Source organism: Eleutherodactylus coqui, chromosome 11 (assembly GCF_035609145.1).
Source record: "Eleutherodactylus coqui strain aEleCoq1 chromosome 11, aEleCoq1.hap1, whole genome shotgun sequence".
Lineage (NCBI taxonomy): Eukaryota > Metazoa > Chordata > Amphibia > Anura > Eleutherodactylidae > Eleutherodactylus > Eleutherodactylus coqui.
Window position 1 is genome coordinate 84,051,545 of NC_089847.1, and position 59,828 is coordinate 84,111,372.

At 44.4% G+C, this 59,828-nt stretch overlaps 1 protein-coding gene across 2 annotated transcripts; it reads left to right on the forward strand.

The window, feature by feature from the left end:
- Positions 1-3,540: 3,540 nt before the first annotated feature.
- LOC136582086 (phospholipase A and acyltransferase 3-like) lies at positions 3,541-33,926 on the forward strand. 2 transcript variants are annotated; one of them, XM_066582864.1, is made up of 5 exons: positions 3,541-3,582; positions 19,217-19,284; positions 23,186-23,285; positions 28,058-28,317; positions 31,563-33,926. In XM_066582864.1, exons 2-5 carry the CDS (start codon positions 19,273-19,275, stop codon positions 31,662-31,664), a joined length of 474 nt encoding a protein of 157 aa, XP_066438961.1. In that variant the 5' UTR covers positions 3,541-3,582; positions 19,217-19,272; the 3' UTR covers positions 31,665-33,926. The 2 variants fall into 2 exon arrangements, with proteins under 2 accessions (XP_066438961.1, XP_066438960.1); XM_066582863.1 differs by lacking the exon at positions 3,541-3,582 and having other exon boundaries at positions 18,955-19,284.
- Positions 33,927-59,828: the final 25,902 nt, after the last annotated feature.

The following is a 59,828-nucleotide window of genomic DNA, read 5'->3' on the forward strand; positions in this document are numbered from 1 at the left end:
AAGTGAACCCTTAAATTTAATAACCTGCAAATTTCCCTTTAGCAGCAATCACCACCACCAAACGTTGCCTGTAAACTCAAATACAGTTGCACCACACTGAGGAGAAATTTTGGATCTTTCCTCCCTGCAAATGTTTTTCAGTGCATTAATATTTCTGGGATGCTTTATGTGAAACTCTCTTCAGGTCATGCTACAGCATCTCCATAGGGCTAAAGGGGTTTTCTGAGATACTTGATTTACATCAAATAAAGCTTCCCCTGCTATAAAATAACAAATTGACTTAAACTCACCTCTCCTCGGTACTGCTGTCTCTTCAGTCCATTCTGGGGAAGCCTGTAAACATGATGCCAGAGGGAGACGCAGAGCAGCAGTGTGGGACACAGCCAGAGCAGGGAGAGATGAGTATAGGCATATTTGATATTTTATGGCAGGGATAGCTACATTTTGTGTAAATAAAACACCTCAGAAAACACCTTTAAAGGGGTTGTTCAGCTGTAAACTATTGATGGCCTATCCTTAGGTAAGGTCATCAATAATGGAATTTGTCCTGCAATACCAAGCCTGGCCAGTACAGTAAGTACAGAGCTGTCTGCTTCCTGCAGAAATCATTTCAGTACCTAAATGCACCAGCCTCGCAATCATCTGATCAGTGGGGATTCTAAACAACGGACTCCCGCAGATCTAATATTATTGACTTTTCCTGAGGATAGGCAATCAATAGTTTTCAACTGGACAACCCCTTTAAGGTCAAAATGAAACATTCTGCTCACACAAATAATGTATTGCTGGACATTGTCAAGCTGAAGCTAAGATGTAGCTGAATGACAGTATCTATATATAAAGGCGAAAGCCCTCACTGACTGACTGACTCACTCATTCACTCACTCGCCACTAATTCTCTAACTTCCCGGTGTCGTACAAATGTGACATTTGGCACAACCATTCTTTAGGTCATGAATAGGAAAAGTAAAGGGGTCACAGCTTGATTATTTAATTCTAAATACAAAAGTAAGTGGCCCCCTATGTAATGTACTGAATCTAATTGTCAGGAATCGAACTGGGAACCTCCTGTATTTCAAGCACTGCCCCTTCTTATTGAGCTATCCAGCTTGTGGACACTTTCCCTCCATAACTCTCAGCCTTGTTCTCTGATCCCCGTTATCTAGCTCCTGCCTCCTGGTACTGACCCCGCCTCTTGCCTTTGATTACACTTCCTATAAAAGTCTGGCCCTGCCACTCCCTCAGTGCATGATTATTCTGCTTCACAGCTCTGCTTAGTCAACTTCCACATTACCTGCTCCTCTGCTATTCCTGCAAAGACTACCTGTTAACAACTCCTGGCTTCCACCTGACTATGCTTTCTGATTCATGCTTTGTACTGCAAACATGACCACCTGATAACGACTCTGGCTTCCTCCTGACTACTCTCCAGCCCCTCTTGGCTACTACACCCGTGGCTCCTAACCTGTGCCAAAAAGACGCTACACTAATTCTCTAGCTTCCCGGTGTCGTACAGACTAGAAATTTGGCATGACTATTCTTTAGTTCCTAAATAGGAAAAGTAAAGGGGTCACAACTTGATTATTCAATTCTAAGTGTGAAAAACTGTTTGAAAATCCCCAAAATAAAACAAAATATGCAAAGATACGATCAAAACTGCCAAGGAGGAAACAGAAAGACGGATCGCCAAAGAGAGCAAAAACAACCCGAAGCTATTTTTCAACTACATTAACAGCAAAAGGATTTGCAGGGAGAGCACTGGCCCGTTAAAAACAATGCAGGAGAAATCATTGATGATGACGAAGGGAAAGCAAATCTACTAAACAGTTTCTTCTCAAGTGTATTCACAAAAGAAAAGGAAATGCCACACGAGATACAGGGGAATAAAACGAACCCCTCACAAAACATCTCATACCTAACACAGGAGGAGGTGCGGAAGCGTCTAAAGAAAACTAAAATTGATAAATCGCCGGGCCCAGATGGATTACACCCAAGGATACTAAGGGAACTAAGTGACGAGATAGCTAGGCCGCTATACCTAATATTTCTAGACACTATCAAGACCGGTATAGTACCATTGGATTGGCGCATTGCCAACGTGGTTGCAATTTACAAAAAAGGGAGCAAAAGTGAACCTGGAAACTACAGGCCAGTAAGTCTCACTTCAGTAACGGGAAAAATTTTCGAGGGGATTCTGAGAGACGCCATCGATGAGTACCTCAAGGAAAACAAGGGAATAACTCCTCACCAGCATGGATTCATGAAGGGTCGCTCGTGTCAGACAAATCTGATCAGTTTCTACGATGAAGTAAGCTCTAAGCTGGACCAGGGAGAATCTATTGATCTTGTATATCTGGACTTCTCTAAAGCCTTTGACACCGTGCCACATAATAGGCTAATATACAAAATGAGGCAGCTCGGACTGGGCGAAAACGTGTGTAAGTGGGTAAAAAATTGGCTCAATGATAGAAAGCAGAGGGTGGTAATAAATGGTGCGTACTCTGATTGGACCATAGTCGCTAGTGGGGTGCCACAGGGTTCAGTTTTGGGCCCCACTCTGTTCAACATATTTATCAATGACCTGGTAGAGGGGCTGCACAGCAAAATATCAATATTTGCAGATGACACAAAATTATACAATATAATTAATACAACGGAGGACAATGTGCGGCTGCAAACGGACCTGGACAAGCTGGGGGCTTGGGCAGAAAAATGGCAAATGAAGTTCAATGTTGAAAAATGTAAGACTATGCACATGGGCAGGAGAAACGGATGTCACCAATATTCACTTATTGGGGTACCACTAGGGAAAAGTGATATGGAAAAGGATCTGGGGGTATTAGTGGATAATATACTAAACTGGAGTAACCAATGCCAGTCAGCTGCTGCAAAGGCAAATAAAGTCTTGGGGTGCATTAAAAGAGGTATAGGGGCGAAGGACGAGAACATCATCCTTCCATTATATAAGGCACTTGTCAGGCCTCACATGGAATACTGCGTACAATTCTGGACACCGATGCTCAGGAGGGATGTTGCGGTACTGGAGGGGGTTCAAAGAAGGGCAACTAAACTAATACATGGAATGACGGGACTGGAATACCCAGAGAGGCTATCCAAATTGGGTCTATTTACTCTAGAAAAAAGAAGGTTAAGAGGGGACCAAATAACTATGTATAAGTACTAAAGGGGTATTCCGATTGTGAAGTGAATTTTCAAAAATTCCAGATGCGAAAGGTGTTTGCTTCATGTTTATGTACAGGTGGTTATGGGTATAAATCAAGCAGCCATTACTTGCTTATCCTGTACTCTATTTCTGATGTTCCTCCTATTGCTATTTTTCAAGAAAGCCACCTCATCCCTTCTGACATGCTGCTTGAAAGTACATTTATCACAACTTCCTACTTGTACTTTCTCGCTGTGTGCATCCCTGCTAATGATCAGCAATGTGATCCCGAGAGCTGAAGAGAATAAGAGGTGTGCCTGTTCGTTCCTCCTGAGCACGCCAGACCTGTAGTGCAGGAACGCCTACAGGTTATATCCAGAGCAACCTGTGAATAAACACTTCTGAAGTCCCAGGAGAAGGTAATGGTTTATAGAACGACAGACACAATCCAAAGCAGAACCACATTGCAAACTTCAATAATATTTGATTAGTATTCATTTATCAGCAACTTTACATAACAGAAATACCCCTTTAAGTTTATCCTTGAAGTACGTGGTTCAGTATTCTGGGGTGTAGATCGCCATCTTGTAAAAACAAGTTAAATTAAGTATTACAAAGATGCAGTATAGGTAGGCTTTCTAATCCTCTATACACATAAGTTCATGGAGCGTAGCATACCACAAACCAACAGAGATGGGTTTAGTCATTCCTTGATTGCCTGCATTTAAGGCACAAAAACAGTGAGGAAAAGCCGATAAAGTGATGGGTTCTTGGGGACGTCCACCAGGCATGTGCTGGGAGACCTTTAAAACCATGTCCCAGAAAATGTGTAGCATGTCTCTCCATCAGGATATCCATATCTCCAGTGGGGGGCCGGAGCATGGGGTCCTCAGGAGCCATTAGTCGAGGCCCCGCATGACTGAATGGGTAGGGAACAGAGTAGCATGACGGGGTAATAACTGGTGGTGGTTAGAGGAGAGGGGGGGTTAGAATACAGGGGAGTGGCAATTTAGGAAGGAGTAGCAGAGAGCAGTTCTGCCCACCCTCCCTTACGTTATGTTTGACATTATGTGCTGTTTGGGGAAGGATGATGAGTTCTAGGATGAGAAAGGTTGGGGGTGAGAATTTTATGTCATAGCAGAGGTGGAAGATGGATGGTCCTTGGAGTCAGTTTTATATTAGTTGGGGTGGTGGTGGGAGGGGTCTGGTAGTCTCACCTTTAGTACTCCCTCCTTTATGCCATTTTGGTGGTGTCTGGTCCTGAGGGACATGGTTTATAGGGGGAATCCCGTCAGGCTGATATTCTTTGGTAATATTAGCCACCTAAGTTGGCTAGTGGTGCCCCCTAGCCAGTTAGTAGGGTTGGGGGCATGGTTCGGTTTTAAAAAGTAATCTTAAGCACCAGATTTTGTGGCTCCAAGGACCTCTCCTCGTATTTTTCATGCCAAAAATAATCATGTTTGGGATATATTTGCTAGTATGTTAAATAATTGTTTTTTGGTTTTTATGAAGTTTGGGTAGGGAAGATAGTGTGGTTATAGCGGCTAGTGACTCTTACCTACCCGGGTCAAGCAATAGACAGCAAGTGAGAAGAATTCAGGAGGATACAATGCATCATAGTGTACTTCATAATGTAAATCCTGAGCCTATGAGCTGACTGAAGACTGACTGTCAAGACATGATGGTGTGTTTAAAGTTTCTCTACCACTTGTAGGTATAGAGACAACTCATGTCCTGCAATGGTTACTTGCAAACAGAGAGTAGACTGTAGAGGCATTGTGCGACCGGCTTCTTCTAACTACCCAGTCTGTGTTGAAAGACATTGTATTTGACCAAAACTGCAAAATGTGGTGATTGTTGTGAAGGGGTTACAGTAGGTGAACCTTCGAATAGATGTGTTTATGCTGATTTTTCCATATATTTCTTCATGCCAAGATGACATACCTAGACACATACTGAAATCTTTTATCTCCACAGTAAGGACTAGAGATGAGCGAACGTACTCGTCCGAGCTTGATGCTCGGGCGAATATTAGCGTGTTCGGGATGCTCGTTACTCGTAACGAGTACCACGCGATGTTCGAGTTACTTTCACTTTCATCTCTGAGACGTTAGCGCGCTTTTCTGGCCAATTGAAAGACAGGGAAGGCATTACAACTTCCCCCTGTGATGTTCCAGCCCTATACCACCCCCCTGCTGTGAGTGGCTGGGGAGATCAGATGTCACCCGAGTATAAAAGTCGGCCCCTCCCGCGGCTCGCCACAGATGCCTTGTGAGATAGCTGAGGGACAGTGCTGTTGGTGCCGGAGCTGCTATAGGGAGAGCGTTAGGAGTTAGTGTAGGCTTCAAGAACCCCAACGGTCCTTCTTAGGGCCACATCTAACCGTGTGCAGTACTGTGGAGGCTGCTGTTAGCAGTGTTGCACTTTTTTTTTCTTTTCCAAATCGGCCGTGCAGAGCATTGCGCCCTGCAGTAATACTCCAGGGACAGAATTGTGTAGGCAGGGCCAGAAGACATATTTTATTGATTGAATATACGCAGTGGGCCTTTCCTTTAAAAAAAAAAGGGCAAAAATTCTATTTGGCCTGCAGGCTTGCGCCAATTTATTTCCTGCCTGGGAAATCAGCGCTCTGCTGTAGTTAATAACTCTGCAACACTGCAGTTCTGTGACACACTGCAGGGCCACAACACATTTATTATTGATTGAATATACGCAGTGGGCCTTTCCTTTAAAAAAAAAGGGCAACTACTATTCTATTTGGCCTGCCTCTGACAGTCCTCAGCGTTCTGGGTACGCGTGTGCTGGGTGGAGAACGTAAAAAAAATCATACGCAGCCAGCTAAGTTTAACAGCAGGCTTGCGCCAATTTATTTCCTGCCTGGGAAATCACGGCTCTGCTGTAGTTAATAACTGTGCAACACTGCAGTTCTGTGACACACTGCAGGGCCACAACACATTTATTATTGATTGAATATACGCAGTGGGCCTTTCCTTTAAAAAAAAAGGGCAAAAATTCTATTTGGCCTGCAGGCTTGCGCCAATTTATTTCCTGCCTGGGAAATCGCCGCTCTGCTGTAGTTAATAACTGTGCAACACTGCAGTTCTGTGACACACTGCAGGGCCACAACACATTTATTATTGATTGAATATACGCAGTGGGCCTTTCCTTTAAAAAAAAAGGGCAACTACTATTCTATTTGGCCTGCCTCTGACAGTCCTCAGCGTTCTGGATACGTGTGTGCTGGGTGGAGAACGTAAAAAAAATCATACGCAGCCAGCTAAGTTTAACAGCAGGCTTGCGCCAATTTATTTCCTGCCTGGGAAATCAGCGCTCTGCTGTAGTTAATAACTGTGCAACACTGCAGTTCTATGACACACTGCAGGGCCACAACACATTTATTATTGATTGAATATACGCAGTGGGCCTTTCCTTTAAAAAAAAAAGGGCAACTACTATTCTATTTGGCCTGCCTCTGACAGTCCTCAGCATTCTGGGTATGTGTGTGCTGGGTGGAGAACGTAAAAAAAATCATACGCAGCCAGCTAAGTTTAACAGCAGGCTTGCGCCAATTTATTTCCTGCCTGGGAAATCACGGCTCTGCTGTAGTTAATAACTGTGCAACACTGCAGTTCTGTGACACACTGCAGGGCCACAACACATTTATTATTGATTGAATATACGCAGTGGGCCTTTCCTTTAAAAAAAAGGGAAAAAATTCTATTTGGCCTGCCTCTGACAGTCCTCAGCGTTCTGGGTACGTGTGTGCTGGGTGGAGAACTTAAACAAAAATCATACGCAGCCAGCTAAGTTTAACAGCAGGCTTGCGCCAATTTATTTCCTGCCTGGGAAATTACCGCTCTGCTGTAGTTAATAACTGTGCAACACTGCAGTTCTGTGACACACTACAGGGCCACAACACACTTATTATTGATTGAATATACGCAGTGGGCCTTTCCTTAAAAAAAAAGGGAAAAAATTCTATTTGGCCTGCCTCTGACAGTCCTCAGCGTTCTGGGTACGTGTGTGCTGGGTGGAGAACTTAAACAAAAATCATACGCAGCCAGCTAAGTTTAACAGCAGGCTTGCGCCAATTTATTTCCTGGCTGGGAAATCAAATCACTGGTAATACAGCATGCTGAGGGGTAGGGGTAAGCCTAGAGGACGTGGACGCGGCCGAGGACGCGGAGGGCCAAGTGAGGGTGTGGGCACAGGCCGAACTGCTGATCCAGGTGTATCGCAGCCGACTGCTGCGCGATTAGGAGAGAGGCACGTTTCTGGCGTCCCCACATTCATCGCACAATTAATGGGTCCACGCGGGAGACCTTTATTAGAAAATGAGCAGTGTGAGCAGGTCCTGTCGTGGATGGCAGAAAGTGCTTCGAGCAACCTATCGTCCACCCACAGTTCTGCGCCGTCCACTGCTGCAAATCCGAATCCTCTGTCTGCTGCTCCTCCTTCCTCCCAGCCTTCTCACTCCACTACAATGACACATGCTCAGGAGCGGGAAGACTCCCAGGAACTGTTCTCGGGCCCCTGCTCAGATTGGGCAGCAGTGGTTCCTCTCCCACCAGAGGAGTTTATCGTCACTGATGCCCAACCATTGGAAAGTTCCCTGGGTCCGGGGGATGAGGCTGGGGACTTCCGGCAACTGTCTCAAGACCTTTCAGTGGGTGAGGAGGACGATGACGATGAGACACAGTTGTCTATCGGTGAGGTAGTAGTAAGGGCAGTAAGTCCGAGGGAGGAGCGCACAGAGGATTCTGAGGAAGAGCAGCAGGACGATGAGGTGACTGACCCCACCTGGTTTGCAACGCCTACTCAGGACAGGTCTTCAGAGGGGGAGGCAAGGGCAGCAGCAGGGCAGGTTGCAAGAGGCAGTGCGGTGACCAGGGGTAGAGGCAGGGCCAGACCGAATAATCCACCAACTGTTTCCCAAAGCGCACCCTCGCGCCATGCCACCCTGCAGAGGCCAAGGTGCTCTAAGGTCTGGCAGTTTTTCACAGAGACGCCTGACGACCGACGAACAGTGGTGTGCAACCTTTGTCGCGCCAAGATCAGCCGGGGAGCCACCACCACCAGCATGCGCAGACATATGATGGCCAAGCACCCCACAAGGTGGGACGAAGGCCGTTCACCGCCTCCGGTTTGCACCGCTGCCTCTCCCCCTGTGCCCCAACCTGCCACTGAGATCCAACCCCGCTCTGAGGACACAGGCACTACCGTCTCCTGGCCTGCACCCACACCCTCACCTCCGTTGTCCTCGTCCCAATCCACCAATGTCTCGCACCGCACCGTCCAGCCGTCGCTAGCGCAAGTGTTTGAGCGCAAGTGCAAGTACGCCGCCACGCACCCGCACCCGCACGCTCAAGCGTTAACCGTCCACATAGCCAAATTTATCAGCCTTGAGATGCTGCCGTATAGGATTGTGGAAACGGAGTCCTTCAAAAGTATGATGGCGGTGGCAGCCCCGCGCTACTCAGTTCCCAGTCGCCACTACTTTTCCCGATGTGCCGTCCCAGCCCTGCACGACCACGTCTCCCGCAACATTGTACGCGCCCTCACCAACGCGGTTACTGCCAAGGTCCACTTAACAACGGACACGTGGACAAGCACAGGCGGGCAGGGCCACTACATCTCCCTGACGACACATTGGGTGAATTTAGTGGAGGCTGGGACAGAGTCAGAGCCTGGGACCGCTCACGTCCTACCCACCCCCAGAATTGCGGGCCCCAGCTCAGTGGTGGTATCTGCGGCGGTGTATGCTTCCTCCACTAAAGCACCCTCCTCCTCCTCCTCCTCCAACGCAACCTCTGTCTCGCAATCAAGATGTGTCAGCAGCAGCAGCAGCAGCACGTCGCCAGCAGTCGGTGTCGCGCGGCGTGGCAGCACAGCGGTGGGCAAGCGTCAGCAGGCCGTGCTGAAACTCCTCAGCTTAGGAGATAAGAGGCACACGGCCCACGAACTGCTGCAGGGTCTGACAGAGCAGACCGACCGCTGGCTTGCGCCGCTGAGCCTCCAACCGGGCATGGTCGTGTGTGACAACGGCCGTAACCTGGTGGCGGCTCTGCAGCTCGGCAGCCTCACGCACGTGCCATGCCTGGCCCACGTCTTTAATTTGGTGGTTCAGCGCTTTCTGAAAAGCTACCCACGCTTGTCAGACCTGCTCGTAAAAATGCGCCGGCTCTGCGCACATTTCCGCAAGTCCTACACGGACGCTGCCACCCTGCGGACCCTGCAACATCGGTTTAATCTGCCAGTGCACCGACTGCTGTGCGACGTGCCCACACGGTGGAACTCTACGCTCCACATGTTGGCCAGGCTCTATGAGCAGCGTAGAGCTATAGTGGAATACCAACTCCAACATGGGCGGCGCAGTGGGAGTCAGCCTCCTCAATTCTTTTCAGAAGAGTGGGCCTGGTTGGCAGACATCTGCCAGGTCCTTCGAAACTTTGAGGAGTCTACCCAGGTGGTGAGCGGCGATGCTGCAATCATTAGCGTCACCATTCCTCTGCTATGCATCTTGAGAAGTTCCCTGCAAAGCATAAAGGCAGATGCTTTGTGCTCGGAAACGGAGGCGGGGGAAGACAGTATGTCGCTGGATAGTCAGAGCACCCTCCTGCCTATATCTCAGCACGTTCAGGAGGAGGAGGAGGAGCATGAGGAGGATGAGGAGGAGGGGGAAGAGACAGCTTGGCCCACTGCTGACGGTACCCATGCTGCTTGCCTGTCATCCTTTCAGCGTGTATGGCCTGAGGAGGAGGAGGAGGATCCTGAAAGTGATCTTCCTAGTGAAGACAGCCATGTGTTGCATACAGGTACCCTGGCACACATGGCTGACTTCATGTTAGGATGCCTTTCTCGTGACCCTCGCGTTACACGCATTCTGGCCACTACGGATTACTGGGTGTACACACTGCTCGACCCACGGTATAAGGAGAACCTTTCCACTCTCATTCCCAAAGAGGAAAGGGGTTCGAGAGTGTTGCTATACCACAGGACCCTGGCGGACAAGCTGATGGTAAAATTCCCATCCGACAGCGCTAGTGGCAGAAGGCGCAGTTCCGAGGGCCAGGTAGCAGGGGAGGTGCGGAGATCGAGCAGCATGTACAGCACAGGCAGTGCAACAGTCTTTAAGGCCCTGGACAGCTTTATGGCTCCCCAGCAAGACTGTGTCACCGCTCCCCAGTCAAGGCTGAGTCGGCGGGAGCACTGTAAAAGGATGGTGAGGGAGTACGTAGCCGATCGCACGACCGTCCTCCGTGACGCCTCTGCCACCTACAACTACTGGGTGTCGAAGCTGGACACGTGGCCTGAACTCGCGCTGTATGCCCTGGAGGTGCTTGCTTGTCCTGCGGCTAGCGTCTTGTCAGAGAGGCTGTTTAGTGCGGCTGGGGGAATCATCACAGATAAGCGTACCCGCCTGTCAACCGACAGTGCCGACAGGCTTACACTCATCAAGATGAACAAAGCCTGCCTTTCCCCAGACTTCTCTTCTCCACCAGCGGACAGCAGCGATACCTAAGCAATACGTAGGCTGCACCCGCGGATGGAAGCATCGTTCTCTCTCACCATCCAAAACGGGGACATTTCTGCTTCATCAATCTGTGTATAATATTCCTCCTCCTCCTCCTGAAACCTCACGTAATCACGCCGAACGGGCAATTTTTCTTAGGGCCACAAGGCTCACTCATATAATTTTTCTAAACAATTTTTATACGTTTCAATGCTCTTAAAAGCGTTGAAACTTTAACTTGAACCAATTTTTCGTTAAACTGGGCTGCCTCCAGGCCTAGTTACCACTTAAGCCACATTAACCAAAGCGATTAATGGGTTTCACCTGCCATCTTGGTTGGGCATGGCCAATTTTTTCTGAGGTACATTAGTACTGTTGGTACACCAATTTTTTTGGGCCCTCACCTACAGTGTAATCATAGTAATTTCTATGTTCTTCGCCTGCACTCATGGTACAGAAAGGTGTGTGGGGTTGGCCTACACTTTAGCTACATAAATGTAACTGGGGCCGTGTCTATACTGCAGCTACTGAAATGTGAAAGAGACTGTTATCTCCCTAAACTGCTGCAATGGGAATGTTACTGGGGCCTGTCTTGAGTGCTACTATTACTGAAATGGAACTAAGACTGCGCTCCCCCTATACTGCTGCTAGTGATATGTTAGTGGGGCCTGTCCCTAATGCTACCGCTGAAATGTTAATAATTCTGGGCTCTGCCTATACCGCTGCTAATGGTATGTCACTGGGGTGTGGAAACAGAGGCTTCACAAAGACATGATGGCGGCGAGGCCATTTCCCACCAACGCTGTTACTGTTAAGGTGCATATAACCACGGACACGTGTAGAGGACACATAGTGCCTCCAAAACATCCCCCTCCTCCTCCAACAATGAAAACATTCTTGGCAAATACCTTTGCATTGGTCCGTCTGGTGGCAGTCCAAGAATTTCACCTTTAACGACACAACAAGAGAGCACCACCACCATCCCCCCGCCACGGCCCACTTAATCCTGGCCACATTCCGAAAACCAACTACATAAAACCGCGCTACCAGGTCCGCAGTCACCACCACATTACCACCAACGAGGTTACTGTTAAGGTACATATTACCAGTCTGACTGGGGCATGCAGTGTGGGCCGAAGCCCACCTGCATTAAGCACGACATTACTACCTCAGCTGTGTTGGGCAATGCAATGGGATATTTTTATGTACCGCCGGTGGCTTCCTGGCACCCACCCATGCTGTGGGTCCACAGGGAGTTGTTACTACATCTGTCCACTTGTAAAGAACCCCAGTCTGACTGGGGCATGCAGTGTGGGCCAAAGCCCACCTGCATTAACCGCGACATTACCTCAGCTGTGATGGGCAATGCAATGGGATATTTTTATGTACTACCGGTGGGTTCCAGGGAGCCACCCATGTTGTAGGTGCGCACGGAGTTTAACCTACATCTGTCTACTTGTAAAGAACCCCAGTCTGACTGGGGCATGCAGTGTGGGCCGAAGCCCACCTGTATTAAGCACGACATTACTACCTCAGCTGTGTTGGGCAATGCAATGGGATATTTTTATGTACCGCCGGTGGCTTCCTGGCACCCACCCATGCTGTGGGTCCACAGGGAGTTGTTACTACATCTGTCCACTTGTAAAGAACCCCAGTCTGACTGGGGCATGCAGTGTGGGCCGAAGCCCACCTGCATTAAGCACGACATTACTACCTCAGCTGTGTTGGGCAATGCAATGGGATATTTTTATGTACCGCCGGTGGCTTCCTGGCACCCACCCATGCTGTGGGTCCACAGGGAGTTGTTACTACATCTGTCCACTTGTAAAGAACCCCAGTCTGACTGGGGCATGCAGAGTGGGCCGAAGCCCACCTGTATTAAGCACGACATTACTACCTCAGCTGTGTTGGGCAATGCAATGGGATATTTTTATGTACTGCCGGTGGCTTCCTGGCACCCACCCATGCTGTGGGTCCACAGGGAGTTGTTACTACATCTGTCCACTTGTAAAGGACCCCAGTCTGACTGGGGCATGCAGTGTGGGCCGAAGCCCACCTGCATTTAATCGGACGTTACCTCAGCTGTGATGGGCACTGCAATGGGATACATTTATGTACAGCGGGTGGGTTCCAGGGAGCCACCCATGCTGTGGGTGCACACGGAATTCCCATTGCGGAGTTGTACCTGCCTGTGACTATTTATAAAAAAACGCCGTCTGACTGGGGCATGCAGACACCTTGACAGAATGAATAGTGTGTGGCACATAGGTTCCCCATTGCTATGCCCACGTGTGCAGCTCCAGATGGAGGTGGCACAGGATTGGATTTCTCATTGCTTCTGTACAGCATTGTGGACTATCGGCCCGCCCCTTTTATGGGGGGGGGGGGGGTCGCTGCCTAGCCATGCCAACCCTCTGCAGTGTGTGCCTGCTTTTCCTGTGGCAGACGCACTTATAAATAGACATGAGGGTGGCGTGGCATGAGGGCAGCTGAAGGCTGGGAAGGGACAATTTGGTGTACGCTGTGGACACTGTCGTGCGGGGGGGGTGGGGGTTGGGCAGCATGTAACCCAGGAGAAGTGGCAGCGGAGTGTCATGCAGGCAGTGATTGTGCTTTGTTGGAGGTAGTGTGGTGCTTAGCTAAGGTATGCCATGCTAATGAGGGCTTTTCAGAAGTAAAAGTTGTTGGGAGGGGGGGGGCCACTCTTGCCGGTATTGTGGCTTAATAGTGGGACCTGTGAACTTGAGATGCAGCCCAACACGTAGCCCCTCGCCTGCCCTATCCGTTGCTGTGTCGTTCCCATCACTTTCTTCAATTGCCCAGATTTTCACACATGGAAACCTTAGCGAGCATCGGCGAAATACAAAAATGCTCGGGTCGCCCATTGACTTCAATGGGGTTCGTTACTCGAAACGAACCCTCGAGCATCGCGATAATTTCGTCCCGAGTAACGAGCACCTGAGCATTTTGGTGCTTGCTCATCTCTAGTAAGGACCCTTTTACACTAAGCAATTATTGATCAGATTCTTGCTTGATCACAGCAATCTGAACGTTAACTCTGCAACACAATTCTTTTCACAGATAAGCAGATGGGTGTCTTATAGTAATTTTAGTGCGCTGAATTCAAATATAATATCCGTTTTTTTCTGCCACGTAACGTTTTCCAGTTATGGGGAATAATGTAATCCAATTGCCGTTGTACTTTATTTTTTGGAAATATGCCTATACCATTAATTTAATAGGCTTGCCATAAACCAGACTTAATAAAAAGAACAAAAGTGATTGTGCAACTATTTTGCAATTGTTGTTACACGCTGCATGCTGACTGAACACTATAAGGGTATGTTTATGGAACATATAGGGCAGTGGAGGCGAACCTATGGCACGCGTGCCAGAGGCGGCACACAAAGCCCTGCCTGCTGGCACGCTCTGCGGTCGGCCGCTCACCATGATAGTGATCACTGGCTGGGGTGCCGCAGCTCCCCAGCTATAATAATGTAGCGTTGATCCAGGCGCACACTGTGACGTCCGTGCTCACCCAGGATCCTCCTCCCCTGAGTCCTCTCCTCCTAAGTTCTGGAGTGGACAAGGGAGAAAATCTTCTGGGTGCACACACTGCTGTCGGTGTGCACCCGGGAACAGCGCCAAGAAGAGGAGGAGTGGCACTGACTACAAAGGGGAGGTAAGTATATGGGTTGGGGGGACTATTACTACTGGGGCTATTAAAGGGGTTAATACTACTGCTGTGGCTATTGAAAGGGTTCATATTATTATTGGGGCTGCTGAGGGGTTTACTATTATTACTGGGGCTACTGCAGGGTTATTATTACTTGGGCTACTGAAGTGGTTAATATTACTACTGTGGGGGTTAATATTACTGGGGCTGCTGAGGGGGTTACTATTATTACTGTGGCTTTTGGGGGGAATAGTATTACTACTGAGTGTATATATTTTTACATGGGCTACTGAAAGTGTTAATATTATTACTGGGGTTACTGAAAGGGTTACTATTATTACTGGGGCTGCTGAGGGGGTTACTATTACTACTGAGGTGGTTAATATTATTATTGGGGCTGCTGAGGGGTTAATACTACTACCGGGGCTACTGTGGGAAATAATATTACTACTGTGGGGGTTAATATTATTACTGGGGCTACTGAAAAAGTTAACATTATTACTGAGGCTGCTGAGGGGGTTACTATTATTACTGGGACTACTGTGGGGTTATTATTATTACTTGGGCTACTAAGGGAGTTAATATTACTACTGCCACTACTGTGGGGTTAATATTGCTACTGAGGGTGTTATTACTACTGGGGCTACAGTGGGGCAGATAGGAGGCAGAGAGGGGGCAGGAGCTCAGTTCCTGCTCCTGGCTCTTCCATCCTCCCTCCCCCCCTGCAGATGAGGACGACGTATATCGGCTCGGCGTGAAAACCGAGCCGATATACGTTCGTGGGAATGCACCCTAAAAATGTTTATGGAATCACATCTGATAAAAAAAATAATGGATCGCTAAAGTGCTTTTGCACATTTTAAAATATGATCTGTTTCCATGTAATAAACAACATGCAGTGATTCTTTTTCTATTATAAAATATTAACCAGGTATCCTACAAATATTTATAGAACCATATGTGTATATTGTAGTGAGGTAAATGATAGCATTGACTGCTTTCTTATAGGGAGAGACTGACAGAAAGATTTAGTCTGGCTACTAGGCATATTAAGGGTTAAAATTCACAGTTTGGTTTTAATCAGTTAATTAAGGCTAAGGCTTTTTAAAGGTTTGTGAACAGAGTGCATGAAGAGGTGAACAAGGCTCTTGTTAGAGTTGAAACTGGGCCTTCTTTAGTTGTGAATATGCACAGATTTTAAACAATAAAGCAGTAGGTTTCTCACACCAGTGCCTCCCCTTCTATGGAATTTACTTGTGAAAGAAAGCCAAAGTGACCGCAAGGCAGTACAAGCACTTGGAGATGCAACTGCTGCATGGAACCAGGGGCTAGAAGCCGTCTAAGGTGGGATGAAAATCTTTTTTTCTAAACATTGTTTGACTTCGGACTCTCCTCAGCTTCATCAGCCAAAGCATTATAGTATCGCTCCCTATCTTTCTTGGCCTTCGCCCAGAACATGCCAAACTGTTACTACTAAGGCCACTGTTGGGGTCACTGTTGCTACTGGGGTCACTGTGGGGGTCACTTTTACTACTGGGGCCACTGTGGGGGTCACTGTTGCTACTGGGGCCACTGTGAGGGTCACTTTTGCTACTGGGGCCACTGTGGGGGTCACTTTTGCTACTGGGGCCACTGTGGGGGTCACTGTTGTTACAGAGGCCACAGTGGGGGTCACTCTTGTTACAGAGGCCACAGTGGGGGTCACTGTTGTTACAGAGGCCACAGTGGGGGTCATTGTTGTTACAGAGGCCACAGTGGGGGTCACTGTTGTTACAGAGGCCACAGTGGGGGACACTGTTGTTACAGAGGCCACAGTGGGGGACACTGTTGTTACAGAGGCCACAGTGGGGGACACTGTTGTTACAGAGGCCACAGTGGGGGACACTGTTGTTACAGAGGCCACTTTGCACATGGTAGCATACCTCAAGCTGACTCAGGGTATGTTTATACATGGTGGAAACGCTGCAGAAAGTCCACGGCGAAAATTTCTGTGGCAATTTTCTGCATCAAAAATACAGTCAAAATCTGCACTATTGCTATGGATTTTGACAAAAAATCAGTTACGTATCCACAGCTGATTTCATACTATGCGGTGCTCCCCCTCACCTACTCCGAATCTTTCCTGCTGTCAGAGCTCCCCGCATAGCGCCGCATAGTATAAAATCAGCTGCAGGTACGCAACTGATTTCCAGTCAAAATCCGCACCAATGGTACTCCAGGGCTCCAGCTATAAAATAAAACACAGGGCGTTTCTCCCAGTCTTTTTTGAAACGACCATGTCGTTTGTATAATGACGGTGGTGAATATGATACGTCGTGATAAGTTGGTTTTGGGTTGCAGTTTGGGCACTGAGTCTCTAAAATTTTCGTCATTACTGATAAAGGGTATGTTTCCACGTGGCGGAAACACTACGGATCATCCACCAATAAGTTGTAATTAATGAACTGTGTTTTACAGCTCATTGATTAGACTGGAACTATTTTTCAAGATTTAATAACAATATGGCTGAGCGACGCAGATGTCTGAACAACCCAGAGAATTTCCACAATGTCTGCGGACAGTTCACAACAAAGACACACCGGAGGAAAAAACATCCTCTGTAAAGTGTGTCTATCACAAGTATTTTGGAATAAAGCTTGGTGATCAAGATAAGAAATGGCACTGCACATCATCTGTGTGTCATGTAACACTCATCTCACATAGTGGATAAGAGGCAAGAGTAGATCGCCATTCACCATTTCGAAGGTATGGTGAAAACAAAGAGACCACCCTACTGACTGTTATTTCTGCGTGACAAATATCAAAGGTTTCTTCAGTAAACAGAAAGATAAAATTCTGTATTCAAATATACCTTCTGCAGAAAAACCTGTGCCTCATGATGCCAGATTACCTATTCCTGATCCAATAGGAGGGTTTCTATTGGCCTCTGGCTGGGCAGCATCCCTTGGACTATTATTGTGGTCACTATTATTACTCGGGCCAATATTGGGGACACCGTTACTACTGTGGCCACTATAGGGGACACTTACTACTGGGAACACTATAGGGGCACTCTTACTACTGAGGATCACTTACTACTGTGACCACTATGGGGGTCACTATTGGGGCTCATTCCCATGAGCGCAAGCGCATTTCAGTCATGCAAATGCGATATATATTTGTGCGACCAGAAATCGCTTATGCACACCTTTTTCCCCTGCTCTGGCGTGTTTTTAAGTGCACAAATACACTGCATATTTGCGCATGCAAAAAAGAACGTAGAAAGGCTCATTAAAATGGTGTGCAAATAAGCAGGCTTCCTGCGTACTCGCTGCGTATTTGGCTTATTGCATAGTGTGTAATAATGCAGTGTATTTTTTTAACGCAATTGTACATCATGTGAAAAAATACGCTCATGTGAACGAATCCATTGAAATCAATGGGTTCTATTCACTGCATATTACGCACAGAAGACATCTCAGTCATTGAAGGCCGTTACAAAGGGAAGTACAATCCGAATATGATGGGTGACTTTTGCTGCTTCTTATAGTGGGAAAGAAGTGTTTCTCACAGGAGGAAGTCAAGATCCAAGCATCATTTTCCCCTTAAAAACACTCGAATAGTAATATTACGGCACGTCCAAACTGTTATAATTTTAAATAAAGGAAATGGTTCGTAACTTGAAAGTCAGATGTGCTGCAAGTATTAAGTTTTACCAGTGGAATCAGCAGGTTTTATTTTACAGAAACACATCAATTACTTTCTGTTATGAAAATTAAGAAAAAATTTGTTGCACATTGTAAGTGCCTACATGATCTGAATGACGAACGATAATTTGTTCATCGTTGGGATTGTGCAGGCATTAAAAAAAATTAAATGACAATCTGCCCATACAAACAGGCAGTCGTTCATTTATGAACAACTGCCTGTTTACTGCAAATGGAGGCAGGCTGGTTGGAACAATCCCTAGCTTGCTCCGTCTCCATTTACTGAGTGAGACTCGCTCTTGCGTAAAAACACAAGCAGGATCATCCCTGGGAAGACTGTCAGGCGTATCTGTCCCATATAAAAGGTCTGAAAGTTATTAAACTTATTATGATCTGTCCACTTATTTTATACCCATTTCCTTTATATTATACCAAATAAATTTAGTTTACTTACAGTATGTAAAAAATATTGGAACATAAAACCCATCAAACACAGTAATAATGCCTTTCTACCCCCCTCCTAGGGTTTACTCACTTTTTGGTTTTATTCCCAATACTGTACCTCTTCCATACTTGTACCTGTAGCATGTCAGCAATAGCCTGCTTCTAATCCTGTAAACCCAAAGAGTATATCAAGTATGTAATCTTTTTGTTATTCCTTTTGTATGATCAGTATGCATTCTAACTTTTGCTTCTACTCATACTTGTGAGGCCAGACATGCAGGGATTGTATGAGCTGTGTGTTGCTGTCATGTGCTTGGTGCCAGGCTCTGTCTGTTTATCCTACGCTATGAGTCCAAGCGGAAATTCCCGAGACAAAGCACGGCCCTCTCTCTGGAAGTATTTATTTTCTTGTGTGACGTGTACTTTCCATCTTCTATGTATAATTTTGTAGAATGCATATAATGTATCTTAGATGGATCTTATTATTGCTACACTACATATAGACGGCCTTGGCTGCTGGAATGTTAGAAATGTGAAAGTGCAAACAGACTGTGAGCCCAGCCAGCTCGCTCCCCCTCATAATCTGTGACTGCCAGCATTTCCAATCATCTATCCAGTGATCTCAGTTTCGCTTCTGTGGCCTTTCTATATCTGTGACTAGGTGTGGTCTATAACTGGTCTATTATTGTCACCTTACATAAATGCAGCCGTTCTTCCTGTGCTTTGCTGACTAGATGACAGAACATTAAAGAGCAAAGGTCTTATTGCAAGATCGGAACCACGAAGAGAAATGCCTCTGTTGGTAAGTGACTTCATCTCTTATTGTAACGGTTTAAGAAAGTAAAAGTTAAGATAGAAATTCTGCTCTGTTTCTGGGCAGGATAACATAGACGGATACAATATCCTGCCTGCCAAAAAAAGGTTTTCTAACTGACTATCTGCCATCAGAAAAATTCAATTAAAGTTCATGAGGTTGTTATTGTAGAACAATAATATAAATGAACTTCTCCCTCCAGTGCTGTATATATACTATAACGGGCAAGTGACTACTGCACTGTGTACTGTATACGGCTTCAGATTTACATTTCAGAGCTTCTATTACCAAACAGTCATATTTCCTTTCTGCAGAATATTTAGCAGAATTTCCAGTTATTTTAGAGAGCAGGATATGCAGTCCTCTACTGTAACACACTTTTCAGTGAAGCCTCCATCAGTTGGTTCTTGAAACTTAATTCTGCCAACAAAATATATTTAGAATCAATTCTTCACAGAAGGGTTATCTAAATCTAGGTTCTGACTTGTTTACTTAGCCCTCTAAATTAACCTGTTCGTGCATTTGGACATACGAGTACATTTAGATAGTCAATGGCTCCAGACAAATTAGCCGGCATCCATAAAAACTGATCCAGACAATTTAAAGGGAAGCTGTCACTTGCTTTTAGCCCTATGTGACCCAGGGAGGTAAGTTTTATACTTACCTCCCTCTGCAGTCTCCCAATGTGAACACTGAAAGTTGCTGCTGAATGCATTGAGCGGCGCTGTCAGGTAGTCCACCTACTATAAAATTAGAATGGACAGACTACAATTTGCCCTGGATTAACACATGGTCCCTTGCTGTGCAGTCTGATTAAAGTATAGCCCAACACTGTGTCCCTAGTTAAAATATGCCCTTCACATAATAGACGTTAAACTAAAACATGAATCTGTATTAATAATTCATTAAAATTGGGGCTATGTAACACACAAAAACACTTATCGTGGACTACCACTGAGGAGAGCGGGTCCGTGACTAGAGAGCAATCACTAAGATTGATGCAGTAGGAAATATCCTCTCGGTGAATGTTACTTGGTTCAACGCATTTCCCTGCTGATATAGCAGTTTATCAGGAGCCGTTATGCAAAGTCTACTACTACGGTAAGATGTCAAAGATGCACTAACAGGGGCTAATGGCGTAGAAAGAGAGATGAATCGTATTCGATTGTGTAAACGATGAGGGAGACCGACCACTAACCTTTCATCAGAGCGATAGGGGGCTCAGCATCATTGAACAGAGATCTATGGTCAAAGAAAACCATCAACACATAATGCACTCTCAACAAAGATCAATAGCCTTAGTCCATCAAGGCTGCAGATTACTTTACATTTTTCTTCTCCACGACTATTGACCACTTGAGGTTGAGCTGGAAGACTCCCCGATTGGATATTTCCTACTGCATCCATCTCAGTAAGTGCTCTCTAGTCACGGACCCGCTCTCCTCAGTGGTAGTCCACGATATGTGGTTTTCTGTGTTATGCAGCCCCAATTTTAATTCATTATTAATACAGATTCATGTTTTAGTTTAACATCTATTCTGTAAAGGGCTTCTTGAATTATATAGATCGCTTCTACTCCTGTGAATACACCTATTTAACATATGGCCTCATGCTGCTCCACCTGATTAAGATGTATCCCCACACTGCACCTCTGATTAATCTATGACCCCTATGCTGTGTCTCCTTATTAAACTATGGCTTCTCCACTCTCCCCCTACATAAAACAAATGTCAAAGCACATCTTGTAAGGAGTATTCCCTGGCCCTTTCACGGTGTCACCCAACCGCTGCCACACAGATCAGGCTCTTGGGTGACAACGTAGAGGTGTAATGATGTCATCGTACTGCTGTGACGGGGCAGGGAGCTGAGCAGGGCTCACTTGTACCGTGCAGCACCTCTAATATCTTCAATCATCTAAACGACGCAGATAGAACTAAATCTAGCTTGCAGGGTGACTGTAAATATCTACTGGGTGACTGGCCTCCTAGCCCAGTCCACCCCTGATTGTGCCTAAATATTGGTTGGGTAGTTTCTAGAATTTAGGCTGCTACAAGTTTACTAATGCCAAGAAGTGGAAAAGAATTAGAGGTTTCAGTTATAATGAGATTGTACAAGCAGCAAATAACCTATTTATATAAATCATGCTTGGAGACTAGCTGGACTAAAAATATGTTATTTTTCAAAGTGTATGACATCAGAATCTAGAGTGTTTATGTCCTTATTTTGTTGGGTATGAGGCTTAGAGGTTTGGGGTAGTTTTGCCTCTTCGACTGTAATTACACGGGCAATTGCAATGTAGGTTAGCGAAAATCTTTGCATTCGTTTACCTGTGATTTTTCTTGATGTACGATGTGTTTAGACGTTTAAAACGTGCAATTTTCATGTGTGTAAACCCCCCCCCCCAAAAAAAAACAACCGCACGCAGTTCCTAACGTTAAGATGGAAAATAGGAAATAATGGGTGATTCTCGGACAAGAATTGCCGAAAAATAGGACATGCTGCAATTTTTCGATCATGGACTATCAGTACGAGAGAAATCACTCATGTATATAATCCCACTGAAATCAATCAGGTTCTTTTCCCATGTTAGTTCCATTTATATCAAAATCGGACGGAACGTGTGCAGGAAAAAAAAACAAAAAAACACACATGTAAATACACTCCAAGGAATGATGAGGCAGATTTTAATTCTGTTCTCTTTTTCCTCTCAGCTAATATGCTTAGAAGGCCACTCTGGTCATTTTTTTCATTGATTCATTATGTAGCCATCCCCAGTATACAAAAATGGGCCAATGATAGATTGCTTAGTTAATTCATTCTGTCTGAAAACTCCAGTCTCTTTTTCTGGGTCGTATGATCTCAATTCTGACCAGCTCAGACCCGCTTGGGGTTATAATTTAAGAAACTAGTAAATTTCTCAGTTTGTGTGATGCGATTACTTGATTCCTGCCATAGACACTGCCTAGGGATGCCTGTCACGGTTACTGATGATGATCACACAGCTCCTGTCACACAGTTATAATAGAAAACATCACAGCTCATTTTCCTGATTGCATACTTATTGTCTATACCTATTGTCTGTAGCTCATTTAGGTGAATATAGAAAGTAATAATAATTTAACTGTCCCCCAGCAGGCAGAAATGGTATAGCCTCACCAAACAATGTACTTATGCATCATAGGTTTAATGTGAAAGTAAAAAAAAAATCCTATTGTCAAGATGGTGTGTGATAAGCATAAAACAGGAGTCTACACTGCAGGGAAGTGTCTAGAATACATATAGGAGACCTATAGTGTGACAGGCAATCAGGTGAGGGGGGCAGGCATAGAAAAATGGGTTTTCGCCAGAGTGGTTCTTTAAAAATTGAATTAAACATTAAGCATAAAAGTACTATGGGGTGTGCAGACATCAGGTAACATTAAAGTAAGGACAAACATTACATCAGGCATGCAAGGAAAAGACATCTGCTTATGGAAACCATAGAAGTGTAAAATCTGTAGATTGGACAGAACCTTTCTGGCTTCACTCCATTTTATATACATCCTCCTCAGCGGCCTAAGGAATGATTAGGATTATTTTTGTAACAATTGCTTTAAGTCTGATTGAGGTCTTGGCCATGTGCCTGATAATCCATTATTATATGGGGCTTTCTGATTCTTTGACTATGTCCGTTGAGCACCAGTGAGTGCTGTCACTAGAGCGAGAATTTCCATTACATTCAATGACATTTGCCAAGAATCCGTATAAAGCATTCATTGTGTCACCATGGAGCCCGATGCTTGTAATAGTCACCACAGGTTTTGTTGGACTCTAAACAAAAGCACTAGATAGATTTCATATTGGGAACATATATTTTTATTGTAATGTCTTACTAATTTTATTTTTTCAGGGTCCAAGTCCTAAACCTGGTGACCTGATTGAATTCATCCGCCCCCTTTATCAACACTGGGGCGTATATGTTGGAGATGGCTATGTTGTACATCTTACAGGTAACCTACAATAAATTTAAACTGAACCCCTGGTGATACCATTTTTTGCAGGTTGTGGTGACTGTTCATTGCCTCTGCAGCAGCAATGTAATGCATGAATTGGTCAAATCAGCCAAAGTGAGAGACACTAGTGGTTCTTCACTCTGGTACATAGTGAGGGTCCTAAGCAGAGGACATACCTCTATGATATCTATATCAAGACAAGAACAAAAAAGCAAGAAGTGTGTATATGTACCCACCTGCACACTGATATATAATAACAAAGAACGAACTAAACAATAACTTTTATTAAGGTCGTCTGCACATTAACAGATGTGCATTGCGGAATCCACGGCCGGCGGTGGCTGTACCGCGGTTCCACAGAAAATACCAATTATGTATGGGATATGCCATGGGAAATCGCTTCTTCCTGCACTCTTGCAAAATTGAATTACGATTTCCACGAGCGGAGGAAAAATCGCAGCATGCTCAATTTTTGTGTGGCACCCGCACGCATGGGTTCCATTGAGGTCAGTGGAAGACATCCGACCCACGGCCTATTCACATTTGACGTTGCGGACAGATCACGGACTCCGTGTCATCCCATCATGACAGCGCAGAAAAAATAACATAAAAAAAAATCTGTATTGCGCATTTCCGACAGCGGCTCCCCGCGTTTGTCCACAGTACAGAAAAAGAGGCTAAATGACAGGTATGCAGAGTTGCTGGCTGGGCACAGGGTCGGATTCCGATGGGGCTCCTGCATTCATAATCCGACCCGTTCGTGTGCAGGCGGCCTGAGCCTACCACAATACACACAAATATACAACTAATAAAAACATTTAAAAGTGTCAAAGCAACCTGAGTTGACAAAATAGGGAGCCACCATGATACATGACCACCCTGCCTCAATCCCCGCCCTGCAATCAGACATATCAATACATGGAGCAGCCCTTAGAATACAATACTTGGTTATTGTATTCTTTGTAATAAGGTGTATTCATATACACACTCCTTGCTGTTTGGTACTTGACTTGATTTGGTTATAGTGTGTTTTCCCAATACCCATTATCTAAACGAGGCATTTATTGGCTTGTGCCCACCATTTCATATACTTCATATCACGTCCATATGCTCTAATAGGCCATATGGAAAGGGGTTATCATGGAGAGACAACATGTAGTAAGGTCCAATTACTCAATATGGCCTCTGTTTGTGTGGAGCCATAATAGGGCTCCCATTATAGTGTTTAGGGCCTTTATTGTAATGGAAGGTATGCAGTGTTTTTTTTCCAGACAGATCCTGTACAAATCCAACAGTGAAAACTTATGGCATATTCCATTAAATGCTATATGTACAACACCGACCGTGCAAAAACGCCTATGTGAATCTGGTCTTTAGTGGAGTATTTTCATGACCATATAAGTTGTCAGTTTTGTATCCTTCCTTAATATGTAGTGGAATGTGCTAATGTTGTCATGTTGAATGTTTCCAGTAGCAGCGAGCAGAATTATGAGTGCAGCTCTATTCTATTACTAGTGATATAATGCAGGACCAGAGGGACATACGTAATGCAACAAAGTTTCTTGACTTTTTATTTAGCTTATAGCTGTATATGAATTGTAAGATAGTGCTACTATGTGTGAAGGGTAATATTAACCAATCTCTGTGTGCCAGAATTGTAGCATAAATTGTGCCTATTCTGCCTTTCCTGCACCATCATCAGTTTCTCTTTAAGTAGTTAATAGGGTTGTTGTTTCCTTCCTGCGTCGGTGTATGGCACATCTATTATACACAACATTTGAGAAAAGTTATTTATTGTCTCGATCAGGAATTTCAGTTTAAGACCGCTTTCACACGGGCGACAGCGATGTCACTGCATTTTCTTGTGAAAACATAGCGGCTGCTTGCGATTTACTCACACGACTTTCTAGTGCGATTTTGCCGTGATGTTTTTGCAAGAAAGAGAATAGGACTTACTAATGTTAAAGTCGAATTGCACGATGCAACAAAAACAAAGGCTCTATAGGGAAACATGGGCTACAAAACATCGCAAATCGCGGCGATATAGAGCATGCCGCAATTATTTTTTTTCTTGCAAGATAGCATCAGAGAAAACATCCCCAATGTTAAGGAACCCATTGGAAAGCATGGGCATCACATACAAGCGTTTTCTCATGCTATCGCATCGCGTCAAAATCGCGTGATTTTTGTCATCACATTACCTTCACCATCTTTGCTCTCCTCTCTTGGCATCCATTCCATAGGGGTGAGGAGCAGGAAGTACAGAGTAGTCAAGCTGGCTGGACAGTCGAAAAAACACGCTACAAGACTGCCATTCTTTGCCTGTTGGTCTTAGGGTGGGTTGATCTTCCAAGGGATTTGCTTTGCCATGGCAGGGCCGTGGGGGTGCTGGTGGAGCCAGGGGACACTGTGACAACTGCCAGCAGCCAAGGGTCCATACTAGCCCACTACTGGCAGGGGAGGAGATGGAGTTCTGGGAGAACAATGAAGTGATGAAGTCATCCATATATGAACAGTTACATCACTGGAGACTCTGCAAAGTCCCCGACACTGTATTACCACTGAGGTGCACATCCTCCTCAGGCGCTTTGTTCATTTTTTGGCCAACCTGCAGCACTTCAAATTGCTGTTTTTTCCTCCTCTGTAGCCTCCTCTTTTTCCTCCCTCCACCGGCACTAGATGTGAGCAAACTGAAGGGCTGGTTCTCACAGCGCTCACTATGTGTCACATTCACTCCACTTTGTGCAGACTTTAGCTACTCTCTTAGGGCTCCTGTACGCTTGCTTTTTTCACGAACGTTTTTTTCACGCGAGAGCACTGCGGGGTTTTTTTTACGCAAAAATCAATGGGACTTTCTAATGTTAAAAATGCATCACAGAAAACGCAAAGCACAAACTTGCAATTTTTGCGCAATGCGTTTTCAACATTAGAAAGTCCTATTGACTTTCGCGTTAAAAAGGTGCAGCAAAATCTCGTGAAAAACGCTAGTGTGCAGGGACCCTAAGGGCTCCTTTTCACTGGCGATAGCATCATCGCTGCGAGAAAATCGCAATGTTAAAATTGCATCACTACGCTGCAAAATCGCAAGCTTTTGCATTGCAGTGCAACACATTTGTTTTGCCATTGCACTGTATGGGCGACATAAACAAGCAAAACGCTTGACCCGTGGAGGCCAGAATACCTCGCTGTAGCCCACCACCCCTCTTACCACCAATAAAACACCACTCCTTCTTCTTTGGCTAAATTGGCCACAGCAGCCAGTTTATTAAAAAACAGTACATAAAATGAACAATGAACGAGGGGGGGGGTCCTTGGAGTCACAAAGATCTGGTGCAACCATAACCGGGAAAAACGCAACAACTGCCCCCCACCGCACTACAGGTTCCGGGGCCAACAACGCCGCCCGAAGGCTGGCAACCACTATTGTGACTTATAGCCGGAGGGAGCTTACTGCCGCCCCCTCACCAGCCACGTCACCTGCACCAGATCACATCAAAATTTAACACAGAGGGATTCCCCCCACACAATTTCCACCGACTCCAAGGACCCCCCACCCGCCAAGCTGCCATGACAAACGGTATAATCCCCCAATTCCACCCCCAAACCCTCGGGCGGGCGGGACTCTCACGTATTCCTTGAAAAGGTGCCGCTGCCACTCCCCCCTTCCTTAAATACTCCCCCACCCCTTTCTTTATCCACCAATCCCCCACCGCTATCCCCCTAAATCTAGAAAATTCTCCCCAACACTAACAAAATTAACCCCATACTCCCCGAATAATTCTAACTCCGGCTATCTCCCCCCTCGTGTCATGGCGGGCTTCCATTTTAGGTGGGGGCCTCGCCTTCCCCCCCCATTCCAGCCCTATCCTGAAACAATCCTGCTGCTGCGATTTTTAATCCTCGCATCGCAGCTTGCCCTAAAACATCGCAAGCGGAAAGGCTGTCATTGAACAACACGTGTGACCCTTTTTTGCGAGAGCTCGCACTCTCGATCGCACTAAAAATGTGCGATTTCCTTGCTAGTGGAAAGGGGCCCTAAGGCCGGTCACACACGGACAGGTTGGATTCTGCATGCGGGAGCCCACAGCAGAATCCGGTTGTGACCCTGGCTGGTGGCCTCGCGTACCTTTGAATTTCTGTATTGTGGATGACCACGGCGACTCGCCGTCGGTCATGTGCAGTACAGATTTTTTTTTTCAAATCTTTGCTTTTCCTGCGCTGTCACTAGCCAATGACGTGGGTACCCGCGACCTACCCGCAATGTCAATTGTGGATTGGCTGTGGGGCAGACGGCTTCCATTGATTTCAATAGAAGCTGTCTCTGTGGGCACCATACATTCCGCTCGCAGAAATTGCTATCTGCTCATCTGAGCGGATGTGCTAAAGCTCTATTTTTGTAATGTGGGTGGAAGACGGCGGATTCTGCAATTCAAATACGGCCGTGTGAGACCGGCCTAAGTTGGACAGTTTCTGTCTTTTGCACTGTCCATAAGATGTGCCAAAATTATGAACCATCATGGCGCAGTTTAATGAATGTGTCACAAAAGTCTCAACCAAAATCCCATTACTCCTAAACAAAAACTGATGTCAAGACTTCTCATAATAAATTCCTATAAATTGTCCTAGACGTTTTATGGGCTATGAACAAGCTTTATAGGCTTATTTGTTTTAGGTAAAAAAAAAGATGGGCATTTCCAGTATACGGTATGTTCGGTATATTACATTGCTAGTGAGAAACATGGCATTAACTCTATCCTTTCTCTTCTCAGATCAAGAAGGCATTTCTAGCCTGTCATCTGCTTTTGGGGGTTCTGCAGTAGTCAGAAAAGATCGTCTGGAGAATGTTGCAAATGGATGCAATTATAGGGTTAATAACAAATATGATAAGAAAAGGGAGCCAAACCCTCCTCAAAAAGTGGTGCGAGCAGCCCTGGAGCTGGTGGGTGAGAGAATGCCATATAGCGTTACCAGTGCCAACTGTGAACATTTTGCAACAGAACTAAGATATGGAGAACGCTACTGTGATCAGGTACAGTATGGTGTCTTATGTGGGTACTGGGCCAACTTAAGGTTTAAGACAAAATTCTCTCCTAAGATGGGAGGGAGAGAGGAGTATTACCTGCACTTGTTCTGCTCTGCTGGCCCTCCAATCCGCCAATTCTTTGCCCAATTTTGGTAGCAGCAGTTTTCTGACTCTAAGATTATTTTCGCACAGCAGAATTCATTGCCGTATGTTCCGCAATAATTCTAAAAACTGCCACACAATCTGATTCGCGTGCGGATTTAGCCGTGTAAATACACAAAATCTGCGTACAGAATTCCGTCACAGAAGATCGCAGTTATGCGTCAAGAAGTAACATGTCATGTCTTGACGTGGAAATGCATGGAATTCCGCACACAGATTTTCCCCACTGACAGGACTAAATCTGCATGCTGATCCGTGGCAAAACCACGCTAAAAAAAAAAAGATGTGGATTTTGCTGCGGTTTGTAGAGCCAGTTAATTCCACCATGTGAACATACCATCATTCTCTGATTTCAATTTCCGTCATATAGTTTTGCCTTGCTAACACAAAATAGTGAGATTAAATTAACTTTTAGGAACTGTGGCTGCGACACCAAACGAGGCAGCTGCATTGTGTATGGAGTGCTCTGCTTCCGGTTACCCAGCGTCTCTGTACAGAAGCACCCGGTGAACAGCTGAGCTCCCAGGTGGCGTACTCCCAGCCAATCAAATATTGATGACCTACCCCAAGGACCGGTCTTCAATAGTTCGAAGATGCACAACCCCTTTAAATAACCAGCAGACCTTCATGATGTATCCTGTGTCTGATGTGATGACATTAAGTATTATGATTAAATTATTAGCGGATGTGCACATGGAAGGTGGGCCCCTCAATTGCTCAGGGGGCCCAAGTAATGCTAAATTTGGCACTGAGTGTGTTCACCTATTTGTTGTCTTGTTCACCCGCACATGGGTGATAGATCCTTAGTAATGGCAACTAATGGCAGCCAGTACAGAGGTAAGTGAGTGTCAGGCAGATGGATGTGTATCCGCCTTACCACACACCAGTTTGGCTGTGGGCTAACTGAGGTGGCAGCATGTGGGGAACCCTGTTTTTCATGCTTAACCCCCCAAGTGGGATACAAGCTTTGCTGTGGGGTCCCCAAGCCGGTACACGAACTGATAATCCCATTTGTATGGCTGCAGACACTGCACTGGCCCCAGGCGCAGTACCTGCAGGTCTGAACTGGTTCATAGTGGAGAGACAGGCTGGAGTCAAGGCTGACAGCACAGATCGGTAAACTAGGTCCAGTCTGTAGGTCAGGGCAGACAGTACACAAAAGCAGAGTCCAAGATTGAAACTCTGGGCTTCTTTATACCTGAGCTAAAAGTGAGATACTCTCTACCGGGGTTAAATTTCCTGAACTATCTCCAGATTAAGAACTGCGTAATCTATCACCCACTGTCACTCTCGCTCCCCGTATATTTCTACAACTTCCTATTCAAACCCCCCCTTCCACTCTAACCTAGGGATGCATTTCTTTTACAAACTATTAGTGGGGGAAAAGAGAATTTGAGGAGAAATACTTTAAAAAAGTACATCTATTAAATTGGGGAAAGGACATAGGCGCATCTTTCTCACCTCAGCAATGGGCTAAAGCCTTTACATGGACATTCAAAAGCTCTAAGAGCGCCAACCTCATAGAGTCCCACTACAAGACGGTGTCAAGGTGGTATTATACCCCTACCAGAATAAATAGAATTAACTCAGCAATTTCTCCGTTGTGCTGGAGAGAATGTGGGGGGCCAGGCTTTCTATTCCTCATTTTGTGGGAATGTTCCCCTGTATAAATCCTATAGAGTTCAGGGTTCAGACTGATTTAAGCGCTGCGGAATAAGTTGGCGCTATACAAATAAAGATTATTATTATTATATTATTATTATTTCCAATATTGTGGGTTTTTGTTTAATACCCTCCCCTTAGCTAGCCTTACTCTTGTTGGAGATTAAAAATGTACCAGCCAGACACAAAAAAACTCACCTCCTACATCCTTCTCTCAGTGAAGCTTTTGTTAATCAGATGTTGAAAACTCCTAACACCCCTTCTTTACACTCTATTGCAGAGTTCCCCAACTCCAGTCCTCAGGGACCACCAACAGGTCATGTTTTTTTAGGATTTCCTCAGTATTGCACAGGTGGTGTAATTATTGTCGGTGCCTCAGGCATTACCACAGGTGTTCCTACTATAGGATATCCTGAAAACATGACCTGTTGGGGGTCCCTGAGGACTGGAGTTGGGGACCCCTGCTCTATTGTATTGATGATTTCTGAACACTGCTCCTTTGAGAAGCTGTTCACAATCAAAAACAATAGTTGGGAGTCCTTCAATTCAATACGGAGTCCTTGGACGCACTTTCGCAAAGTAAAACTGATCTAAAGACCCACAAGGTCCGAGGACCCGGAAGAGCTTCTTAAGCTGTGCCAGGAATACCCTCTGGTGCACTGTGGACTCATTTGTGGCCTTCCGCTGGATATTGGGATTGCGGCTGCCATCTAGTTCCTACACTATGAAGTCGGCGATGCGGACTGAACACTGTAGATGTTACTGCAGCCCCCAGAGCCTTTGGTGTGCGTTTCCCTTTCCACTTCTCCCACTGAGCCTATCCTGGAATACAGCACAGCTTGTACATCCCAGCTGGTCCTCACTAACATCCAGAAGACAGTCTGTTACGTCTTGCTTTTCCAAATCCTGTGAGCTCTCTGCACGGATCAGAGAGGACGTTTGTTATACTATTGCTTAACCCAGTGAGTAAGGGCTCTGCCTCAAGGCCGGGTTCACGCAAGTGTAAGCCTATTTACACACGCCTGAGCACCTTGTATTTGCGGAGTGAATGTTGGTTATTTTTGCATGCGCATCGGCGTATTTCACTGTATTTTTTGCAAGCGCAAGGCATTTGCATGCTCCAAAAGAAGCACAGATGCTCCCAGCCATTGAAATAGCTAATTAGTCTAATGAGTTCAAGATGTGTTTTTTTCCTGGACAATTACGCAGTGTTTCACGCATCTTTAAGTATATTGTGCACGCATTTGCGCATCCCCATTGACTTCTATGTGGACTTAACATATTTCGTGAAAATTGGGTTACAGACCCCTAGTGATTCATCCTTACTGAGGGATCGACAACAGGAGCGCGGAAGATTTGTTCTTTATCCTTTATAAAATAGCATGTAATCTACAATGCTCAAACTAATCCACTTTTCTATGTTCCAGGTTGCTGATGCAGGAAAAGCCGCAGTTGTTGGAGTAGGAATCTTTGCAGCATTGGCCACCGTAGCTGTTATAGCTGGAAGAAGCAGAAGACAAAACCAATGAAAGCAAGAAAAATGAGCATGTTTGCGTGGGGGATGGAGTTGTAAATGAGAATGAGACTTCTTAAATTGTATATGTAGGAAAATATAGTTGCAATTTAGGGGTAAGATAGCTCACAGATTATGATAAAGAAGTTCTCTCTCCAACCCAGTGGGTTTAAAACTGGTTACAATAAATTCACAGCACGGTGCAAACAGTAAACCCTAGGCAATCTAACCTCTACCAAAACACACACAGTAAACCCTGGGCTATATAGCCTCTGACTAAACACATACAGACCCTGGGCTAGCTACCTAGTACATCAAAACAGAGTTTATAGCAGCATCAGGTTTTATTCACACAAGCGTATATCGGTCCCCGTTTTCATGGCCGGCCGATATACGCTAGTATCTGATGCATTGGATTCCTGCTGTGTAAAACTGCCCGGACGGCCAATATAGCGCCGGGCACTTTCACGCCGGCCAGGAAAGATAGTCTTGGAACTAACTTTCTGGACGGAATACGGCGGCAGCTGCATAGATTCTTATGGGAGCCCATGACAGCTGCTGGAGAAGGGAGGTGGGAGGGAGTTTAGCTGCATGACTGCCAAACTCCCTCCCCCTTCTCTTCTCTCCGCCCCTTGCTGGCTGTTTGCTAAGCTCCCGCCCCCTTTCATTTCTGGCTACCGACAAAGAGCGGGAGCTTAGCACACTAGCTCCCACCTCCTCCCCTTGCCAATAGCCTGTGAGGGTGAGAGGAAGGGAAGGGGGAGACAGTTTTGTAGAGCTAAACTGTCTCTCCCCGCCTGACGACATTGTGGGCTCGGGCGCATATGCGCCGGGCTTGGGCTTTCTGAACGAGCGCACATACGTTAGATTTGCGCATCTGTTCACACGTTTTTACGTCGCCGGCAGGCAGACGTAACAGCGCCGATGCCCATGTGAAACAGCCCTCATGCTGGGGCTTCCCAGACTTGGCACAGCCTGACCTTCTCTACACTGGGAGCATTGTTTGCAAGGCTCACATCTTATTCAAAGGAGCTCTCTCTGGTGCCTCATAATGAGCATAATTAGTGGATGGAGCAGGAGACCGCTCTGTTCTTTCCAAACCCCAACAACCAGGCCCTTTTCTGGGTTTTCGAGTAAACATTAATTCCAAATGCCTTTTTCTCTGCTACATACATCCATGTTGCCTGAAATACAAAAAAAATAACTAAACAATTTAGCAATTGCATATATATTGTATGATTTATCTTGTCCTGATCCTGAGTTACAGACTGTATTAATGCCTAGTTCTGCAGGCTGTCATTGGAAGCACTTGACAAGCTGTCAACTTTTCTGACCATCTGAAATGCAGTAAGACATTTAGTTATTCCTACATCAGGTGAAGGGCTTCTTCACACAACCGTGGTTGTGCAGGTATTTGCGCACGCTAAACACTGAGAATAGTAGCCATTGATTTCAATGGGTTTGTTCTCATAAGTGCGTTTTGCACAAGTAAAAAAAATAAAAGGAGGACCTGCCCTATTTTCCTGTGTTTTGCATAGCAAAAGTCCCATAGAAGTCTGTGGGAGGAGCAAAAATATGCAAGGGGAAAAGTTCGACACTGCGCAAAATGCAGGGAAAAGAACACATCTGGAGCTTATTATGTTTTAAATAATCCCTGTAGAGTGTGTATCTAGCAATTAACTCAATGGAAAGGTTGTGTCTAGCCATTAAATGCATGGAAAGGGTGTGTCACACGAATGTATGAACTGGCTTTGCGTGCGCAAAAAGTACAGTACTATTTACAGACACACCGGCAACATATAGATTTTTTCCCTTTTTAAACCTCGTTCATGCACAAATAGGCCGCAGCAAGCATTTTTTTCGCATACGCTCTTGTGAAGCCGCCCTAATGGTTTATAGTTTACGTCTAGAATGCTAATCACTAGAGCAAGCAAAGCCAACAAAGAATACTGGAAGAATTCAGCTCTGCAGCCAGAACTGTGAATGCAGTTTTGGACAGGCTGCAACTCAGGACCAATGCAACATAAACTGTAAAATAGTGGACATGACTATTACCTGAACATGTGTAAGACTAATGTATCTATATTGTTCTACACATTATTTGTTTGGGTTATTACAATTTTGCTTAAACTCGTAAAAGCAGTCAAAAGAGGAACTACCTGTAGACATTACTAATGGCTGGGCAGAAAAACTTCAGGTTTAAGGCATTACTAGATATGGTTATATATTCACTTGCTCATAACATTAATAAATTCATACATCACATATTATCCTTTAAGATGATTCGCTGAGAATATTTTTATTCTAATACCTTACTCGTATTTTGACTACCTTTTAAAAACGTAGATTATTTTGTGATATTAATTATACTTAATGCCTAAACATATCTTACAGACAGTGAGTGTGGATCCACTGTGCCAACTAACTGGTTTGACTTTGGGCTAAACCTAAGGGCATTATCTGATAGTTCCCCAGTATTCACCCTTTAACCACTGTACAGGGATCTGGACTTTGCCACTGGAAACCGAGCAAACTGCTATCTCCTGAAGTAGTCCCAGTGTGATTGGAAGCTGACCTACGGGAGTCAGAAGCACCAGTGCAAGGCACCGTGAAACAGGTCGAACTATAAACAGAATCCGGTGCAAATTCAGGAAGGCAGTAAACAAATGTATACAGACAAGAGTACAGGCTAAAGAGCAGACAATAAAGTCAGAGACAGAAGACGTGCGCTGGGTGACTGAGACAAACACACACCAACACTCAAGCAAAGAAGGAGGATCCCCAGCTCAGCTAAATAGGAGGGTAATAGCCTACTACCCTGCAGCTGCGTTGAGAGCACTGATGTATGATACACAGCAAAAATAAATTGCAGCATGCTCTGTTTCTCTGCGCATCATATGTAGCCCTTGTAGGTTTGCGTTTAAAATGCTGACCATACACAGGCATTGCGTATGAGCAGCATTTCAATACGCAAGTCCGCTCTGCACAGCGCTGGGAATTTGAAGAAAGAAATTAAAAAAAAAATCACACTGCACATGTCCATGACATCAGAGTCCCAGGCATGCAACCCATACACGGTCTCTGCCGGCTCTCAGCTGGCAGAGCGTATAGGCTGCAATGCGTACAACGCTGCAGGAGACTTGCAGCATTATACACATATACCCGTGTGAATGAGCCCTTATAGAGAAGTCACCATGTATACTGATAGATAGCATTCTTCCGACATGCACCAAATTAATTTTTGTTCGAACTGCCAGTGAAATGCAATTCATCATTCCAGAGACTACATTTCCGGTATTCTAGAGTCCAGCAGCATATGTTTTACACCACTCCAGCTAAAGCTTGACATTGTGCAGGGTGATCATAGTCTTGAGTGCAGTTTCTCAACCACAGATATCCATTTCATGAAGCGCCCAACACACAATTGTTGTTTTAGTAGCATTTCCAGACGAATTTTAGAATGCTGTAGTGAGTAATGCAGCAGAGGGAAAGCAATTCAGTAGCCCCACTCTGTGAGTTTGCATGGTTTTTTGACCTAGGCAGAACAAGCAGAACAGAAATTTCTTAAATGATCTTGTGGCAAGGGCGGCCTCCTATGGCAGCGACAAGCTTGAAGTCACTGAGATCTTCAGAACAAGCCAAACTGCTACTACCAATGTTTTTCCATGGAAGATTTCATGACTGTGTGATTGATTTTATGCACCTGTTTGCAGGGAATGTGGTTCAAACCCCTGATGATTGGGATGGGTTTCCACATACTTTTGGTTATATACCTGACCTCCTGAAGACCAAAAAAAAAAAAAAAACATATTCTGGTATAGCAGTAAAATAATAAAAATGGAATGTGAATATTCTCATGTTTAGATAGTATATTGTCTCCTCTTAGTGGATCAAAGAATACTAACACCTGCAGACGTGTCACAATTTTCACGAGTGCCGTTACTAAACATGTCTGGATTGGCCATGCTCAGAGGCCTTCATGAGATATCTTATCCTATTCAATAACTCAGGATCAATACTGATGACTCTCTGGGCGTATAATGACCAATTTGACTGGACAAAAACTTGATCAGGAAGGACTATTACTGATGTTCTTCCTTCAGATGACTGGAGCTCAGTAATTTCACCTGAATGGAGATTCAAGTCCTTCTACCATCTGAATGTAAGTGTATCATTCTGTTTAATCACATAGTGACCAGCAACGGTCTCTAATGGGCTTTAACCCCTTAGTGACCAGCCCATAGTGTTTTTATGTCCTAACAAAGTGGGCTTTAATCCCAGAGGATGTAAAAACATGCTTCCTGCAGGGATAAAAGCCATGTGGGCTATGGACGTGACAGCTCCATGCTGTCAGTGCCCGCAGGTAGCCGACAGCCTGGAGCTGTCATCCTGGGCTGCAGAGAGTCCCCCCCGGCAATGCGATCGGTGCTATCCAATGGATAGCGCCGATTGCATCAAACTACAAAAAAGTTTTTAAAAAGTTAAAGATTCAGCCGCCCTCATGGATCACATCCATGGGGGCAGGTGAGATTACTCACCCCCGTCGTCCGCGCTGTCCCCCGCTGATCTGGTCCTCCGGGACCCATTGCAGCTTTTCTGCGCATGCGCGCCAGACAAATGACGTCATGCGCATGCGCAGAAGGCTGGGAGCCCCGGCAAATTTAAAATCTCCTGGCTCCAATGGATAGCGGCGATCATGAAAAAGTTGGAAAAAAAGGGCACGTTTCACCTCCCCTCATGGATCGGATCCATAGGGGAGGTGAAAATACTCACCCCTGGTCCTCCGCGATGTCCCGCTCTTCCGGGACCTGAAGTCCTCTTCTGTGCATGCGCACCCGATGTCATTTATCGGCGCATGCACACAGGGGCTGACGCCCCGGGAAATTCAAAATCCCTCTGCTCCTGACTACCATGTGCAGCCAGGAGCAGAGAGAATTCACCGGGGATTTGATCACTGTTATCCAATGGATAACAGTGATAATTTAAAGTTAAAAAAAAGAGTGTAAAAAAAGTAGGAAAAATTTTTTTTTTTTAAAAGTTCAAAAAGCTTACGTTTCATCTCCCCTCACGGATCATATCCATGAGGGAGGATGAAATACGTGCCTAAGGCCCCTGGATTTTTCCACGGACCTTAACCCAGCTTCTGCGCATGCTCCTGTCATCAAAATGGCCGACGCATACGCAAAAGCCGTGGATTGCCAGGGTAATTTAAATTCTCCCTGCTCCTGGCTACAAAACGTAGCCGAGAGCCTGGAGATTTCACGGGGGGCCACAGTGAGCGGTTCCTGATCATGTGTTCACCGTTATCCAATGGATAATTGCGATCACGTAAAAGTAAAAAAAAAAAATTGAAGTTTTATCTCCCCTCACCAATGCGATTAGTGAGAGCAGATGAAACTTTTTACTGGAAGCCTCCGTATTTGAACCCTGATGTGATCCTCCATGAACCTTCTCGGATTCTGCACATGTGACCACTGGCAAAATGACAGACATATGCGTAGGAGCCGGGGAGCCCAGGAAATTTAAAATCTCCTTGCTCCCGGCGACCAACGGTTGCCGTGAGCCTGGAGCAGTGACGGGTGGCCTCGTTGAGTGGTCCCCAGTCAAGTGATAAAAAGGTAGCGATCTACCTTAGGTCGGTCTCACATGAATCCACGGTATTACGTGGATCAATCAAATGCATTGGACTTCATAACTCCACTCACATTAGTGGGTCGGAATTACATCATCCACATCGCAGAAAAAAGAACGCAGCAGGTCCTATTTTACCGCGGATATCCGCAACATAGAGCCCATTGTGCTCCATGGTTGCGGATATACCCGCAGCCCATACGCAACTACCTTGTATACGGGCTGCGGGTACCCGCGTCATCGCTAAGCAACGGCGCAGGAAATACAAACAAAAAAAAGGTGTACTGCGCATGACCGCCCGTGTGAGTAGGCGGTTATGCGCAGTACATTACAAGGCCGTACGCAGAGCCACGGCCGGGCTCACGGCTTGGATCCACTGCGAGCCTTCGCAAGCAGATTCCACATACGGCTGTGTGAACCCGACGTTATTCAAACCACTACCTGTAATACGTAATTTACAAGAAGCCCCAGGAACTCTCGCCTTCCTGCAGTTCCAGGAGCAGCTTGTTGAACGCCTTCTATTTACACCCCATACCCGCCACTGGGGTCATGAAATACCCCCCAAGAAGCATGAGAGGAGAGGGGATACCCAGTTTTATTGCCCCATGTACCCATCCCAACCAGGCCCCCCTAATTACTGCTGTCTTTGGAAATACCACACAGTTCACATTATTACTTTTATCTAAGATTTGGGGAACGCCAAAAAGGGCGCGCGGGGGAAAAGGCGCAGGTAGGGGAATATTTTTAGGGGGTCAATTTTTATTCTCTACAAGTTAGCGATGAGGCCTGGAATTTATTCAGTTGTGCCCTGTAATCCAACGGGTGTTCCCTCCATTATAGGCCTTGCCATGTGTCCTTTAAGTAGATTAGGGCCACAATGGGTATCTTTCTGAACACGGGACAAACGGGGGTATCCTTTTTGGGGTGAATGTCTTCATTCCTATGTACACTGTACAAAAAAACCCTGTTTTTAAATTGACACAATTGCCAAAAAAATGAAAATCATAATTTTTCCTTCTGCTTTGCTTAGATTCATTCAAATAGTGTGGGGTCAAAATACGCAGTACACCCCTAGATGAATTCATTAAGGGGTTTAGTTTTCAAAATGGGGTCATTTGAGGGGGTTCCTTATCGTTTTGGCCGCTCAATGGCTCTACAAGTGGGCAATAGGGCCTGGAATTTATTTAGTTGTACCCTGAAATCCAACGGGTGCTCCTTCCATTATAGGCCTAGCCATGTGTCCTATAAATAGATTAGGGCCACAATGGGTATGTTTCTGAACACGGGACAAACGGGGGTATCCATTTTGGGGCAAATGTCTTCATTTATATGTGTGCTGTACCAAAAAACTGTTTTTAAATTGACACAATTGCCCAGAAAATGAAAAATCGTAATTTTTTCCTACTGCTTTGCTTAGATTTATTAAAAAATTGTAAGGTTAAAATACACATTACACCCAAAGATGAATTTGTTAAGGAGTCTAGTTTTCAAAATGGGGTCATTTGTTGGGGTTCTCTGTCGTTTTTGGCCGCTCAAGGGTTCTACAAGTGTGCAATGAGGCCTAAAAGGCCTTCAAGCAAAATTTATGTTCTAAAAGCCACTGACTACTCCTTTCATTTTGGGCCCCGTTGTGCATCCAGACATAAGATTAGGGCCATAATGGGTATATTTCTGAAAACAGGACAAACAGGGGTATCCATTTTGGAGTGCAAGTCGTCATTCATATGTGTGCTATAGAAAAAAAAAACTGTTTTTAAAATGACAGAATTGCCAAAAAACCCGAAAATCACAATTTTTTCCTTTTGCTTTGTTTGAATTCATTCAAAAACTGTGGAATCAAAATGTGCAGCACACCCCTAGATAAATTCATTAAGGAGTCTAGTTTTCAAAATGGGGTCATTTGTGGGGGTTTTCTATGGTTTTGGCCGCTCAAGGGCTCTACAATTGTGCTATGGGGCATAAAACGCCTTCAAGCAAAATTTATTTTCTGAAAGACACTGACTACTCCTTTCCTTTTGGGCCCCGATGTGCATCCAGACATAAGATTAGGGCCACAATTGGTATGTTTCTGAACACAGGACAAGCAGTGTATTAATTTTGGGGTGTCAATCCTCATTTTCATGTAAACTATAGGAAAAAAATCTGTCTTTAATATGACATATTTGCGAAAATATGAAATTTTACTTTTACTTCTCTAAATTGAATGAATTCCTGAAAAACAAATGTGAGTTCAAAATACTCATGACACCCCTCAGTCAATACATTAAGTGGTGTAGTTTTTAAAATGGGGTCATTTGTGGGGGTATCTATTATTCTGATACTCACGAGCCTTTGCAATCTTGGCTTGGTGTAGGAAAACAAAGTGTTCATCAAAATGCGGAAAAGTAATGTTACATTTGTACGTCTCCTAAATGGTTAAAAAAACACAAACGTTTTTCAAATGTGCATTCAGAATAAAGTAAACAGATGGAAATATATATCTTAGAAAAATGTGTACAGTATGTTTGCACATATTTGATATATTACAATTGAAAAAGTGAAAAAATGACAATTTTTTCAAAATTTTCCCAATATTGGCACTTTTAATAAATATACACAAATTATATCGGACTATTTTCACCACCTAAATGAAGTACAACATGTGGCGAAAAAACAATGTCAGAATCACTTGGATATGCAAAGCCTTTACGGAGCTCTTCTTGGTTAAAGTGACACATGTCAGATTTCCAAAATTTGGCCTGGTCATTAAGGCGCAAACAGGCTCGGTCACTAAGGGGTTAAGGCCTTATTCACATAAATGTTTTATCGTGGCAATTTTACCGCATTGGATTCCAATGCATTCATTCAGATGGACGATTTTGTGGCGCGTAAAACCGGCCATCTGGAAAAAAATTGCATATACAGTGCTGATTCAGGCAGCCACTTGATCTATCTTTTGGTCGTGAATAGCCAATGGGAGCCACTGGCAGGCAGAAGGGAAGAGTGTTTAGCATGACTAGCTCTGCTAAACTACCGCCTTGTTCCACCCCCTCCCCTTGCCGGCAGCTGGCAAGGGGTGGAGAGGGGAAGAGAGTTTAGCTCAGATAGAGGTAACAAAGGGCAGCATTATTAATGACAGGTCAACAAGGGAGGTATTATTAACCTTAAATCACTAAACATTAGTCTCACAGACTACAGACCCCCGACGTGGTTGCGAGAATGTTTTGATACTGTGACTTTGAGGAGGGATATTAAGGCCTCATGTCCACGGGGAAAATCAGAATTAAAATCCGCAGCGGATTTTAACTCTTCTCCCGCGCGCGGATCCGCACCCCATAGGGATGCATTGACCACCCGCGGGTAGATAAATACCCGCGGATCGTCAATAAAAGTGATTTTAAAAAAAATGGAGCATGAAAAAATCTGGACCATGCTCCATTTTCATGCGGGTCTGCCGCGGGGACGGCTCCCGCGGGCTTCTATTGAAGCCTATGGAAGCCGTCCGGATCCGCGGGAGACCTAAAATAGGAATTTAAAAGCATTTACTCACCCGCAGCGGGCCGGGAAGGTCTTCTCTTCCTTACGGCCGCATCTCCCTTGCTTCGGCTCGGCGGATGTGCCCGGCGCATGCGCGCGGCACGTCGACGACGTGCCGGCGACGTGCCGCCGGCGTGACGAATTCATCCGCCGGCCGAAGAAAGAAGATCCGGCCGCGACGCAGAGAAGAAACGGAGCGGATGGGAGGTGAGTTTATTCTCATTTATTCTTATTTTCAGCGCTCATGTCCGCGGGGCAGGAGGGACCCGCTACATGTAGAATCCGTAGCGGGCCCGATTTTCCCCGTGGACATGGAGGCCTAAAGCATGTATCAAAGATATTTTGAAAATTGAATGTGTTGTGGCAAGTACTTCTCAAGCACAGCCAAACAAACGCAAAGTTTGCACATTTTGTCCATACCAGAAGCACAGGATGACCAAGCTCTTATGCCACTCATGTAGCAAGGCCATTTGTGGTGAACACACTGTTCCAGTTTGCAGTGACTGCAAGAAATACGTTTATTTAGTTTGATGACAGTTTTTAGGTAAATTTGATAAATGAATGCCCTTTCATATAAGTTACTTTTTCACTAATAAATACGATAAATAAAATATTGAAGTTTAATTTTGTTAGTCTGTGAGACCAATATGTAGTGACACTAACTTGAAAATATGTTCAGTGATTTAGGGTTAATGATGGGGCAACAAAGGGAGCATTTTAATACAGTGGCGCAATTTTAATGAATGAGCAATAATGGGGAATATTATTCCTGATGAGGGCATAAAAGGGGGGCATTATAACTACCAGGACCACTGAGAGGGGCACTATCACAACTGGGGCCACAGAGAGGGGGTGCCACTACTACTAGGCCCACTAAGAGGAGGCACTATTATTAAAGGGGCCGCTGGAATAATGGAGGTAAAATCATATATCGTGATAAGCTGCATACCTAGCCACACCCAGTTTTTGGCAGGGGTGCCCCGCAATAATTTTTTTTTCCCAGGGGTGTCCAAAGGCTGAAAAAGTTTGGAAATACTGATCTAAGAGGAGGTTGAGATAGTTAAGAAGAATCTTAAGCACCAATATATTCCGCAGCACTTTTCAAGTCAGGCCCATGCTATAATAAGGTATGGTATGAGTAAGGCTCCAAATGAGCTGAAACACATTAGCAGTTAATTTTTATTCATGCGCCCAATTAACTTTTCAATAAAGGTTTGGCTTTAATTTTTGATCGGTGCTGGAATGTTATATACAATAAGTATTTTAAAATTATTAATACAAAGTTGGACTCTGAAGACTTCTTGGCTTTGAAGAAAAAGCAATTAGAAATTGGCACCCCTGTATACCAAAGGGTAAAGGGGGGTCCTGGAATCTACCCCACCAAGTGAGTACCTTGATGTTGCTACCACTTTGGTTTTTAACATTGTATATTAACCTCTTAGTGACCATCCATATATGCTTACGCATCCTGGGTGTCTGGCCTTTAGTCTACAGGGTTGTAAAAACACTCTGGCGCTGTAGAGTAAAGCCACGGGGTCTGTGTGTGTGACAGCTCCCTGCTATTGGCTGCCAGAGGTAGTCAACAGCCTGGAGCTATCACTGGGGCCGCGGTGTGCGCCCCCCCCCAGTCACGGGATTGCTGTTATGCAATTAATAACGGCGATAGCATAAACGTTTTTTAAAAAGTTAACGAAAGTTAAATAAAGTGAAAGTTTCATCTCCCATTACGGATCGTATCCATGAGGGGAGATAAAATTACATACTTAAGGCACCTGGATTTGTCCCTCAACGGGATTTTTATCTGTGGACCTTTCCCTGACCTCTGCGCATGCACCTGTCGGCAAAATGGCGGACGCAAGAGCAGAAGCCGGGAAGGGGCAGGGAAATTTTAAATCTCCTCGCTGCTGGCTGTTAAAGGTAGCCAACAGCCTGTAGTGGTGATCTAGGGCCACGCTGAGTTGCCCTTGATCACATGATCGCCGTTATCTAATTGATAATGGCGATCATGTAAAAGTTAAAAAAAGCAGAAATTTAATCTCCTCTCACCAATGCAATCAGTGAGGAAAGATGAAACTTTTTACTTGAGGCCTCCGCATTAGAACTCCAATGTGATTCTCCTCCATGGACCTTCTCCGATTTCAGCACTTGCACCCACCGGAAAAATGATGGACCCATGCACAGGAGTCAGGAAGGGACGGGAAAATTTAAAATCTCCTTGCTCCTGGCTGCCAAATGTCACTGAGAGCCACCAGTGGCCTCGTTGAGCAGTCCCCCGTCATGTGATAAAAAGGTAGCAATCTACCTTAGGCCGATCTCAGAGGACTGGATTGGAATTGCGGATTACGCATGCGTTTGATCTGTGGTAATACACAGATCAATTAAATGCATTGGATTACACAATTCCGCTCAATTTAGGGCGTCAGAATTACGTAATCCACTCGCAGAAAACAGAACACAGCATGTTCTATTTTACAACGGATATCCATGACATAAAGCTCATTGTGCTCTGTGGTCGTGGATATACCAGCAGCCTATTCGCAACTACATCGTCATCGAAAAGTGGCGGAATTATAAACAAACATAAGGTGTACTGTGCTTGACCTTCTGTGTGATTAGGCAGTTATGCACAGTACATTACACGGCCGTACACAGTGCCACGGCCGGGCTCACAGCTGGGAACTGCTGTGGACCTCAGCAAGCTGATTCCACATCCAGCCTTGTGAGCCGTAATAGCCCGTATGAGCCCGGCATTATTCAGATCGCTACATGTAATATGTAATTTACAAGAAGCCCCGGGAACGCTCGCCTTCCTGCAGTTCCAGGAGCAGCTTGTTGAGCGCCTTCTGTTTGGGACCACCGCACCTCAGCGAGCTTATGAACCCTCACAGAGCGCCACTTTTTACACCCCATCCCTGCCGCTAAGGTCAAGAAATGCCCCCAAAAAAGTGTCAGGTTTGCAACAAACATGGGAGGAGGAGGGATACCTGGTTTTATTGCCCCAAGTGCTCATCCCAACCGGGCCGCTGTAATTACCCCTGTTTTGAGACATACTACACAGTTTACGTTATTACTTTATCTAAGATTTTGGAAATGAGGACGAAAAGGGAGGAGGAGGGGATTCTTTTTAGGGAGTCAATTTTTTTCTGCACAAGTGAGCAACTGGGCCTGGAATTTATCCAGTTGTGCCCTGAAATCCAATGGGTGTTCCCTCCATTATAGGCCTAGCTGTGTATCTTATAAGTAGATTGGGGCTACAATGGGGGCATTGCTAAAAAAAAGAACTCGTGCTATAAAATTTGGAGAGTGTCTCCCCAGTTTTCACTTCTTGAAACAAAGGAAATGGTCATGAAAGTGAAATTTATAAAAATAAATGATAGATTTTTCACGTTTTATAATAATTTTTTGCAAAAAACTGTAGGGTCAGAATGCTCAGTACACGCCTAGATAAATGGGCTAAGGAGTCTAGATTTCAAAATGGATCAACTTGTGGGGGGGCGTTCTATCGTGTTGGAACCTTGATGACTTGGAATTTATTCAATTGTGCCCTGAAAGCCAAAGGGTGTGCTCTCCATTGCAGGCCTAGCCATGTGTACAGTAAGCAGATTGGGGTTACAATGGATATGTCTCTGAACACAGGACATACTGGGGTATCTATTTTTGAGGTGAAAGTCTTCATTCATATGTGTGCTGTACAAAAAAGCAGTTTTAAAATTACACAATTTCCCACAAAGAATATTGAGGGAGATTTAGATAGACCAGTGTTTCATATGCTCATCTTAATATTCTGTGCATGATGTGCCTAATATATGAAGAGGAGCACATCTCTTCGTATATTAAGTGTATCTTAGCTGCTTGGTGTGCCTACACAGAAATCTGATAGATTTCTGGTATAATTTATACCAGTGGGAAAGTGAAATAGTATGTCGGACCTGTCAAAAACGTGCACATTTTTCTGCAAATGGGTCTTGCCAAATTTTGCGACTCTTTTACACTAGAAAAGGCTACATTAATTTCCCCCCAAATGCTTACTTGTATGTTGCAACTGTCCCGATTAGCATTCTGCAAGTACCACTAAGGCCTCCTGCCCATGGCCGTATCGGTAGAACGCTGCGGGTCTCCCAACTATGTTACCGAAGTTTGTAAATACTGGCTAATGCATGCCCATGTAACACTTGTGCACGCAGTGTGACTTTTTTTAAATGTTTCCTTAATTCCCTGCTATGTTTAATAGCGGGTGTTACATCCATGAAAGCCCCACGCCTCAGCACGAACACAAGATGGTGTCCTAGTAAAACCGCAACAACTCTCACAACATTTGGGACCTGGCTATCCCTGATTAGAAACCTGAACATATATACAAAACACAGGACATGACACTGTTCACACACACTGAACACAGAACATGACAGTCACACCTCATGTCTGGCCACCTGTACAGACATACAGAACAAGTCGCCGTTCACACCAACACATGAGGTTATGCAAACCACATAGAACAGGAACTCCACCCAGAACTCACATGCATTAAGATAGCAAACTATCGCTTCCTTCCCACAGGCAGGTCGGACACCACATGGGGGATTACCGCAGCGGAATTCAACCCCAAGCCCAGCCGGTGACCCCTGCGTTCCTGTCCAGCAGCTTCTGCACAGCACTCTGTCACGCATACGCAGTAGCCGTCTGCGTTCTGCACTGATGCGTATCCTGTGATATTTCAGCAGTGCTCACTGGGAAAGTGTCGCGGGACGAACAGCATCCATTGGTTTCAATGGAAGCCGGCCATGCGTATCCCGCACAAAATTGCAGCATGCTGCAATTTTTCCCCCACGAGTGGAAAATCGCAATCGATTTCCACTCGTGGGCAGGAAATCTTGCTTTGCAATAGCATGCTATGGGCTGGATTTTCTGCGGAATCCCGCTCCGGATTTTGCAATGCAAATCCTCCCATGGGAAGGAGGCCTATAGCTAGTCCAAGTGTCCTCACACCAAGAGGATAGAGAGTCAGCCACTGAGCTGACACAAGCAAATCATATCAGGCATCACCCATCTGACACACACATAAGACATCCAATGTCAGGAGTCCGCATCTATAAAAGGGATAGGGAGAAACTTGCTGGTGTATGCACCTGTGCGGTCACCATACCTCATTCTACTCGATGCACGCACCCCAAAATGCAAGGAGGGGAGGGACAACAGGTGTCCAGACCATCCTCAGGGAAGGTGAGAGAGGCACTACAGACAAGCATGCATAATACCAGCTCTGAGCAGGTTTACAACAGAGTAATACAGTAAAATGATCGGCATCTTCCACCAAGAGATTCTGGTATTTAAGTGTATCAGACCAAATGGGATTGGCTGGAGAAACGCCACACCGAGCCAGCTCAATTAACCCTTACCTATGAAGCTGTGCTTATGGAAACCTGTAGAACCACAGGTAGCAGAAGCACAAGCTAACAGCGGAGTTGCATACACTGCCTACACTGCCTACACAAAAGTATAGGGCTCACATCTGCGTGGTACGCAGAGAAATAGGGCATGCTGCAATCTATTTCCCATGCATACTGTTACGTGTGCTGCTGAGACATGTTGTACTACTGTGCTTCCTAGCAGCACAGACCTCACAGGGTTAATTGATTGAGCTGGCTGGGTGTGGTACTTCCTGCTAGCCAATCTCCTGGGTCTGTGCCCAGTGGTCCGAAGAGCGCTGGGCTGCCCTTATTGGGCCAATGTCCCCGCTCAGGTAGGGCCATGCCACCCTCCCGGTAGAACAGGGTCAGTTGCCAGAAACCCGAGTGCGTACCCTAGTCCTCTCTTATGTTACGATTATGTAGGCAAAGTGAGCACAGGGCAGCCCAGCGGTCTTCGGATCTGGGCCCTAGCTGATCCTAGGAGCCACACACCAGAACAGGACACATTCACATGCCACATGACAGGGACTGAACCACAGGACACACAGAGCCAGAATACACAGCATACAGCAGCCACAATGCAAACACTAATAGCAGATGATAAGCTGAATATAAATGCAAGGTGTTAGTTCGTACATTGGCCAATGAACTTAAGCTGCAAGCCCCAGTAAGGCCCCTCGTATCTTGCAGTCCCTACACTAGCAAGACACATCAACTAGAGGGCCCAGGTGGCCAACCTAGCGCAGAAATAGCAAACAAACTCAGCAGACCAAACTGACACAAAATAAACGTACAAACGGACATGAACCACAAGGCACAGATCACACAGCAAGCTGCAACAGAACAGGTAACCGGTACATCCAAACAGTACAAGACCAGCTTCAGACTGACCAGGAGCTGGGTTTATATGTGTGCACAGACCCAGGAGATTGGCTAGCAGGAAGTACCACACCCAGCCAGCTCAATCAATTACCCTGTGAGGTCTGTGCTGCTAGGAAGCACAGTAGTACAACATGTCTCAGCAGCACACGTAACACATACAAAACACTCAATGAAAGTCCATTGACTTTCATGGACTCCATTCACAGCGAAACACATGGCTGTGCAACACACGCATAATACGTGGTGAAAAAATGTCTGTGGACATGAGCCTTAGGGTAGTTTCACACGGGTGATCGCAATATCGCATCTTTGTCCCTGCGATTTTTGTGTGTCAGTGCTGCTTTTTCTTGGAAAAACATTGCTGCCGCTTTCAATTTTCTCGTGCGATTTTACTGTAATTTTTTAGCATAAAAGTCAACAAGACTTTCTATAGTTAAAAAAAATCACATCGCATGAAAATCTCAAGTTTGTGCATTGCGATAAAAAGGAGGCTCCATAGGGTAACATGGGCAATAAAAAAAAATAAAAAAAAAAAATCACAAAACACAGAAAGACAGGACACACTACAACTTTTTTTTAATCCCAACATCGCATGAGTAAAAACATTGCAGATGTGAAGGAAACCATTGAAAATCATTGGTTTCATAATTTTGCGTTTTTACTCACTCTTGTATCACACAATATTATCACCCGTGTGAAACCACCCAGTGGAGCTTATTAAATACTCACTTTTACAGCTTCCATTGAGTTTAACGCTAGCTGTATAAATTCATATGGACTCAGCTCCTCCAAGTGGCTGCTACATGCATTGTAGGCAAGGTGAAAATCACATTTTTGCCACGGTTGAGCAAAACGCTTTTTGATGCATACGGTAGAAAAAATAAACTGAAAGAAAGGATGCAACAGAATGCCTATACCGTTATATTCTGATGACATTGACTTCCATTATAAAAAAAACAAAAAAGTATACTTCTGGAAACTGGTTTTTGATAGGACAGAAACATAACAGCCTGTACTTTTCCATCCTGTCCAAGAACAACATCCAGACATATACTATCTTTTTGTCTTTTTGTTTTAGAAATAGGAATAAGGCCCCCTGTATACGGGCGTTGCGAAGCAGGAGCCCGTAGACGAATCTCCGCCGGTCAGCCTTTCTCACAGAGAGGCTGACTGCGGAGAATCGCGGAAATTTGCAGCATGCTGCGAATTGCCTCGGTGAGCAGAGAATCGCAATGATTCTCCGCTCGTGGACAGGGGCCAGCGCTTTCCATAGCAATGCTATGAAAAGCTTCAGACGGCGTGATTCACCGGCGATTTACCGCCGGGGAATTAACATCCGTAGACAGGGGGCCTTAGAGTTTCTTTTATAATAAAAATAGAGCTTTAACACTTCTAAAGATATCTTATGAAATTATGGTGATATTATGATCAGCAGCAGAAATCCTGCGGCAACGTTATCTCCTGCTAAGTTCTTGTTGGGCCAGGTGCTGTGACCCACTGTAATAGATCAGCTGACTACACTGCTCATACTTTTTAAGAGATAAGTGTCTGATTGGTTAGCTTCTCTTTAAATACTTCTGGTTTCTGCAGTGTGGTGCAGTTGATAGTTGTGACAACATACTGTATGTTCTATCTAGTATTCCTTGTTCTAGCTGCAAGTACCTAGTTCCAATCAACTGTTTTGGGGCGTTTCTTGTGAATTATCTGCATTGAAAGGACAGAAGGATGGACGGAAAAAGAACAGAAAGAAGGAAGGAAAGATGGAAAAAAGGATGAAAAGATGGAAGAACAGAAAAAAGGACGGAAGTACGGGAAAAAAAACGGACGGACAGAAAAAAGGATGGGAAGATGAAAGGAAGGAAAAAAGGATAGTAGGACAGAAAACAGGACAGAAAAGGGACGGGCGGATGGACGGAAAGATGGAAAAAAGGATGGAAAGATGGAAGAATGGAAAAACAGACGGAAGGACAGAAAAAAAGGACTTTTTTTTAGACTTGGTGGCATAGCAAAGAGGGATGGGTGGATGCAAAGAGGAATGAATGGATGCAAAGAGGGATGGATGTAGAAAGAGAGGGAGAGAGACAGACCAATCAGAGGACTCTTTTGCTGTAGGCGGGTTTTTTTTTTAATCCCATCACTAGCAAAACATGTTCTATCACTGCCGATAGCTGATGGCTGTCTACACAGAGTGATGAAGCACTGCGGCAGCGTCCCGGAGGGCTTCAGTTAGGTATTAACTTTTTTTTGTGTACTGCTGCTAGCGCTGCCGTTTAGCGCTGTCAAAGCGTGGTACTAAGTTGTGCCACGTTTTCGGCAGCGTTGCTAACACTGCACATTCTTTTCAGTAGGTGACGCAAGGTTGAAAACGGCAAAAGATAGAACATGCATCGCTGTAGTTTTAAAATGAATTGGAGCGTTGTACAGCGTTTAGCGCAGTGCTGAAAAGGCAGTGCTAAAATGTCTGTGTGAGGGAAGCCTTTTATGTATGTATAGTTCCCTATGTATTGATGCTGCATTTCCTTTATGTTCTGTTTTTAAAATGCTTTTATTATATTTGTAATTCTCAATAAACAATTTTTTAATGATAAATTTTTGTTTTTGGGTTTGTTCCTGGAGATGATGTGATTCAGGCCTACTGGCCCCTCATCCTGAGGGCCTCCTCCCTGGCTCTGTGAGTTGTGGCAGGGCTTAATGACCGAAAGATACAATACACTACAATACAGAAGTATTACAGTATATTGCTGAAGTGATCTAGCAATTGTAAGTTCATGTCCCCTACTGGAACAACAAATAAAAAACGATTACAAATTCAAAAACCTGTCTTTTCCAGTTTCTCAACCAAAGATCTGAGCAATAAAAAACATAATTTGTATTGCCGTGTTAGTAAAAGTCCAATCTATGAAAATATTGCAGTTTATTTATCCTGCATGGTGAGTGCTATTAAAAAAAAAAACAATGCTAGAATTGTTTGTTTCGGTCACATTATTTCTAAAAAAAACGGAATAAAAAGTGATCGAAAAGTTGTATGAAGTGTTGAAGAAAGAAGATCCAGCAGTGATGGAGGAGACCTGCGCTGGATCTGGAGAGGTAAGAACCTGTCTTTTATGTCCATGTCTGCGGGCACAGGCTTATTCTGCTGCGGGATTCACCACTGGAATCCGTGCATGCCCTTATGCATAAGGCCTTAGACCTTCAATTGAATATGAGATATTATTAGGCAATTAATAGTGTTCATGAGGTGGCCCACTTATGAAACTTTTGCACTGAGCCCACGAAGGTGCTAAAATGCCTCTGCCATCATCATAGGGAAGACAATAAAAGAGGAACATCTATATCACACAGTTAGGGACAGGCATGCCCTACCAATATAAAAGTATAAATATAACCAATAATACCTCCATACTTTGACCAGTCAGCAGTCCGCATAGATGGTCCACAGAGTATTATCATGCTGAAGACTATACAAGACAATACAGCTCTACGCAGTTGGCAGTGGCTTGTGACCCCGCATACACGAGCATTAACATTTCAAATCTTTACCAAATATGACAAATAGGTTTTAAACTTGCATGCTCCAAATCGCCCTATTAAGGATGCAAATGTTACCTTCTCATAATAGAAGATGACCAGATTTTCCCAGGGTCAGAACGGGACAGAGAGGTGTGGTCAGGGGAGGGGCTTATGATGACTTTACTGCCATCGTTACGAAAAGGACAGGGCCATTTTAAAAAAAGACAGTTAAGAATGCACCCGAAGCGGATTTCAAACTATGCGGCGCTCCCACTCACCTCCCCAAAGGTTTACTGCTGTCAGCGTTGGCAGTGCTCTCCGGCTTCAGGTTCCCAGCGGCCTGTAGTGGACTCATCTGAACAGTGGCGCCACACCTGACGAGGCCGCTGGGATCCGGAAATCTGAGAGCCCTGACTGCGGAAAGCCTTAGAAGGAGGTGAGGTGAAATCAGCTGCAGCTACGTGACTGATTTCCAGTCAAAATCCGCACCAGTGGTGTGGATTTTGACTATTTTTGGGATTCAGAAATTATGTGGAATTTGCCGTGGAAATTTCCACTGTGAACATTCCGCAGTATTTCTGCAATGTGTAAACATACCTTAAGTCAGCTTGAAGTATGTTGCCATGTGCAAAGTGGCCTCAGAAGTAATAGTGTCCCCTATATCGGCACCAGCAGTAATAGTGACCCCCCCAGTGGCCTCAGAAGTAATAGTGTCCCCTATATTTTCCTCAGCTGTAATACTATTACTACTGAGGTTGATATTCTATTACTAATATAATCACAGAATGGTAGAGTTGGAAGGGACCTCGAGGGTCATCAGGTCCAACCCCCTGCTCAGTAAAGGATTCACTAAATCATCCCAGACAGACATTTGTCCAGCTTCTGTTTGAAAACTTCCATTGAAGGAGAACTCACCACCTCCCGTGGTAACCTGTTCCACTCATTGATCACACTCACCGTCAGAAAGTTTTTTCTAATATCTAATCTGTGCATCTTACCTTTCAGTTTCATCCCATTGCTTCTAGTCTTTCCTTGTGCAAATGAGAATATGGCTGATCCCTCTGCAGTGTTACAGCCCTTCAGATATTTGTAGATAGCTATTAAATTCTCCTCTCAGCCTTCTTTTTTGCAAGCTAAACATTCCTAGATCCTTTAACTGTTCCTCATAGGACATGATTTGCAGACCCCTCTCCATCTTGGTAACTCTTCTCTGAGCTTGCTCCAGTTTGTTGATGTCTTTTTTAAATTGGGGTGCCCAGAACTGGACACAGTATTCCAGAGGAGGTCTGGCTGAGGAAGAGTATAAGAGAATAATTACTTCACATGATCTAAACTCTATGCCTCTCCTAATATATCCCAGGATTGTGTTTTTCTTTTTTGCTGCTGCATCACACTGTTGACTCATGTTCAGTCTGTGCTCTATTAGTATACCAAAGTCTTTTTCACATGTGCTGCTTAGATTAATTCCTCCCATTCTGTATGTGCTTTATTCATTTTTCTTGCCCAGATGTAGGACCTTACATTTGTCCTGGTTAAATACCATTCTGTTAGTCACTGCCCACTGTTCAAGCTTGTCTAAATCTTTACGAATCCTCTCTCTTTTCTGTATTGGTAGTTATCCCTCCTAGATTTGTATCATCTGCAAATTTGATCAGTTTCCTCTCAATTCCCTTCTCCAGGTCCTTTATAAAAATGTTGAACAGCACTGGACCTAGGACTGTGCCTTGTGGTATCCCACTTAAGACATTCTTCCAATTGGATGTGCCACCACTTATGACTACTCATTGAGTACGAGCACCCAGCCAGTTGTGAATCCACTTAACAGTTACCTTGTCAATCCTATATTTGGTAATTATTTTAAATAAGGGTGGTATGAGATACTTTGTCAAATGCTTCACTAAAGTCAAGATATACTGTATCTACCACATTTCCATAATCAACAGTTGGTGATTCTATCATAGAAGGAAATTAGATTAGGCTGGCATGACTTGTTTGTTACAAACCTATGCTGGTTCTGGTTAATTACTCCATTCTCATTAAAGTACTAGCATATATGCTGTTTAATCATTTGTTCAAAGATCTTTCCCAGTATAGATGTCAGACTCACAGGCCTGTAGTTTCCTGAGTACACCTTTTTACCATTTTTGAAAATAGGGACAACATTTCCCTTTTCCAATCTTCTGGGACTTCTCTTGTTCTCCAGTAATTTTCAAAAATAATGGTGAGTGGTTCAGCAATTACCTCTGCTACATCCTTCAGTATCCAGTGAATGATAATGGTGAAAAGAAAAGGAGGAGGTGGAGTTACTTTGACAAGGCTCCAGTGCAAAGAATAGTCCAATATAGTTTTCTAGAAGTGGTTCCTCCTTTTTTTTTTGGTGGAAAGCAGTTGTGTGCATAGAGTTGTGTGCAAAGCAGTCCCTGTGCAACCTGTTAGGGTTGGCCAGTGATACAATTTGAGGGTCAGGGAAAACCACTGATAAGTTGGCGTGCCATTTTATATACATATGCACTTGTTTGTGTTTTTAAAGGAATATCTCTTTATTTGATGAAAAAATTATGCTGTTTCTTTTATCAAAAAAAGAGATATTCCTTTAAAAACACAAACAAGTCCATACATATCTAAAAGGTTGCACCAACTTATCAGTGTTTTTTCCTAACCCTCACATTCCTTCAGTATCCTAGGATGTAATTAATCCGGACCTGGAGGCTTGAATTCATTTAAGTTAGCTAAGTGTTCCCTGACCATTTCTCTGCTTATAGATAGCCGACATTCTTTTATTCCTGCAATAGCACAGAGATCAGTTTATGTTACATCTACTTTTTGAGAGAAAACAGACACAAAAAAAGGAATTTAAAAGTTCGGCCCTCAACATCCTTTTTAACCAATTCACCATTTTCATCTTGTAAACATCCTATTGCAACCGTGACTTTTCTTTTGCTTTTGACATACCTCCCAAATCCTTTTTTATTGCTTTTGGCCTCTGTTGCAAGTCTCAATTTATTATCAGCTTTAGCTTTTCTGATACTTGCCCTACAGTTTTTGCTCACAGCAACTCTTCCAAACAATGCAACCATGAATATGCAAATTATCTTCCTGAAGCTCTGGTATGGCGATGTTGCGTGAGCAGGTTTCCTCGGCTAAACCCAGCAATCTTTGCACTTCCCAAAAATGCACTGGGAATATGAAAATTATCCTCCTGGAGCTCCAATCACTGGTCTGGTGATGTCCTCTGAGCAGCACTGGGAACATGCAAATTATCTTCATGGAGCTACAATCTCATCTGGCGATATCCTCTGAGCATTAATAGGAATATGTTAATTAATTACTGGAGCTCCAATCTCTAGTCGGGCAATGTCCTCCAAGCAGCTAGACCCAGATTAATCCCAACAATCTTCTAGTTTACAGCAAATCTTTATTCTTCCCAAGAATGAAACAGAAGTATGCAAATTATCCTTATGGTGCTCCAATCTCTGGTCAGGGAATGTCCTCCAAGAAGCTTTGGGAATATGCAAAGTATCTTCCTGGAGCTCCAAATCTCTGATATGGCGATGTCCTCCTACCAGCTATATTCAGCTAACCTCGGCTATCTTCTCACTTAACAGTGACTATTCATTCTTCCACAGAAGGCATTGAAAATATGTAAATTATCCTCCTAAAGCTCCAGTCTCTGGCCTGGCAATGTCCTTAGAATAGCACAGGGAATATGCAAATTATCTTTCTGGAGCTGCTATCTCTGGTCTGATAATGTCCTCTGACTACCATTTGAATATGCAAATTATCTTCCTGAAGCTCCAATTCCTGGTCTGGCATTGTCCTCCAAGCTAATCCCAGCAATCGTCCTATGCACAGGGAGTCTTTAATGTTCCCAAGAATGCATCGGGAAGATGCAAATTATCTTCCTGGAGCTCCAATCTCTCATCTGGCAATGTCCTTCAAGAAGCAAAGGGAATATGTAAATTACCGTCCTGGAGCTCCAATCTCTGGTCTGGTGATGTTCTCAGAGCAGCAGTGGAAATATGCAAATTATCTTCCCAGAGCTGCAATCTCTGGTATGGCGATGTCTTCTGAGCACGTATACCCGACTAAACCCAGCAATCTTCCTGCTCACAGTAACTCATCCCAAGAAATCACTGGAAATATGCAAATTATCTTCCTGCAGCTGCAACCTTTGATCTGGCGCTGTCCTCTGAGCAACAGCTAGAATATGCAAATTATGTTCCTGGAGCTTCAATTTCTTTTCTTGCAATGTCTTCCAAGCAGCTAGACCCGGCTAATCCCAGCCATCTTCCCGCTCATAGCAACTCTTTTTTCTTACTAAGAATGCACTGGGAATATGCAAATGATCTTCCTGGAGCTCCAATTTCTGGGTCTACTGATGTCCTCTGGGCAGCTAGACCTGGCTAATCCTAGCAATCTACCCGCTCACAGCGACTCTTCACTCTTCCCACTAATGCAAGGGGAATATGCAAATTATCTTCCTGCAGCTTCAATCTCTGGTATTGTGATGTCCTCTAAGTAGAACCAAAAGTATGCAAATTATCCTCATGAAGCTCCAATTTCTTGCATGGCAATGTCCTCCAAGCGGCATCAAGAATATGCAAATTATCTTCCTGGAGCTGCAACGTCTGGTCAGTCACTGTCCTTAGGGAAGCTAGACTCAGATAATCCCAGCATTCTTCATATGAATGCACCCGGAATATTCAAATTATCTTCCTGGAGCTCTAATTCCTGGTATAGCGATGTCCTCTAAGCAGCTAGCCCAAAATAATCTGAGCATTCTTCCCATTAATGCACTGCGGAAATATTAAGTGGGAGACAAAGGGCAAATAGGGCAAGTATTATTTCCAATCAGAAGACTTAAGGGGGTAGTGTTACCTTTGAATGGCAGACAGTGTGAGAGTATCATGTCCGATTTGAATAGTGTGTCCTAATAGAGAACATATAGGGAGAGCATTATGTTCGAGTAGAATACATAAATTGGAGAGTATTATGTCCAAGTAGAGGAAAAAGTTTGAGTATTATGGCTGAGTCAGACATATACAAGAGAGAGTATTGGGCCCCAATAGCACACATCAGTGTAGGGGACATATAGGAGGAAGAATTACATCCGAGTAGGAGGCATGTCTGTGAGGACATGAGGGGGGGGGGGGGGAGTATTATGTCCAAGTTGAGGAGTTAAGAGGGATTATTACGTCTAACTGGGAGAGATAAGGTGGAGTATTATGCCGGAATGCAAGACGTAAAGCAGTAATATTACATCTGATTGAGAGACTTAAGAGGGTGGTGGTGGAAGTATTACATCTAAGTAGAGCAGAGGAAGGGAGAGTGTTACATCTGAGTGGGAGATATAAGGGGGAGCATTAAATGTATGTAGAAGAAATAAGGAGGGATTATTCCGTTTGACTAGAGGACATAAGATTGGAGTATTATGTTAGAGTGGTAGACAAAAGGAAGGGGTATTACATCCGAGTGGTAGACATAAGAGGAGCTGATTTTTTTGTGTATGTATAGGAAGCCTAATACTTACAGCCAAAATGGACATGTTTAAAATACCTTCTGACCTAGTGTGGTAAAAAAAGAACATGCAACTTCATCAAAGTATACTTTCAGACACCCAAAATTTCCCACTCTTTACTTCACAGTCATACTAAAAAATAACATAATTGGCAATGTCCCATATAGATTACAAGAACAAGACAATTATTGGAAAACCCCATCAACCAACCACCACCACCAACTTCATACCCTCCGATAGAAGTAGGCTGAGTGATTCTGAACTGCTCATAATAAAGTTACCCATCTAAACACTAGAATACAGTAGCTTATTCTTCAAAGAAAATCTATAACATTTGTACATGGCACGTCCTTTATATCTTGATATATTTAACACCAACCCAGAACACACATTGTGTATGGCAGGGTAAAGAGCTGAAGCATAGACGTCTGAACACATAAGGAGATAGAAAACCAAGTAGAGTATGAAGCACAAGATACGTGAGTAGGATCAGTATGACGATCATCTCCACGCAAGGAACAGCTGGAGATCTACCAGGATTGGGGGATGAGAAGAAAGGGATTAACGGAAAGATTATCACAAAAGGAGCGTGTGACAAAGGAGAGAGAGACAAAGGAAGAGAGATCTAGGGAGAAAAGAGTAATAGTCATCAAAGTGACAGACTGGACAGTGCGACGGGTTACATTTAACTGAATGATGTGAGAGGAGTGACATCACAGGTTCAGAGGAACGGTTACGGAAACTAAAAGTTACAGGAAAAATAGCTTGATAGGCTGGAAGCCAAGAAATATAAAATCGACCACGAGCTTCATCAACACTGGACCCTTTAACTCAACTCAACATCTACTTGAAGCAGAGCAGCCGCTTCTACGGTGAGATTTATTCTTTTCACCTCTCCTAATACTTAACTATCATCTGCTATCAACTATGTCTTTGAATAACCTATGTAAATCTGTACTGGAACTCTACCCCCACAACCTCCTTCACACCTTTAATACGGCTACCGATCAGTGTTTCTTAACTGCAGTACCAAAGTTCCCTTAAGGGGTCATAATTTGAGGATATCCTATAGAGAACACCTATGACAATTTCTGAGGCATTGACAACAGTTACTTCACCTGTTTAATACTAAGGAAGCCCTGAAAACATGACATGTTGGGGGTACTTGGACTGGAGTTAGGAGAAACTGCTATAGGCAATTGGTGCAGTCTACCAACAAATCTGAAAACTTCATATACCGTACACCTTAATATAACCTTGCATTACACAGAATCAAGTGCAGCTCTGAAAAACTATAAAACCCTTATCTCTTAAATGGTTGAGCTGCCATCCCTTTTGTGAATAAACTACAAGTAAGGTTTGCAATTGTAGCAGTATTAAATTAGTTAAGCCCTTTTCATACCTGCGTTTGGGCTTCTTTTGCTCTTCCTTTCTCAGTTCCGTTTTTGAAACAGGAGAAGCCGAAGTTAAACTGAATTTGAACGGATCTATTTCTATTATTCCAATTGAAACCAATGACGGGATAAAAAACGGAAAGGTTTCCATTTGAATCCATTCCGTTTGATTTCGTATCTATTCCTGTAAAAAATAAACAAACCAAAAAAAAAAAAAACACAACAGTCTGTGGCGCTATTAGTCATCCAAAAAAACCACTGAAAAACAGAAGTAGAACAGATTCAAAAGGAAACATTTCCAGGTCTTTCTTTCTTTCATTGATTTCACTGGGAAAAAAGCTGATCTGTTTAAATTCAGTTTCTCTGATACAAAAATGGAAATGAGAAATGGAAAGGCCAAACAGAGCGCAAATGTCGATGTGCAAGGGGCCCTATTTAATGGTTTTGTACATCATGTTTATTAAGGGAGATAAGACAACTTATTATGTCCTCAGATAAGATGAGTTGCCAATCACAGTCTTTCCCCATTACCAACACTCAAAATAAGAGAGTGTTGAGCTGATTGTTAGTCATGGGGACTCATATTAGTAATTTTCCCTATAGTATGTAGTTCATATTACATTTGCAGAACTTTCTTTTTAAATCATATCTTGACCACATGAAGCAAAAATGGCCTTCAAGAAGAAGTTTCAGAGGGGCATTTTGACAATGTTGCTGCAATTATATCCGTCACAAAATGTATAGAAAACACAAATCAAAGGCTTCAAAGCATATTTGCGTGTGCCTCAGCAGTTTTTTTGTGGAATGAATGATACGGTTTTGCTTGGTGTATTTTACTGCACTTCTTGCCCCCACAAGGCATGTTCATTTGCACACAGCAAATAATAGCCATTTCAATTGGTGCATTGTAGTTCCGAATGGGTTCTTTTTCCAACATAATTCACAGCATTTCATGCATCTCCTTGCGTATTGCGCATGCATTTGCACCCCCACACCCATCGACCTTTAGTATGCAAATACACAGAATGGAACTTTTTTTGCGCAACTGAAACGCTTTCGCAAAATATAGGTACTTTCTTCCTGCTCTGTTCAGGAAGCAGGAAAGGGGAATGCCCGTGGCTGAACAGCTGCGTCTCTAGATGGAGCCGAACAGCGGCGGATGGACCCATTGACTAGAATGGGGTCTATTCGCTTTTCACCTAGCTGCCCTACTTCTGGACAGAAGAAACAAAGGGCTGCATGCACAAAGTCCAGTTTCATTATTACAGAGCTTCTCCATCTAGATTTATGCTTAGCAAGATCTGATTAACATCATAGCATGAGAGGAGCATAGGATGACGTGATTGATGCAAGCAGCTTTATCCCTTGTCTGCAGTCAGCACAATGTCAATTCAGCTAGAAGCTGATCGGATGAGCCATTTGTGATGGCCTACTGGTCACGGTTTCTAATGGGGTTGTTATGTAATGCATTCTTAGCAACCAGTCCGTCTCAAATTCCTCATGGTTTCTGCTGAAGGGGTTACATAACAATGACATGTTGTCTAAACAAAGACCCTAAGTGTCTTTTGGGAAATGACCTGCTAAGCTGTCCAACAGTTTAAAAAAGTTTGACTAGAAATAAGTTTATAAATGTTTTTACTTTAATTTCTAGTGTTTTTGACATTTTAGACAATTGCATCTATCATTGCAGAAATGTCTCGGGAACAATTGGAAGGAGTCATCCGCACAGTTGAGACGCTTTTAAGTGAAGCGGAGGCACTGAGAGCACGTTGTCAAAAACAAAGTGACGAAGTGAAACAAATATGTGAGGATCTCAGAAATGAAAACCGGGACCTCGTTGAACGATTTTCCCAGGCAGAACGAGACCTGACTGATGTGAAACGTTCGGTCAATGAGTTAATGGACACCAAAGTGGCATTCGAAGCCAGGGAGAGGCAGGTGCGAAAACTGAGCAAGCAACTATAAAGAAGAACTCAAACAGACATGGAATCCACAGTTCCCGAACGGACCCCCATTTGTTGGTTAGACACCAGCTAATAGGGTTTATTAACAACTTAAGGATCTATTGTCCCAACTCAGTGCATCCATTATATCTGCAATGCCAGACACAGAGCAGCTCCTCAGAAATAATTTCTTATGAATTAAGAAAAGTAAGCTTATGTGTTGTTCTGGTTACTTAGGCATCTCTTATGAGAAATGTAACATATTGAAGTGATGTAGTGCAGAAAAGAAAGAGGATATGTATTATTTGTTACAAGGACGTGGATAGTCAGCCTTTCTGGTGTTACACTAATCAGCGCTATTATGTAAAGAAAATCCAT

Bases quoted from the DNA above. Each gene is read 5' to 3' on its own strand.
- LOC136582086 (XM_066582864.1), top strand. The intron at 23,286-28,057 runs GTAACCTACAAT...TTCTCTTCTCAG, and splicing joins CTATGTTGTACATCTTACAG to ATCAAGAAGGCATTTCTAGC. The intron at 28,318-31,562 runs GTACAGTATGGT...TCTATGTTCCAG, and splicing joins GAGAACGCTACTGTGATCAG to GTTGCTGATGCAGGAAAAGC.